Genomic DNA, 72,089 nt, shown 5'->3' with positions numbered 1-72,089 from the left:
TCTGAGCAGCAGTGTTGATTATAAGAATTACTCAGGGTTTCGGCTTCTATCCCCTAAAACTTCCCGCAAAATGTGTCCCTCATGTTGCTTCAGATGAATATTTTATTTGGTTAAACAATCAATGCAGACTGTTTCACAATTGTTAATAAGACAGAAGATGGTATATTATGGTCACATTTGGCAATTGTAAATGAACCTGATTTTAGATTCCTTGTCCAAGGAAACCATCTTGAGTAAATGCACATATATGTCTGGCATGTAAACACAAAATATTATTGAAAAGAAAACCAGAAAAAAAATGTCTTCTGACTCATAACATTAGATAATTCTACCATTTTGTTCCTGAGTTGAAGTTGTCAGTATTCAGAACAATTATAACAGACCATGGATGTCCTAAATTAAATAGATAATTGATGTATTTAGCAGTCAATGGATTCCATTATTCAGTGCCTTAAGCTGCCAACTGGGACATGGGACAGTTAGTCTGATAATTTTGCTTATTCCATTCAGCTGTGTGAATGTGAAGTGTTGGAGGAGAGGAACAATTTGGCCCATTTATAATTTAGAAAAAAAAATTTTAATTCTATAAGTTTCACTTCTAAGAGTCTTTTCCCAGGAACTTTGTATAGTTTATGAAACATCAATGGAAACACAGTAAAAATCAGCATTAAAAGTTACATGATTTTCTTATGAAGATCCTTTATACATTGAAGCACGTTCATTGCTATACATTAAGACTGTCCAATACAACATGTTGTATTCTTCTGTTTAAATAATACAGTTAATACAAATCTCTTAAGTATGGCAATACTCAAAGTAAATCTGCTTTCTGAGACTTCTGAGTCATGTCAAGTGGACTAAAGTGGACGAGGATTACATGGTCTAAACTGGTTCCATTTTAGAGTGAAATTAATAATTACTCCAGGGCTTCCCAAGTGGCTCAGTGGTGAAGAATCTGCCTACCAATGCAAGAGATGTGCTTTCGATCCCTGGGTCGGGAAGATCCCCTGGAGAAGGAATTGGCAACCCACTCCAGTATTCTTGCCTGGGAAAACCCCATGGACAGAGGAGCCTAGTGGATTATATAGCCCATGGGATCGCAAAAGAGTTGGACACAACTTAGTGACTAAATGACAACAATAATTACTCCAGAAAATAAATGAATAAGCCAAGACTTTCCCAGGCAAAGGGAGTCAGTCCTGGGAAATCTGCAATTTTTTCCCAAACAATGTCTCTTTTCTCCTTTGTCGTGTCTTATGGATGGTGCCTGCTACATTTCTGATGTGGCATCAATTTTATAGCACTCAGAATTTTTTCTCAAGCTTTGTTGATGATTCAGTGCTGTTTCATTTGGCTGCTAAAAAGCAAATATTAATAGAGGGCTGGTGGGGACTTGGGTCATAGACTGTGATGGTGTGAATGTCAGCATCCCATTCAGCAATCACACTCCTGGTCACGTTCTCAGCTGTATTAAACTTCAAATAAGTTAAACTCTTCATCCTCAAGGCACTTCACGACTTTGCATGATATTTTATGATTCAGCTTTTCCAAACAAAGCTTCTTATGGTAACTTCAAACTTTAAAGGGAGACGCAAAGAGAAGTTGATCTTGTAGCGAATAAGAGCCCAAAAGTCTAGATTTGTTTTCTTTTCCTGAAGCCTTGTTACCACAGTACAGATCTGTGGGCAAAGACTTCCACTCGGTGCTGAATAGCAAATGTCTGTGAGTCATTCTGAGTAATATTAGGTGGTGTTTACACTTTGGCCTCTTTGCCATATCCTGTAGGTTGGCAGAAACCAGGCCAATGGAGTAATTGCTATAATGTACTCCCTTTTCCTAGTATCTCAACAGAATCGTTCTTGCTTGGCACTTCAGTTTGCGTCTCAGCATCCTTTCATGCCAAATTTGTGATGAGGTCCCTGAACTGCAGGCATAATTATCTCCCACGAAGTCACTGGGTACTCTTGAGAGGAAGGAGGAAGGTGGAGAGAATACTAGATGAAGAATTAAGGTATTTCTTTGATAATGTAAGTAAGAGATGGAGAGGCAAGATAGACAATGCTCATTTACCAAGTGTTCAGAGAGTCGGGATCCTGAAATTTAAGCCCTAAGGTTGGCCAAAGGCTTGGCCCAAATTTACAACTTAAAGACCTACATACAGCTTTTGTCGCTGTTGGTTTGTCACTAAGTCATGTCCGAAGAACTCCTTTGCGACCTCATGGACTGTAGCCCACCAGGCTCCTCTGTCCATGGGACTTTTCCAGGCTAGAATACTAGAGTGGGTTACCATTTCCTTCTCCAGAGGAACTTTCCAAGCCCTAGATCAAACCCGCGTCTCCCGCCCTAGCAGGTGGATTCTTTACCACTGAACCATCGGGGAAGCCCCACATACAGCTTTAGTCACGGCACAAACAAGGTCAAATACACAGAAACACCATGCTATTCAAATTTAGATATTATTTTGTTTTAGTTAAACCTAATTTTTATCTATTAATCAGTTAACTCACGATGCATCGTATTTTTGAGGAAAGAACTGATTTCCAGACACCCTCAGAGATCATGCCTCTTAACAACTGAACAGTTACATTGCTTTTACCTTAACCATAAGGCATGCTGCTCAGCCTATGAAATTACATCCTTAGCTAAGTGAAAAGATACAGCACCTTTGGTGGAGGAAAGCAAAGTGTAGTTAATTTAGTAACAGATGAACATCAGAACGCACAAGAGATAAAGAAAAAAAAAATACATCCAGGGAAAAGTAAATAAATAAATGATGAAATGTTAGGTCAGTGTGATTTCATGATTATTGCAGAAAAGTAAACAAAAATCCTTTGATTATTTACATTACTGGCTTGCTTTAGTAGTGTGTCATCTATTACCAGTTCTGTTTATAGAAAACATTGCTTTTGTAAAAACATGTTTGTAATGAAAAATAAAATCCACGGAAAAGGATTTCACTGCAAAATAAACTTGTACAGTCATTACCCTTGGCAGCATTCTCTACATATCTATATGTTTCTCAGAGACAAAAATATGGTAGATCTTTTTTTAAAAGAATTATTTTTCTTTTAACAAAAGTCACTTAATGTATTTATCTTCCAAGGCATTGGGAAGAAAAATCTGAGGCCAGTCAGTTTCTATTTTACTACAGGGAATTGATTGCCATGTTAAATGTTACCTATTTTTTTCTTCCAATAAACAACTAAAAATAGAATTGTCTCTCAAACATTGACTATGTGATCCAGCTAATTCAGTAGTGTGTGAAGTCCTTATTCTGAAATAAGTCACTGCAATCCAAAATATGGGTTTCCGTGGGGGAAGATGGTAAAGAATCTGCCTGCAATGCAGGAGACTTGGGTTCGATTCCTGGGTCAAGAAGATCTCCTGGAGAAAGGAATGGCTATAATCTGCAGACTGCCAATAGATAGGACCATGTGACTGTGGGGTTCCTGGTTAGGTAGGGCTTTTGCATTCAAGTATCCATTGCGTCCATAAAGCTTTCCTTTCAAAAGTGCAATTAGCTTTTTTATGAACTAGTAAATATAGTATGTAGAACACCCAGGGGTTTTCTATATAGTCACTTTTATTCCTGCGTGTCTCTGGGAATCATAAATGGTTGTCTTCCTCTAGAATGGATTAGGACAAATCACACTAGGACATGTTGTGAATCTGATTAAGGTGGGACACAGTTCAGTTTCTTTTACCCCTCTGGGATGACCACGCTTTCCTATAACAACCAGAAGACAGAAAAGCCTTTGGCAAAATGTTTCAAAGGCATGTTTTCCTAATGCACATAAAAAAAGAATTTGCATGCTTATTCAAAAATTGGTCCATACCTTTAATTTCTGTATCTAGTCAAGACAAAGCTTGAAGCACAAACTCCCCTAGTATAGAGCACATCTTAGATACTGATTTGAGGTGTCAGTGAAAGCCTGCAAAAAATAAATTTCCATGCAAAATTTCTTCTAGAAGAGAGACTGGTTGAAAGAATTTTCCACTGACTGGAAATCTTTAGGGAAGAAAGAAAATTGGCTTTATAAATGGTGGTAATACTTTCTGGCAATTAAGCGCCTTCATGATATTTTGTTAAATCAGGGGTCAATAGTAAGGTAATGCATTTGACCTCTTACAAAACAAAGATAAGTGACACTGACTGGAAGATAGAGTGAAGTTTTCCTTTTTTGTTGTTTCTTTTTAACCTCTCTCCCACCCCATCCCATCCCTCTAGGTTGTCACAGAGCACCAGGCTGAGTCCCCTGTGTTTTACTGCAACTTCCCACTAACCACCTATTTTGCATATGGTAATGCATATGATTTCAACGCTACTCTCTAAATTTGTTCCACCATCTTTATTTGTTAAATAAATGCTCCCCCTCACTGCATCCACAAGTCTGTTCTCTGTGTCTGCATCTCTATTCCTGCCCTGAACGTAGGATCATCAGTACTATTTTTCTAGATTCCATATATATGCACTTAACATACAGTGTTTCTTTTTCTCTTTCTGACTTACTTCACTCTGTATAACAAGAATTGCATGTATATGCCTCACTAGAACTGACTCAAATTTGTTCCCTTTTATGGTTGAGTAATATACCATTATGTATGTGTATTGCAACTTCTTTATCCATTCATCTGTTAGTGGACATCTAGGTTACTTCCTGGAGAAGGCAATGGCACCCCACTCCAGTACTCTTGCCTGGAAAATCTCATGGATGGAGGAACCTGGTGGGCTGCAGTCCTTGGGGTCGCAAAGAGTCAGACACGACTGAGCAACTTCACTTTCACTTTTCACTTTCATGCATTGGAGAAGGACATGGCAACCCACTCCAGTGTTCTTGCCTGGAGAATCCCAGGGACGGTGGAGCCTGGTGGGCTGCCGTCTATGGGGTCACACAGAGTCAGACACGACTGAAGCGACTTAGCACCAGCTTAGCAGCAGGTTACTTCCATGTCCTGGCTATTGTAAATACTGCTGCAGTGAAAACTGGGGTACGTGTATCTTTTTCAATTATGATTTTCTCAGGATATATGCCCAGTAGTGGGACTGTTGGGTCATGTGGTAGTTTTCTTCTTAATTTTCTAAGGAACAGGTGGAGGAATTTTGGCCAGTTTGACTTGGGCTGTGGTCACTGGTAATTGAAAGATAATGAGTGATGTAGATATGCAGATGGAGGCCCCATTGGTAGGGATTCTGGGCAGCAGGCCGTCTCCAATGACCACGCCTTCCTAGTCTGTCTCAGCGTCAAAGAGCTGCCCTTCCCAAGGCAGCCGGAGTCCTGTGACTCAGCAGGACTGAGGAGAATGGCTGAACCATCTGGGCCAGAGAGGGGGCACTGTGCCAGGCAGTACCCTAGATCTTCCGGCCCAGGTGGCAGGCACGCCACGACTCCTTCACCATTCAGCGTTTCTTGTATGCGTTACTGTTTTCTTCTCCCTAATTTTACAGACATTAATCCCTAATGAACATTTAATACTTCAAACTCTCAGAGTCTGCTTCCAGAGAACCCACCTTGCAAAAATGAGTGGTATAGAAGCTGATATAGTAAACATAGAAAAATTAAGATAAAATTTTAGGTTGGGAACCATTATATGGATTTTCGTATGAATGACATGAAAATGAGAGCCAGAGGCAATATGGACAGATAGAAATATCTGTGTCAGGCTGGAGTCCGATTTTCTAAAGTTATATAATTGTTAATGCATGAAATAACACTACAAAAAATGATGTTCTAAAGATTTCCATAATAGTCTAACAAACAGAAATCATAAAAGAATGGTTAAATATATATTTTCTCTATTTCAAAAATTAATAGAATGTATCTGAAATTTAGAAATTGGAAAGAGAACTAGTTTATTAATAAATTGATTATTTTCAGAACTTGTGTTTGGTCAAACATGTATAGGATGAATTTAGCAATTGAAATGAAAGGCTGGATTTCAAAGGTTAAAATTTATAATGGGGTGCATGTGATCAGGACTCCAGTGAAAGATGAAACAGAGTGATAAGAGGAACGCTGGGGCAAGATAAAGATCTAAGGAATTCTAGACATATTAATGGGTTCTATTAAGGTTTTATAAACAGGATTTGTAATAAATAGGACTAGATTTTACAGTCATATTCTCTTTAATACATTCAGAAGATCCTCTAGGTGCTTTCCCAAAGTTTAATCTCATGGTTTGAGAACCATGATAAAGTAAAGATAAAGCAAGAGCAGATACTTATAAAAGGGTGGTTGTGGCTGATTTCTTTCTTTCTTTCTTTCTTTTTTTTTTGTGCCTCTAGTAGTTCTGCTTTCACTGTGTACCTAGGAGAACATGTACTAACAGCAATCTGTTTGCAGATGTCTTAGTCACATTACTTAGGTTACTTTTCTATCCAGAGATCAACCAAGACTTTTGTGTCTTATTCAAAGATATTTTTAGAGAAGCAAGGTTCCTCTCCCCCACCTTTTTTTTTTTTTTTTTACTAGTAGCCTCTGTGCAAACGTCTTATAGCTTTATAAAATAACACTACCAGGGTTTCTTATTTCTCTTTATTCTGACTAGAAGTGTTGGGCATAGTCAATATACTTCCTAAATTTAAGCAGTTTATGAGGAGGGAATAATAAAGAAAAATTATGCAGAGAGTGGATAGCATTCAGGGAGTATATGAATTGAAATATTAATTTGCTTCTTATTCTATGAGCTCACCCCATCATTTTCAGTAGTCAGCAGATCTACAATACATAAAGAGGTATCCCACTATCCCTGCACTATTGCAATCTGGATCAGACGTGTTTATAATCATTTAACCAAGTGTCCATTTTTAATGACGGACAAGATGAAAGTTAATTGTCCCAGGGCACTTTAACATGTGAACAGGCCTCTTACCACATCCTTGAGTCAGTGAAAAACACACCCACGGACTAAAGGAGAAATGATGTTAAGGTGCTAACAGATATATTTTTGTTTCAGTGTTTAAAATAAAAAAAGGAACTTTGAGAGAAAAGATGTCCGTTAAATACAAAATTACTTAGACTCATGAAATTCCTAAGGTAAATGACAGTTCAGTCATTTTTTACAGTATATTTCAATGCATCACAGGTTCTCATCATTTAGTAATTTCATTCCTCCACACTCTGTTTTAAAAAAATATAAGCTAAATCTTTTATTATTTTTATTTCAATTTTATACAAGTGGATTGATTCTGGTATTAACTGTGACCAATCATTTTCCTGAGAGGAGGGTTTTATGTATGCATTTAATGAGCTCACTGAAGTTGCAATTGTGAGTACAAATAAGGATGATAGTAAAGAAATGTGAAATCTTGACAAAAGATCACCAGAAAACAAGAGTTTCCTGGGTGACACCTTTGTTTTTTCTCCTGAAGTATAATGAATGCTTAAGTGCAAATGTATATATATATATATATATGCCTAGAATTTTGAGGCTTTTCTTTTTCTTAGAAATAATGCCTCTTGATCTCATTAGCAAGCCTCTGTTTCATTGCTCCACAATAAGAGAGGTGCATTTGTTTAATTATGCTCCCATCTTTGGGGGAAAAAATATCTAACAGTGTTCCCTGAAATTTTGAAAAAAGAAGTAGCAAATGATATCAGCTTTGTTATGTTCGCATTCTATATCTCAGATTATCTGGTTGCCCTGGTTCTGTGGCCTTGTCTTCTAGTTATTTACCATCCTTCACGATCGGTTTGTATCTGCTCTCTGCCCTGGATCTTCACTGGTCTCCAGTCAAGTTGCCCCTCTGTATGGGCGCTCACAGCATGCTGTGCCTACCTGTCTCAGCCTCTGCCCTTCTTTCCCAGGATGGTTCTTTTGCCTGCCTCCTCACAGACTTCCATGAGGTCCTTGGAAAAGAGATTATGTCATCTTTCTTCTCTGAATATACAGCACCTAACATAGTGACTGGCACGTACTGATCTTATAATAAATATTTCGATAAAGGTATTCTCTTTTCTATAGAAGACACCTCCAAATCTTAAAGAGGTAACAATGTGTAAAAATATGAATAACTTAAATGAGATGTGAAGAAGTACAATCACTGTATATATCGAGTTCTATTACCCTAACATTAAAACACAACCCAAAGACATTTATTTAGGGGGAAAAAAAAAGTTTTCTTTTTTAACGATCAAATGTGCTTTAGGACAAGGGTGTTCTTTCTATTCATGAAGTGAATGAATAATTTAGGCGTGATATGAGGACACAGGGAATATGGGGTGAAACGGGGAGCTGCTGCCTGTATTGAAGAGGGTGGCAAGGAGGGTTCTATTCATAAAACACAGATGAACCCAAGAGAAAGCTACGAGATGAATGTGTTTTTACCCATTTATTTTAATCTTGTTGCCTTAAAGCTATGTTAAATAGACAATCAATCTTGTCAGGTACAGCTCCAATTTCAAGTATGTTTTTTAAAATCAATATTTTTAGCTTCAGAAAACTCAATCATTTATTTTAGATTCGTTAAGTGATACATACATATATATTCTATAACATTGTTTTAAAAGTCTTTGGTAAAGAATATGATATTATATTGACAATTTTACTAATGACTTAATTGTAACTACGACTGCAAGGAAGAAGAGATATAAAGTGCAGCACACATAAGTACATAAAGACTCTTCTTCAATAACCTAATAGAGATAAATTATTGCACTTTAATATTCCCCAGGCTATTCTTCATTATTGAAAACTCAAATCCATGGTATTTGAAAGTATATTTTGTCCTTACAGATACCTATAACTTTTTGCAGAAAATAATTTCAAAATTAGCCTTTCTAAAATTTTGAGAGAAAAGTATCTTCCTAAATTTAATAAAAACATTGGACTTCAGTATTAATTGATGTCAAATTTGTATGACAAATTTATAATTACCAAGCTGATATATTGCTTCATTTCAGGGTAAAGACTCTTAAGTGTTTTATTTACCTGAAACACTCAAGTAGGCTCATTGAAATTCTCTTTTCTCAACATTCAAATTGTAGCAGTTCTTGCTTATCTACTACTTGCCCTATTTCTCAGACAGACTCATATTCAAAAAGAAGGAAGAAAGCCATTCCAAATGTTATGCTTTCTTAAAGATCCTAGTGGATGTGTTGGCAAATCAAGTTTTCCTATTATATCTATAAAAAAGCAAACAAGTGTTAGTATTCTCGAATTGCTTCACTAGTTTGTATGTTGCTGTGACACCAAGTATGTAACGACGCTGAGTCTCAATTCGTCGGCCATAATGTGGGAAAATATAGAAACAAATGGAAAGTGATTTCTCAGGCCGTTCTGTCATGGCAGTCCCTTTTGGTATGATTTAGGGAACTGCAGGCAGTAGAAAAGCCTCCCTTTTAAATGTCAAATACAAGATTCATTTCTGTACTGCTTTAATCCAAATGTCAAAGTTCTGAGCTGAACCATCAATCTCACCAGAACTTTCCCAGCTTTACACATCAAAACTGCTGTCTTTTAAGGGAGAAATCCTGATTTCTGGGAATACCCTACATTCAATTTACATGATGCTGAGAAATGCATCCACAGAGGAGCAGAATCTATGCAAGTCTTGTGAACACACGACTGCTCAAGGGTGGGGATAGCCAGTGGTTGAATCTTACCATAAGAATGACGAAACTGAATTACGAGTACTTCCTTCTAGACATGAAAGATAATTCTGTTTTTCAGGGACTTCTCTCCTGTCTTATTTATTTTCCTACTCCCTGTTTCCTCCAAATAGAAATATGTTCTCTGTTCCTTTTCCTAAAGCCATTTACAGTTGTCAGGGTAAAGTGACCAAGGTTTGGTGTTCACATTTTAGATGTCACAGTGGAGTTCAGTATGGAGTCCAAAAGGCATGTAGAATGTTAGTCCATATGGAGATGGACAGTGAATCCCTTGAGGATCAGAAATTAAACACGGGAGAGATCTGAATAAACAAACAAACAAAAAAGTAAACAGATATATTAATAATATACCGAAGTATCCAAATAATTTTTATTTGTTACGTGTTTTCCAATTCTGGCTAATGTTGGAAGCACTTAGACTGTTCTGAAAATAGACTATCCCTTCAGATGCATGGAGACCTACGAGGTAATCCTCCACTGGCTCACTAAATCATTCAGTCCCAGAGCAGAATACAGGGCTCACATCGACCCTGCCCAGCTGTGAAGATGTATTAGGTGACTTCAGAGAAGCAAGGAAAGTGACTAAAGGTTTAGGACCCAACGGATAAATGTCACTGAAATACAGACTCCAGGGAACAGTGGTGTTCTCCTTGTCTGAGGGATTCTTTCAAAGATCATTTGTTTTAGGTGCCTATAGCGAGGAACTTTTTCTTGGTATTTGTATCCATGGTGAAGCTCGGACCTGGTGCACTGGGAAGACCCAGAGGGATCGGGTGGAGAGGGAGGTGGGAAGGGGGATCGGGATGGGGAATACATGTAGATCCATGGCTGATTCATGTCAATGTATGACAAAAACCACTACAATATTGTAAAGTAATTAGCCTCCAACTAATAAAAAAAAAAAAAAGGAAATGTTCCGTGATCATGAAGGTATGGAAGAACCACTTAAATAGGGATTATTAGATTCGAAAAAAGCAAGCTTTAATCTTCAGTTTTATTATACGAAGAAATTATTTACATTTCCATTTTCCTGAAACAGTGAAGACAATGCCTGTGTGCTAAGTCCCTTCAGTCCAAGTCTTTGAGACCTGGGGGACTGTAGGCCACCAGGCTCCTCTGTCCATGAGGCAAGAGTACTGGAGTGGGTTGCATGCCCTTCTCCAGGGGATCTTCCCCACCCAGGGACAGAACCTGTGTCTCCCAGGTCTCTTGCATTGCAGGCAGATTCTTTACCCGCTGAGCTATCAGGGAAGCCCCTGAAGATGTTAAGAAAATTATTTCAATTGCGTATTTCCAAAACATTTTAAAAATATAAATATTCTGAAATCTGCTTTCTCTGGATATTTTGAGTACTCATCAAAAGGGCAATTTTATTTTTAGTAGGAACATGGGAGTGTATATAATAGACATCTGACATGTAGACAGGCATCTTCTTGACAGCTTTTCTATTTTCCTGTTGACATGCAATATGGATTTCAGCTCTTTGGGCACAGATGAGAGGGTGTAATGTTGGAGGTGAAGAACTGAATGCATTATTTTTCACTGAAGCTGCTTGGAGAATGCGTGGCACCAAAGACAGCAAAGATGAGTATGCTTTCCTAAGGATGGCGCAAGATGAATGCATTGCCCAGAGCCGTGGAGACATTCACAGGTATCTAAGTCTCTGGACTTTGAGATTAAAGATGCTTTGGAGTAACAGGGATGGCATATTTGAAGTAATTAATTTAAAACAGGGCTTCCCAGGTGGCTCAGTGGTAAAGAATCTGCCTGCCAAGCAGGAGACATGGGTTCAATCCTTGGGTTGGCAAGATCTCCTTGAGGAAGAAATGGCAACCCACTATAGTATTCTTATCTTGGAAGTCCCATGGACAGAGGAGCCTGGTGGGCTACAGTCCATGGGGTCGTGAAAGAGCCAGACATGACTGACATACCAAAGAACAGCAATAACTTCAGACAACATTGTATCAGTTAATAATTATCAAAGTTCAATCACTACTGTAGCATAAAATGTCTTATGGTAATTTTAAAAGCAGCCATATTTTTAAAAATTTATATGTTTTTCCAAATACTGTATTGCTATTTGAATTGTACAACTGGCTGTGTTCTTTTCACCTTTTAATATATCCAAATGCTAAAATTCCTGCATGAAAGCTCATAATCTCTTTTCTTTCCCATTATGACTGTTGATATTGAGCTATAGCTTTTGTGTTTTAGTCTCATAGTGATAACAGTATTTATATTCATTGTAGTAGAAATACATTCTACAACTTTCTCAAAACTTAGAGGCATGCATCTGGGTTTTGCAATTCTGGTTCTATATTTGTTAGCAGACCCAAGGGAAAACTACTGATCATCATCTTTAAAGCTTCAAACTTTCTCATGATGGTTAGAAAAGGCGCCATCAAAAAGTCTGCAAACAAAAAATGCTGGAGAGGGTGGGGAGAAAAGGGAACCCTTATACACTGTTGATAGGAATGAAAACTAGTACAGCCACGATGATGAACAGTGTGGAGATTTCTTTAAAAACTGGAAATAGAACTGCCATACGACCCAGCAGTCCCACTGCTGTGCATACACCCCGAGGAAACCAGAATTGAAAGAGACACATGTACATCAGCGTTCACTGCCACACTGTTTACAATAGCCAGGACATGGAAGCAACCTAGATGTCCGTCAGCAGATAAGTGGATAAGGAAGCTGTGGTACATATACACAGTGGAATATTGCTCAGCTATTTAAAAAAAAAAGAATGCATTTGAGTCAGTTCTAATGAGGTGGATGAAACTGGAGCCTATTACACAGAGTGAAGTAAGCCAAAAAGAGAAACACCAATACAGTATATTAAGGCATATATATGGAATATAGAAAGACAGTAACTACTACCCTATATGCAAGACAGGAAAAGAGACACAGATGTAAAGAATAGACTTCTGGACTATGTGGAAGAAGGTGAGGGTGGGATGATGTGAGAGAATAGCATTGAAACAAGTATATTAGCATATGTGAGATAGATGACCACGGCATGTTCGATGCATGAAGCAGGGCACTCAAAGTTGGTGCTCTGGAACAACCTAAAGGGATGGGGTGGGGAGGGAGGTGGGCGGGGGATTCAGGATGGTGGGACCCATGTGCACACATGGCTGTTTCATGTCGATGTATGGCAAAAACTACCAAATATTGTAAAGTAATTAGCCTCCAATGAAAATAAATAATTAAAAAAAATTCACAACACAAAAAAGTACACTTCAACTTTCTTCATGGGAGCTGTGAAAAAAAAAAACTTCAAACTTTCTGCAAGTTTTTGAATGCATAATTATTATGCCTGATGTATGACAGAATTTAATAACTGAAGGGATCTAAGAAATCATAAAGTCCAGGGCATCTCAGACTTCACTAAGAAAAGGTTTGAGAATTGCTTTAAATACAGATCCCTGAACTCGCTTCCCAGAATATTTATTTGTGAGCCTGGATAATGGTAAAAGATATCTGCCCCATATCAATCTATCTAAATATATAATCTTTGTATTTATCTATATAACCTTCATATCTACCATCTATATATCGACTGATTCATCAACACAGATAAGACTATACTGTGAACAAAAGCTAAAAATTAAATCATTCTATATTGGCTATGCTGCTGAGTACATTAATTTATATCAACACTTTCAGATCATATACTCTCGTGGGGACATGTATTTAACTCTGTCAAATACTAGAAAAAAAAATTTGGGTAGTAAAGACGTGAAAAATGTACCATATTCGATCTTAGCATCCGTTTGTGTCTCATCCTCCTTTGTACACTGACTAGCCCCACAGCGTGTAGAATGAGTGACACGGGTTACTTTTCCTTGTAACTGGTCAGCCCTGAGCGTGGTTCTGACCAATGGTAGGGGCTGAGTGAATATTTGTTGAATGCAATCAAGTACCTTTGCTGTCTTCAATTAGAAGTAAAGCAGGAGAAATGAGAAAAGAGTATGGATGTGTAAACCTCTTCTTAATTTCCATCATTTGGGGACTAATTATCATGTTTCTTGATGCCTTGTACTTCCTACGCCTAACTCATTTCACTGCTCATTAGCACCTCCACCACACAGAGGATGGACAGGAGTTAATAAAGTGATTATAAGGGATAATATGCAAATTATCCATGCTGGTTTGGTAGACAGGTAGTCTGCAATTCTTGATTAACAGAAGGCTTTGAGATTACCTTAGAATATTCACTGTTATGAAACCCCCTGTTGGTGAACATATATAAGCAAGAGTATTGACTTGGTCTACTAGTCTTTGGGATGAAAATCAGCATTCACTGGCTGTCCAGGCACCTGAGCTGTGAGAGGTGCATCAAGAAAATAGATTCAGAAGAGCTTGGCAGGCTGAAAGGCCTTGAAGCAACATTTGTAATCTGATTGGCAAGCAGTTTAATAAAGCACAAGTGGAGTTATGTGTGTGTTGTATGTGATACTACGGTAGAATCCTGGTGTCAGCGATTTGTATAGCTGCAGTCTGCTAATTGTGCAAGCAGGAGGACATCCTGAAGGATCAATACTGTAAGGCAAATGGAGAAGAACACGTAGGTAAGGACCCTAGCATCAGCAAAAGAGGAAGGAGTGAAATGTGGAATGAGGTTCACCTCATGGTTTGTTTCCAATCCCGTACTGATCGTGGGAATCCGAGGGGTATAGTTTGAGAAAGGAAAATGAGTCAACAAGAGGCCAAGCCCTTTACAAATCCAACTTAAAGATCTTTCTCGGGCAAAACCAATAAAACAAAAAGACAAAATTAAAGGGATGAACAAGCTCAGAGATGCTTTATTTGGCTAAGCATAAGGACTTGGTGAAAGTGAAAGTCGCTCAGTTGTCTCCGAGCCTCTGTGACCCCATGGACTACAGCCCACCAGGCTCCTCTGCCCACAGGATTTCCCAGGTAAGAATACTGGAGTGGGGTGCCACTGGGGTGCTCTTTTAAATACGACCCCTGAGTCCTATTTGCAGGGTCTTCATTTAACATGCCTGGATAATGGGAAGAGATGTTTGTGTATCTACATTTATGTCATTATGTCTGTATCTCCATAATATCCTTAGAAAGATGATAGAAAGATCAATAAAAAATATAGATACAACTATCGTCATCTATCTACCTACTTATCTGTGTTCTTAAAGCTCTCCTGGGAAGTCTGATGTACTGACAGTTTTGGACATCACTGATTAATTTGATTTCTTATTTAATTCTAAAATAAGAACCATAAAGATTATGCTGCGGTCAATTTTTCTCAGCTATGACAAGAAGACCTAATTTTCTTGTTTCTCAGTACAGCATCATTTTTCTCTGCCATGAATCAAAAGGATATAGAGATGCAAATGAAACACTAAGCAGATAGTCAAGTAAGAATAAAGTTGAGTTTGGAGAACAGAAACAATTCAAACTTTTTTTTCCAGTAAGAATCATCTGAAAACTATTTGAAGACCAAATTTTGAAAATGTTGTAATCTCAAAGATATCCAGTACACAGAATGAAGAGAAAGTTGAATTCAACACAGAAAGTTGAATTTTTCCTCAAATACCTTAAAGTAGTAAATGCTTTTGAAAACTCATCCTATTTTTACCTAAATCTCATCTTTTCCGAACCAAAGACAAGGTTTTTTTTTCCAGTATCTCAGGCACAAGTGACCAGATTTATAGTAATTAGAAGTCATAAAAGCCATAAATATAACCCAGGATCTCAATTTATTAGTTTAAAATGAGAAAAACAAACTAACAAACTAGTAGAAAATGTTTGCTTATGCAGTATGGTGTCTTTTTGTAATCAATCACATTAGGTCATCAAGACCAGTAAACTTCTTGGTTTAAGTAAATTTGAGTAAATTGGGTAAGATATATTATATATATATATATATGGCTGAGTAGTATTCCATTGTGCATATATATACACACACACATATACATATAGCTCATGTCTTCTTTATCCATTCATCTGTTGATGGACACTTAGCTTAGTTGCATATTATGGCAATTGCAAACAATACTGATGAATATTAGGATACATGTATCCTTTCAAATTCATGTTTTGTTTTGTTTTGTTTTTATATACCCAGGATTGAAATTGCTGGCTCATGTGGTAGATCTATTTTTGCCATTTGCAGCAAAATGGGTGGACTTAGAGGGCATTATGCTAAGAGAAAGAAGTCAAAGAGAGAAAACCAAATACTGTGTGATATTGCTTATATATGTAATCTAAAAAAAATACAACTAGTGAATACAACATAAAAGAAGCAGACTCACAGATACAGACAACAGATTAGTGGTTACCAGTGGGGAGAGAGGATGAGAGAACTGCAATATAGGGGTAGGGGATTAAGAGATACAGATGATCAAGGATTATACAACATGCAGAACATAGTAAATACTTAGTAACTACAACGAGAGTATAATCTTTAAAAATTGTGTATCATACATTGTATGCCTATAACATATCATTTGTTTCTTGCTGTTTAGTCACTACGTCGCGTCCGACTCTTTTGTGACCCCATAAACTGTAGCTCGTCAGACTCCTCTGTCCATGGGATTTCCCAGGCAAGAACACTGGAGTGGGGAGCCATTTCCTCCTCCAAGGGATCTTCTCTACCCAAGGATTGAACCTGCATTTCCTGCATTGGCAAGTGGATTCTTATACACCAAATATACTTCAATTTAAGAAAAAAAGATATAACTCTATCAAAGTGTTACCTGGGTAAGGTTAGCAGATGTTTCCTTCACTCCAACCTAATGCTGCTAATTGGATGGGATAGTTTTTGTCGGCTGTCATAATAGCCCTAGGCAGGAACAGTGGAAAAAAACACCTTAATATCTCTTAGCTTTCTGTCTAAGTTTTAGTTTCCTTCACCTAACATAATGCTTTTAAGGCTAATCCAATGTCTCAGCATGTTTTAATACTTCGTTCTTTGTACCACCAAATAGTATTCTATTGTACAGTTATACATTTTTTACTCACTCATCAGTTGATGGATCTTTAAATTGTTTTCACTTGTAGGGTATTGCATATTATAATGCTACCGTGAACATTCAAATAAAGGTTCTTGTGTGGATATATTTTTAATCATTTTTAAGTGAATAGCTAGGAGCTAAATTGCTTGGTCATGTGTTAGCTCTATATTTAACATTTGGAGTACTCCTGCATTCACTCTGAGGGATTGGTCTATTTTCCAATGGGTCTTCCAGCTTTAACACAGTATGACTCCATAAAATTTGTTGCAAAAAATAATTACAATTAGTAAAAAATTATCATAAAAGTTGACATTTCAATTATTGAATATGTATCAGTTCTCACTGCCCATTTTGATCTGTGTAGAATAAATATTTTATAACTGAAAGAGATAATACTATTTCAAAGGTCCATTATTAACTGAGGATAACTAGGCCAATTTTCCCCCCTTGATATCTGTCATGAGGCCAGTTTTCTTTATTATCTGTTAGGTAGTGATCCTTCTTCTTTATTTCTTTGAGTTGAACTCAAAACAGGAATATGTGAATACAAAGGGAAGGGAAATCTAGATGTTCATTGTATATTGTGGCTAGATTCTAAAGAAAAATAATTATTTATAGTATTTGCATTCTTACTGATATGCCTGTACCCTGCCAGGCTCCTCTGTCCATGGCATTCTCCAGGCAAGAATACTGGAGTGGGTAGCCATTTCCTTCTCTGGGGGATCTTCCCAACCCAGGAATTGAACCTGGGTCTCCTGTGTTGCAGGTGGATTCTTCACCACCTGAGCCACCAGGGAAACTGTTTTCACAGTATTTGAGTTCCTACTGATATGCCTACTATACCTGAATTATCTGTTTAAAATATGTAAGTTTTAAAATCAGAATTTTAATATGCACTCTAAGTGAAAAAACCAAGACAGTACGTTATCAGCAAAAAAAAAAAAAAAAGTAATTTTTACCTGCTAAATAAGAATCTGGTCATAATAGTGCTCTGTTTTAAATATTCTGATTGGCTATTACCATCTCTAGTTTCGCCATATTGAATATTGAACAAGTATGTCAAGATCTGATTAAGTGATAGGAGGATGAAAAAAGAGGTTAGTTCAAGCAAAACTTAATAAAAATCAGTCAGTTTAGTGAGAAAAGGAACAAACAGAGCCCATTTAATTTGGATGGATTTCATTGTATAAACAAAAGCATTCAATCTTTTAAAATGTTCTTGGTGTCAGTTGTAGATTCAAGACTTACCTTAATGCATTCATGCCTTGCTTGCTAACCTCAGTAAAAGTATATACCATATTTGTTCATAGGTAAGCTATTAGTCTTTAAATTACTTTTGAGCAAATGAATGAACATAGAAGCTACAATTTGCTCTATCCTTTAACATGAAACAATCAAGTCACAGACATTATGATTGTTCTTCCCAAAACCTTACTTGAATTAAGACCTAAGACTAAGAAAAATAAGCTCAAAGTAGTATCTCAATTAAAGATGAGAAATTGCAGTTAAAATTACATCTTCTTGAAATCAATTTCAATAAACATTTTTACATTGGAAAATCTAATAGATTTTTGGACACAGATTTGAATAAAACACTTCATTTTGCAAAATAAGAAACTTTATTGTGGTATTTGGGAAATGTCTAGGTGTTTTGAAAGGAGGAAAAAAGATCACATCAGAAAGGAAATTAAAACAATAAGGTACTATAGTAGACATCAAGAACAGAAACAGCTTATTCTTCTGTTTTCCACCTCCAACAGGCAGGCTAATCAGTTGTAATTAAGAGGCAAAGTAGCAGTCTAATAAACCACACTTGTCACCAGTTGTCATCTTAGTGATCAATTCACACCTCCATCACAATGACAGCATCCCTTCAAGCACTCTAATAACCCCACTCTTGGAGCAGTAGAGGATTAGGAAATGGATAATGGATTGTTAAGGCTCTAATGAAGTGGAGGGTGAGGGGATGAAGCCTCTCAGTTGGAGAGGCAAAGAGAGGTAGGGGGTGGGTATGGGCTTGCAAGAAAAAACTTTAATTAAAATTTTGGTTCACTTTGGTTTCCTGTATTTGAGCAAAGTTAATTTAAGAGGTCTAAGACTGTCCTTCCTACAGAGTTTACACTCTCCTTCTCTATTTTACCTATTCCCACATTCACAGAAAAATCTTGGCTAATCTCTACACTGTTTTTTTTCACCTTGTGATTAAATAACATTTAGAAGTACACATTCATTTTAACTTCTTTCATTTGCTTTTTAAAGATTTTTTTCTCAATTAATACATAAAATTACAAGGACATGTAGTCAGTACCTTCTTTTTCACCATCTAGAGTAATTTTGTGTATGAACATTGACAAAAATAAAAGCAGTTGTATTTTGTATACAACTCATGTCACATCATTTCCTGATTCTAAGAGGCAACAGAGCCTTGTATAAGGAGGAGAGAGCACAAGCAATTTTCACATGTGGTTTATAGAATCAGCCAAAACAACTGCTAAATTCTTTTGCAAGGAAAAAACTAAACAATATGATGACAGCTAAGGGTCCACTGCCCAAGAACACATAAAGCTGTGTCGATGACTTCTTTTCTTGATAACATGGTAGAGTGTACTATTACTGATATGACTACAAGGAGTGGATTTAACTAGCCAGTCTAATCTTTTCTTTGGTCTATATCATATCAACATGACCCTAGACCAGGGAAACACTACATTATTTTAAAAATAAATGTAATCATCTCCTTTATTGTTTAGTCCAATAGTCAATAATTCTCCCTTTTCCATTAATCTGAGAGTGGGGCTTATTTATATGTACATAGCTATTATTACTTTAGAGTTGAACACATTATTTGTTTGGTTGAATCAAAACTACTGCAGCTGCAAATATAAGCTCGTCATCTTAAGATTTTTGCTTATTTGTTGTTCTAAACAGAAACACTTCATCATGACCCTTCTTATTAAAATTCACTGCACAAGATCTCATACCCAGAGGAATTGAATTCTTGAGTTTATGAAAGATTTTAGAACTTAAGAGACTTTGGCAATCTCACAATATTTGAGAGTTAAGATGTTAAGATTCATGTTTTCCTTTCAAAAGCTCATCATTATTAGAAAAATAGTTTAAAATCCCCTACTATGTAAGCAGAGGTGGCACCTTATTTTTCTGACTCAGATCTCATCGAGGTGGCTGGGTAATAGTTGTCTACTGAAGGTAGAGGATGATAGAATATTTTGCTTTTTTAATCTGAACCAAATTTGAAAAAAATTAAAGAATTAAGATCACTAAAACCTCTATTTCAGAAATCAAAAGTCATTAATTTCCATCATTGTCAAAAATGTCAATTTATCCAGTGGGGTGTGACAGAATCTGTGTATCTATTATCTACCCCATGAGGACTAATGAGTCCTCATTTCCCCTCGCCCCCCCCCCCCCCCCAACTAAAATCAGATCCCAGGGCCAAGCGGTCCTGTGTTGATGAGACTCTCTTTCAATGTGGTTGTTTCAAAATTCTGTGTGGAGTAAGAATATTTCCCCCGCCCCTCAAAACACTCCCTTTCTCTCCCCAGCCCCGCTGCAAGAGCACCCTACTCATGTAGTACTAAGAGGACAAGGTCAACATCTCACTGGCTTTTATTGATTTATTTTTCTTTTGTGCTCAACAGATTGTTGTGACACAATGGCAAACTTCAGGAACATGAGCCCCGCTTCCTCGGAAGCCGTCTTGCTGTGAAATATTAGAATGGCAAAGGCTAATATATGCATCCGCCGGGCAGAGGGGACCGTTCCAGCCCACATTTCACACCGCAGCCATCAATTCATTGGTTCGGAGGCGAAAAAAAAAAAGAAGAAGCCTGCTCTTTCCTTGACCAGCTGCAGCAGACAGGAGCTGGAACATATGCCCGTCTGAAAGGGGAGGAGGGGGAGCGGCCTCTCAGGAGATATCACACAAAGAAAGCCAATCTTCTCCGCAAAGCGTGGAATGACTTAAACACTCCATTGTATTAAATATGAATGAGTCCTCTTTGTGGCGCGCAGTGTGTGCGGACCCGCCGTGTCCCCCCATTAGCTACATGATTAACCAGATTACACCGGGAAGCCGTGAAGGTAAATAAGGCCAGCCTTCTGTCACTTCCACCCCCAGGCCTGGCCGACAAGGGGCCGGGGCGCCGGACCCTTTGTAGTCAAGTGGGTGGAGAGAAGAAATAACCATGAATGTCATGCTTGGTAATTAAAAAAAGGGGAGACAGACAGAGAGAGAGAAAGAAAGTTGTCTCCAGGGACCATCTATGGGAAACAGTGTGAAAACATCTTTCTGATCAACTAACATGTTGGTATTGTTCCCTTTGACCACATAGGACTAATCTAACCCCCTCCTAAACAGGCTCCTGTATTCCCTTTTGTGGTCAGGAAGACAGAAAAAAAAAGAGGACATGAATTAAAGCTGCCTGATTCTGCTCATTAGGCTGAGCCCTGATTCTGCTGGGCCTAGAATCTGCCAGCCTGTGAACTCAGCTTCCATCTCCCTCACGTGTGGGTCCCTCCTCCCTCCGCACTGTCTGTATCCCCCTCCTTCTTGGAACAGATAAACACCATAGTTAATTGGTTTATGGAAACTGCACCAAAGTTACAATTCTTACAGCAGGGTGAGCTTTGAGAAAATGCGAAAAACTGGGTGACCCTTTGAAGGACACCAAGAGAGAAGTATGTATTATCTGAGTTCAGACCTGGAAATCTAAATATCTGATGTGTAAAAAGTTTTTGACTATTTATTTTAGTTTATTAATATGACATAAAGTTGAAAGGTTTTGGTGAGTCATATTTTAACTGACAAAATTTCTAGAGACTAGTTATTATTTAAAGACCAATAAATATCCGTTTATTTCTATTAGGTTAAAAAAAAAAGTTTTATTGTTTAAAACACCATGGCTCTATTGGGTACAAAATGGAATATTTTGGTAATCAAAGTATAAATTATTAAAAAGTGAAGACAACTTATAAATTTCAAGTAAGGAGAAAGGGTAAGTGTACCTCAAAAAGCATAAATCCATTGGGAAAATTGTTTAAACATAGTATTGTGAGAACTAAACAATAATGCCTTTTTTAATGTAATTTTACTTTCTTCAGAATTATTTTATCATTAAAGATATGAGGGCTTTTTTTTTTTTCCAATTTTCCTACTGATACTGACCTTCTTTTAAAAAGTTATGACAACTATGCATGAGATAAGTCCCTGTAACATACAAACCAAAAAAAAAAAAAAAAAAAAAAAAGTGGTTTCCAAGCTCAGTTTGGAAATAACATAAAATATACTAATAATTTAAGACCTCTCAGGTTGCATATTGAGTATATATTTAAAATGCATATTGAGCCTTATCTGTATTGATCTCAAGTCTAAGATATAATCACTCCTATTATCTACATAACTTTTTCCCTAATCATAAAATTATGATGTAGAAAAAAAGTTGTCCCAAATGATGACGGCAAAATTCTGCTTTGATAAATAATTTTTAATATTTTAACAATTCAGGAAAATGCCAAATAAGTAAGATATGAAAGGAGTATACCAATCAAAGAAATAATAGAACTTCTGTTATTAATTGACCAATTCATTGATTAAAGAAGTTTTCTCCTCCAGCATTTACTAGAAGATCTCAAAAATTCAAGCAATATGGATTCCATGTTGTAGGCAGGGATTTCAGTCAAAGGATAGAAACCACATTGGCTAGACATTAGATAAGAAATTTTCCTGGATTATTTGCCACTTAACGTCTTTTTATAAAAACCATTTTCAACTATTTTTAATGGAAACATTTGTAAACTACCCAACTTCTTTTTTTGTGTGTCAGAACAAAACATACAAGATTTAAATTGATTTGGTTCAAGATCATTCTGAATGTCAATCACATTCAAATCGGTGACTGTGAATTACCCTATTCAGTTTTTTCCCTGAATAGGGCAGTGCCTGTATATGGTGGATAGTGTGGTCCTAGACCTGACGGATTTTGATTCCACTTGCTCCCTACCAGCTTACCCAGATTCCCTAATCATACTGGGGAATATCCTTTTAACATCATACAGTGATCGCCTTAGAAGCAGGGGTTTGAACTGGAGAAGATTACAGTCATGAACTTGGCACGCTTGTCTCATCCTATCTGAATACCATTCCCGAACTTCATATTTACTGCAAGGCTTCTTTATGTTCTTCTTTCTCATCTGCTTTATCTTCTGTAGCTTCATTCTAATATTTAAAAATATTTCACCTAGATGGTCATGTTATGGATGATGTCTGAGCCTCTTTTTCAGGTAGTTAGTGAACTAATTCCAACTTTGACATGAATGTTTTCATGGTTCTGGCCTCTTTTCCCAACATCTGAGGCTGCTCAAGTGTCTTGGTTTCCTCTATGAATTCTGGCTTGGAAATCATCTGAAATTTGAGGGATTCTAGGATAAAGGTTTTCAGAAAAGGAATATTATTTCAGGATGACAAGAGAAAGTAGAATATCCCATTGCTGGGTTTTTCCGTAGGTTTCTTAAAATTTGAGATACTGGTTCCCTTAGCTCTTGCCCTGAGTTGCATTGCTCCTGGAAAACGACATAAATGATAAATGACTCCAGTCATCATTTCTCTATCACTATATGAGAAAGAGGTGAAAATTCCTCTTTCTTGGTTTGTGCAGAGTTGTTTTAAATAAGGTTTGAATAATGAATGAGATGTTTTCAATCTCAAATTTCATATGTTCGTTTAGATATGCAGAAATAAAAAAAATTTGAAATGATAAACTATGATATTTCTATATGTTGTTCATATTTAATATACTTTTTGATTTCCAGTTATATCACCAATGGCATAAAAATTCATGTGTTATTAAAACATTTGTCAGTCCTTATGGAACCTTTCATTCTCTAAGATTCTGAACACTTGTTTTATTTATTTATAGCTGAGATTCAAGTCATTTATCAGGTAAGGAATTCTGCATTTAAATTACCTTAATTTCTTCCTGGTAAACAATGGCAAACAAATTTTCATTAAGCACATTATGTTAAAAACCTGAAGTTAAGAATAATGATTTTAGATTTTTGGATTATTTTGTCTCAATTCTGCAAAGCTATTTTGTACAGATTGATAAACAGGATTTTTTTTTTCCTGGAGTGAGAGAAAGAATGCTAATTTTGTACTTTGTATTTAGGTCTTTTTTCAAACAGTAAATGCAGAAGTCTCCTTTACAAAATTTGATTTCTAAGGATGAGAATAATGGTATTCTGTCAACCTCCCATATCACTGCAAAAAATAAACAATGCATCACTGTATCTAATGGGACCTGGTATGAGATTCATAATTACCAAATTCTTAATAGAAAAAGGTGCTTATAATAATTTCTTTCTCTATGATAGTGTTTAATCCAGTGAATATTTTCCACTTCTATGATAGGTAAAACCTTCAGGCAGGACAATAAGGGAATTTAACAGAAAATTATAAAAGCCTAAGCCCAGTTTTAGTGGTTTGAGTCAATTTTTCAGAAATATGTTAAGTTGTTTATCTTAAACAAGCCTTGGATTGTTTCCTTGGTTAGATTTTAATATTTAAATTAAGGGATGAAAACTTTAAGAATAAAATTTACCCTCATAGGCTACAGAATATTTTTCTTTGAAAGACCTTAGCATTGGCTGACTTGCTAGTACCAGAATATAGTGAACTATAACCAAAGGATATTTTTATTAGAATTAGCTTTTATTCCATGCTCTGCCTGAATGCTAAATGTGTCAATTGTTCCAACTCTTTGTGACACTGTGGACCATAGCCTGCCAGGTTCCTCTGTTCATGATCTAAAAACTATGATCATGGTCTCTAGTCCCATCACTTCACGGCAAACAGATGCCAAAGCAATAGAAACAGGGACAGGCTTTGTTTTCTTGGGCTCCAAAATCACTGCAGATGGTGACTGCCACTATGAATTTAAAAGACATTTGCTCCTTGGAAGAAAAGCTATGACCAACCTAGATAGCATATTAAAAAGCAGAGACATTACTTTGCAACAACAAAGTCCATATAGTCAAAGCTATGGTTTTTCCAGTAGTCATGTATGGATGTGAGAGTTGGACCATCAAGAAGACTAAGCAATGAAGAATTGATGTTGTTGAAATGTGGTGTTGGAAAAGACTCTTGAGAGTCCCTTGGATATCAAGGAGATTAAACCAGTCCATCCTAAAGGAAATCAACCCTGAATATTCATTGAAAGGACTGGTGCTGAAGCTGAAGGTCCAATACTTTGGCCACCTGATGCCAAGAGCCATCACATTAGAAAAGGCCCTGATGCTGGGAAAGATTGAAGGCAGGAGAACAAGGGGACAACAGAGGATGAGATGGTTGGCTGGTATCACCGACTCAATGGACATGAGTTTGAACAAGCTCTAGGAGATGGTGAAGGACAAGGAAGCCTGGCGTGCTGCAGTCCGTGGGGTCACACAGAGGTGGCCATGACTGAGCAATTGAACAGCAACAGGCAAGAATACTGGGATGGGTTGCCGTGCCTTCCTCCAGGGGATCTTCCTGACCCGGGGATCTACTCACCATCATTATTTATCCCTGGGATTGTCATATTTCAAACTATTAACCCATAATAATATCATAACAGTAACAGAAATGAAAATGAAACTTGGAAATATCCAGATTCCATACTAACAGTTTTTATATGTTTTTACTTCATTTTAAACTTTTTCCAGTCCATGTTGAATTGAATATACAATTTTATATATTTTGATTATGAAATAAATACAATATTGTATTTTGTTTCTGTACACAGAAGTAAGCATTTTATATGTAGCAACACAGACTTCTAATTACTGCTTCAAGTTCCATTTAATATTTTAACACAGATATGCTACTATTTCCCCAGAGTCCATTCTATGGTTACACATTGAAGTTATTTCTAATTCTCTATTTCCAATATTCTAATAATCTTCTGGTAAATACTTCATAAAAATAGTATTTTCTTTCTGAAGAATTATTTCTCCAGGAAATCCTCAGGTAAATAACTGAAGTGTGTTTAGGAGAATCTTATTCCTTCCTCAGGTGCAATAACAGACCCTTGGTTATTAACTTTTTTTTCATGAACACTAATTTTGTGTGCCACACCAGAAACTTGTGATCTTTTACACACTCTCATAAGTTTTTTTTCTCTCTTCCAACTCTCTATAAATTCCATTGCACAAGAAGCCTTGTAAGGGAAAAAAAAATGCTGCATTGACTTATTGAACAACTTTGGTAACTTCTTCAAGGGCATTTTGAATTTATTTTGCTCAGCATTTTCTTGTTATCCTAGTCAAATAAGATTTCAAAATAATAGCATGCTTGGGATAGAGTCCTCCCAAACACATTTTTCAGTGTTCCCTTTCCCCTCAGTTCTTCCCTCAGTGTGTAGCTTATGAATGGCCTTTTAAAGAGCTATCCTGTGATGGTAATATAATATAAAATATCTCTAGCTCTATAATTCAAATATGTGCCATGTAAAAACATGATTTTGAGCTTTATTAATCAATAGGTAGTTTCAAAAGTGGAATGGAATTCAATTCAAAGTTAAGTATGAAATTTTTCATAAATGGGTATTCTGAGAACATACATCTCTTTCCGTGTAGACAGATATATATTTTTTAATCTCCTAGAAGCATGTTAATTCATTGTGAGTATGTCAAGGTATGACAAAAGCAGTGACAGCTAAATTAATCTCAAGTGCATTTCAGTATTGACACTATTTTTGCTGCTGTTGTTGTTTATTTAATTGCTTAGTTGCTCAATTGTGTCCAACTCTTTGTGACCTCATGGACTGTAGCCTGCCAGTCTAAAAGCCCTGAAACAGGGTTTTACAGAGCAAGATCTTAGGAAAAAAGGATGGCCATTTAGGTAGACCACCATTCTACATGACGCTTCTCCCTTCAGGATATTCATCAGTTGTTGGCATGGGGTCTAGCGAGAGGACAGCCTGGGAAATCAGAGAGGGTGACCGATAAGGAGCAGCAGACTTTGGGGACTCTTAGGGCAACCAGTCAATCTTGATATGAAAGGGCCATAATCCCTGAGAAAAGGATGTGTTTGGTCATTCAGTTGTGTTCGACTCTTTGCAGCCCTGTGGACTGTAGCCCACCAGGATCCCCTGTCCGTGGAATTTTACAGATAAGAACATGAGTTGGTTCCCATTTCCTTCTGCAGGGTATCTTCCCAACCCAGGGATTGAACCCAAGTCTCTTGCATCTCCTGTATTGGCAGGAAGATTCTTTACCACTAGTGACCCCTGAGAAGGATGCAGAGAGAATAATTGCATTTCCTGAGTTTTTAAGTCATACAAAGTAAAAAGTTTAGAAGCTAAAAATACAATCCAAAGTGAAGATTTTGTTAGTCTTGTTATTTTCACAGTGCTGTCCATTTACAATAGAGATCTTTATCTATCTACTTAGGGATGAAAATCAGCAGTTCATCCTTAGATCGCTAATTCCAACTCATCATCACAAAATTCGGTCTAGTCTTTCCCATTCCCACTGTATAATTCTTGATAACTTCAGTATATTTAGTCACTTGTTCAATTCTAGAATGTTGGGCTTCCCCGGTGGCTCAGTTGTAAAGAACCTACTTGCCAATGCAGGAGATGTGGGTTCAATCCCTGGGTGGGAAGATCCACTGGAGAAGGAAGTGGAAACCCACTTCAGTATGCTTGCCTGGGAAATCCCATGGACAGAGGAGCCTGGCAGGCTATACTCCATGGGGTTGCAAAGAGTCAGACACAGCTCAGTGACTTAAACAACATTATCTCTCAATTCTAGAAAACGTTGAAAGTAGTTTCATAATTGTTCATCTATACCAGTGCAAAAGCAAATCCCATAACTAGAGTTCAAAACATATTTACTGTTCTTTCATTCTAGAATGGATAATCAAAACACTGTATTCAAAAACTGGTTGTTAGGTTAGTTTTACCCCCTTGTCAGTGTGATTATGCTATTCATTTAAAATGCATTCACTTCTTTATGTCTGTGTTCCCTATTAGAGTTTTACAACATTCTTGTTGGTATTATTTTATTTTACTAAAGGTAGAAAATATAAAAATGGCTCCAAATTTCAAGAGGTATCTATTCCCCACCCCCATGATATCTTATTTCACATGACTAGCATTCTCTGGAACATACTTTGGGAGGAGCTTTAAAAGTTTGAAAACATTCACCCCTTTCATTCCAGAAGACAACCCACTGGCCATCAGCTCAGCCTGCCAGTGACACCAGAGACAAGCCTGATTGACTCTGCTCTTCAGTGTGAATGGGATAGTCTGTTTAAGCAACTCGATTTAAGCACATGCTTAGTATCAGAGTTCTAAGGAAAATGAATTATTCCTCTTTAGTAGATTTATAGCTGGTCTCTTAAGATACTAGTAAGTACCATTTGCTGTTGTTCTGTGGCTGAGTCCTTTTTGACTCTTTGAGACCCTGTGGACTACAGCATGTTAGGCTTCCGTGTCCTTCACCATCTCCTGGAGTTTGTTCAAACTCATGTCCATTGAGTCAGTGATGCCATCCAAACATCTCATCCTCTGTTGTCCCTTTCTCCTCCTGCCTTCAATCTTTCCCAGCATCGGGGTCTTTTCCAATGAATTGAGCATCAGGTGGCCAAAGTATTGGAGCTTCAGCGTCATCATCAATCCTTCCAATGAATATTCAGGGTTCATTTCCTTCAGGATTGACTGGTTTGATCTTGCTGTCCAAGGGACTCTCAAGAGTCTTTTCCAGCACCACAATTTGAAAGCATCAACTCTTCAGCGCTCAGCCTCTTTATGGTCCAACTCTCACATCCATACATGACTATTGGAAAAACCATAGCTTTGACCATATGGACCTTTGTTGGCAAAGTGAAGTAACATTAACTTAGCCAAATTTTGTAGAATGCTTTAGAGCTTATGATGCTCGTACATTATTTCATCTTCACAAAAGCTCTGTGAGGTCAGAATTATTTTATCCTCTATTTGTAGATGAGAAAAGTGAGTCTTAAAATTGCTTTTTAGCTTTCTTGATTTCTCTTGGTTTCTCACAGACAGTGAACAATGAAGTGACAACTCAAGTGCTGTCCTTCAAATTCTAGTATTTCTAAATTATCAAATCACTTCTCTTCACTGAAACCACACACTTTCCACCCTCTGGAGAGACTAGAAAATATACCCTGAGGTTTTCTTCTTCTATTTCTTGGAGAAAATCATTGGAACATTCTCTTAGCATTTTACCTTCTCTCTTCATAAACCTTGCCCATCCCAACTTCTCCCTTTTTCTTTTATTCTCTTTCCTTTTCCCTCTTCTTTTGTACATTTTATAAAGCCTTTAGATATATCAAAATTACTGTATTTTATTTTCCATGTTAACTATTCACATGTTGCCAAGTTCTATTTTGTCAACAATGGGATTTCTAGCCCATAGATTTTTCATAACACGGCTGAAGAAAGTTTCAATATTTGAGAGATGTTTGGTTTTTCTTTCTCACAGGTTGACTGTTAAATTTGTACTGTACATTTATCAAGGATGCTCTAAATGGTACTAAAGCTGACAGAGAACAAGCAAGGGCTGACAGCTTCACTCCAGTTACAGCTGATTAAAGGCTGCTGAGGCCTGAGGGCCCAGTTTCTGAAAAAGGACCACTAAAACTTCAACAATTCCAGCCTGAACATTTTATTCTGGCTATAGTGAAAATGTCTGGATCTTGCACTGGTAAAAATGGTTGTTCCCAGTGAAAGTCAGCAGTAGAATAGCAGAGAATATGGGCTTAAATTGAGTTGCTTCTTCTTTAACTAGAAGGAAAATGCATAGTTTGGAAAATAAGAGAAATGCACATGCCAGTGTACTGAGTATGCAGGTGTACTATATGCACAAACAGAAAGACTGCATATAAACTTACAGGCATGCCTACCTGTGTAATGATGTCCCTTAACGATTAGTACCAGCTCTTATGATGCTAAGTAATCAGTGCCACAAGAATACATAATAATAATAGGCTTTATATTTGCATAGCACCTTTCAATCCCCAAAATGTTGTCGCATCTGTTACCTCATTTGATCTTATGCAATAATCGCACAAGCTGAGGAGACATTAGCATTACCTTAAGTTTAGGTAAGTTACAAGCAATTGCATGACAAAGCTGATCAGTAATTTAGCTTTCCACCCTTGTTCTTCCTGTAAATCTAGTGCCTAGATTCGATAATTAGAGGTTTAGGTAATTTTTTTTTTTTTGCAAACATTACCTGCACTGCAGAGATCACTTGCTTATTATTGTGTTCTGTCAAAAGTGAAAGTGAAAGTCACTCAGGCATGTCCGACTTTTTGTGACCCCGTGGACTATGCAGTCCATGGAATTCTCCAGGCCAGAATACTGGAGTGGGTAGCTGTTCCCTTCTCCAGGGAATCTTCCCAACCCCCAGGGATGGATCCCAGGTCTCCCACGTTGCAAGCAGATTCTTTACCAGCTGAGGCACCAGGGAAGCCCAAGAATACTGGACTGGGTAGCCTATCCTTTCTCCAGAGGATCTTCTCAACCCAGGAATCGAACCAGGGTCTCCTGCATTGAGGTGGATTCTTTACCAGCTGAGCTACAAACCAATTCTCTATTTGTGTGTCTTTGACATTCTAAGATTCTAGGTTACTTGATGCTGGTGTAGAATCGCAAATCAAAACCACAATGAGCTATACCACTTCACTTGTACTAGATGGTTATAATAAAAAAGTGGAAAACAAGTATTGGAAAAGATGTAGACACATTAGAACCTTCTTCATTACTGATGAGACTATAAAATGGTGCAGCCAAAAGAGTTGAAGATAGGAATTCATGGAGTTAAGCAGACTCAAAAATATTTTTTTGTTGTATATATCTTTGTGCATGCATGAAAGCATGTACTTAGGGACCCTACCAACTGTAGCCCGCCAGGTCCTCTGTCCATGGGTTTCTCCAGGCAAGAATACTGGGGTGGGCTGCAACGCCCTCCTCCAGCGGATCTTCCTGACCCAGAGATCGAACCCAGAGATCAAACTCACGTCTCCTACATTGAATGCAGATTCTTTACCACTGAGCCCCTAAGGAAGCCCAATATATCCTTGTACCTGCTTTGACAATGGGCTGATGGAGGCTCTGTTCTTGTTTTATGTTTTCATGTTTGTGTTTTATGCTTTAATGTTAATATGAAAATAAAGCCTTTGCCATGTACTTCAAAAAAAAGAAAATAGGAATTCAAATAGATACTTATGCATCAGTGTTCATTGCAGCATTACTTACAATATTCCAATGCGAAAATTAGTCACAAATTTCCAACTTTTCTACCTTAGAAATATTCTCAGGTAAAGTAAATATCTACATATTCAAATAATGAGCCCAATTTATTATGTGCACTTAAGTGTTTTTCTTATAAATTTCCTTACTTGGGGTGATATATTTATCCTACTAAATCCCTAACTTATTTGCTAAAATGCTTACATTTAGTTAATCTAATGGGATCAATCAGGCAAATAATAATTTCATGAATAAAATATATTGGTTGCTTTATTTTTTTACTTTTAAATTAGTTGCTTTATGTAGCCTGGGAAACCATTTTAATAAAAGGTTTTAACATTAGATTTATATTTTAGTCAATATTTGTATTATTCTGGTAAGTATATGTGTTTCTGATTCCCCATGTATTATGCCAGTGCATGAGTTTTTCCATGTAAAGAGATTTCTAATGAATATAAGACACTGTTACTTTTCTTCTTGCTCTACTTTCAAGGATTCTGGACAGATTTTACTGTGCTACCTCACATGCAAGCCAACCCTTTAAATTTTGGAATATCTTGACTACAATTGGTGGTTGTTTTTCAAATACTAAGGTACCTTGTGATTGCATTTATGCACTCAGACCAACATTTAACAGTGAAAATGTGGTTTACTTTAGCTTTTCCCAAATTAATTTTATTTGGTATGGGTCATTGACCATTTTCTTCTGAAATGTTCATAATTTCCAAATGTTCATACAAGGGTGTGCATTTTCAAGTGTTTTTGCTAAAATCATTAAGGGATATTTTTATTTTTTACTATTTTTAAGCAGGAGCTTTTCATTACACTATCCCACCGCATTTTCCCTTTTAAATCTCAGCCATCATTTATTAGTACCTGAGGCCCGATTCTCAAAATAGCTGATAAAAACTCCCCACATAATAATTAGAAGAGCTTAACTTAATACAGTACTTATAAAACATGTTTGAAAAGAGAAATTATTGCTTGTGGTTTGAGAATAATGCCAACTATAGCTATAATATGTCAAAAAATAAGTTGTGATTTTCCTTTATATTTAACCTTGGCTTTATTATGAAATTTACTTAGAGTGTTGTTTCTTAAATTGTGCTTTAATAACATATCCTACAAAACTGTAACTAAGATATTTTAATGAACATACTTGCAAATTCTATTTCAAAATAAAAAAGTACAATCTTGAAAAACTTTCTCTAAATATGACAAATTCCAGAGCTACTTGACTTCAGAATATTATTGCAGTTCTTTTTCACAGTTTTTTTTAAAAGGCAAAAGGTTTCAAACTATCTTTTCAAGTATTCCATCTTACTAATTTTTAATTTGCCTGTCTATTCACTTGTTCAATTTAATATTTGCCAAATGTCACATTTTGTACCAGATTCTGTGCTCAGTATTTATGTAAGCAAGAGTAAGATGTGCACAGTGACTTAATGATCTAGTAGGGGATCATGGATTCACCAGATGGCCAACACTGAAATCAGACTGATTATATTCTTTGCAGCCGAAGAGGGAGAAGCTCTATACAGTCAGCAAAGACAAGACCGGGAGCCGACTGTGGCTCAGATCATGAACTCCTTATTGCCACATTCAGACTTAAATTGAAGAAAGTGGGGAAAACCACTAGACCATTCAGATATAACCTATATCAGATCCCTTATAATTATACAGTGGAAGTGACAAATAATTTCAAGGGATTAGATCTGATAGACAAAGTGCCTGAAGAACTATGAATGGAGGTTCATGACATTATACAGGAGGCAGTGATCAAGACCATCCCCAAGATAAAGAAATGCAAAAAGGCAAAATGGTTGTCTGAGGAAGCCTTACAAATAGCTGAGAAAAGAAGAGAAATGAAAGGCAAAGGAGAAAAGGAAAGATATTCTCATTTGAATGCAGAGTTCCAAAGAATAGCAAGGAGAGATAGAAAGCCTTTCTCAGTAATCAATGCAAAGAAATAGAGAAAAACAATAGAATGGGAAAGACTAGAGATCTCTTCAAGAAAATAAAATATAAAAAGGGAAATTTCATGCAAAGGTGGGCACAATAAAGGACAGAAATGGTATGGACCTAACAGAAGTAGAAGATATTAAGAAGAAGTGGCAAGAAGTCACAGAATAACTATACAAAAAAAGATTTTAATGACCGAAATAACCACGATGGTGTGATCACTCACCTAGGGCCAGACACCCTAGAATGTGAACTCAAGTGGACCTTAGGAAGCACCTCTACAAACAAAGCTAGTGGAGGTGATGGAATTCCAGCTGAGCTCTTTCAAATCCTAAAAGATGATGCTGTGAAAGCACTGCACTCAATAAGCCAGCAAACTTGGAAAACTCAGCAGTGGCCACAGGATTGGAAAAGGTCAGTTTTCATTCCAATCCCAAAGAAAGGCATTGCCAAAGAATGCTCAAACTATTGCACAATTGCACTCATCACACAAGCAAGCAGAGTAATGCTCAAAATTCCCCAAGCCAGGCTTCAACAGTATGTGAACCGTGAACTTCCAGATGTTCAAGCTGGATTTAGAAAAAGCAGAGGAACCAGAGATCAAATTGCCAACATACACTGGATCTTCAAAAAAGCAAGAGAGTTCCAGAAAAATATCTACTTTTGCTTTGTTGACTCTGCCAAAGCCTTTGACTGTGTGCATCACAACAGACTGTGGAAAATTCTTAAAGAGACAGGAACACCAAATCACCTGACCAGCCTCTTGAGAAATCTGTATGCAGGTCAAGAAGCAACAGTTAGAACTGGACATGGACCAACAGACTGGTTCCAAATCAGGAAAGGAGTACATCAAGGCTGTATATTGTCACCCTGCTTTTTTAACTTATATGCAGAGTACATCATATGAAGTGCCGGGCTGGATGAGGCACAAGTTGGAATCAAGATTTCTGGGAGAAATATCAATAACCTCAGACATGCAGATGACATGACCCTTATGGAAGAAAGCGAAGAAGAACTAAAGAGCCTCTTGATGAAAGTAAAAGAGGGGAGTGAAAATGCTTAAAACTCAGCATTCAGAAAACTAAGATCTTGGCATCCGGTCTCATCACTTCATAGCAAATGGATGGGGAAACAATGGAAAGAGGGACAGGCTTTGTTTTTTTGGGCTACAAAATCATTGCAGATGGTGACTGCAGCCATGAAATTAAAAGATGTTTGCTCTTTGGAAGAAAAGTTATGACCAACTTAGATAGCATATTAAAAAGCAGAGACATTACTTTATCAACAAAGATCCATCCAGTCAAAGCTACAATTTTTCCAGTAGTCATGTATGGATGTGAGAGTTGGACTGTGAAGAAAGCTGAGCAGCAAAGAATTGATGCTTTTGAACTGTGGTGTTGGAGAAGACTCTTGAGAGTCCTTTGGACTGCAAGGAGATCCAACCAGTCCATCCTAAAGATCAGTCCTGGTTTTTCATTGGAAGGACTGATGCTGAAGCTGAAACACCAATACTTTGGCCACCTGATGCGAAGAACCAACTCATTGGAAAAGACCTGATACTGGGAAAGATTGAAGGCAGGAAGGGAAGGGGACAACAGAGGATGAGATGGTTGGATGGCATCACCGACTTGATGGACATGAGTTTGAGAAATCTCTGGGAGTTGGTGATGGACAGGGAGGCCTGGTGTGCTGCAGTCCATGGGGTCAAAAAGAGTCAGACACGACTGAGGGACTGAACTGAACTGAAATGAATGCTAGCTAATCCCTGCAGACAGTGACTACAGCCATGAAACTAATAGATACTTGCTCCTTAAAGGGAAATCTGTAACAAACCTAAACAGCCTATTAAAAAACAAAGAAAACACTTTGCTGACAAAGGTCTGTATAGTCAAAGCTATGATTTTTCCAGTAGACAAACTCCATATACTGGTGGGTATGGATTTGAGCAAAGTCTGGGAGATAGTGAAGGACAGGGAAGCCTGGCTCGCTGCAGTCCATGGGATCACAATGAGTAGGACAAAACTCAGAGACTGAACAACACTGCTAGATAAAGGGCTTCCCCTGGTGGCTAAGTGGTAAAGAACCCACCTGCCAGTGCAGGAGATTCCTGGGTTGAAATTCTTGAGTTCAATCCCTGGGTTGGAAAGATGCCCTTGAGAAGGAAATCGCAACACACTTCAGTATTCTTGCCTGGGAAATCCCATGGACAAAGGAGCCTGGTGGGCTACAGGCCACGGGGTCACAAAAGAGTCAGGCATGACTGAGCATGTACATACCCTGAGCTCTGAGCTAGCTAACATTCTGGGATGTGGACTTTGATAGTAGCAAAACATTTTATGGGGTCAGAGAACTGTTTCCTCCCAGAGGGTCATGGCGAGTTTCCTTAAGAAGGTGATGTTAAGATGTGTCTTATCAGACTGAATAGGGTTCTGACCAAGCCAGATGGAAGAGAAGTGCATTTTGGCAGGAGGGTCTGGAATGAACAAAGGCCCAGAAAAGTGGAAGCACCTGAGGCATTCTGTGAACAGGTGCAAACTGCTGTGTTAGGAACACAATCACCTGTAGTAACAAGGGTCGGACACAAGACTAGAAATCTAGCGCGGGGGTAGGTCAAGGGGAATATGCGCAGGGTTACAGGTGAAGATAAATTTGGGAGTTCTCCTTCAGCTCTTTTCACCCATTATATATACTGCCCAAGCAAGAAGATCTAAAGGATAGATATATTCACCCCAGAGGAAGCTGTTATAGGTCGGAAAGAAGGAAGCTGTGGCTCTTTACTGGAGACAAAGTGTTTTCTCCTTTTTTTCCTTCTTCTTCTCTGCCAAAACTGAGTCTAAGCTGGGAAAAGGGGTGAAGCAGAGGAGAGTGAACGAGAGAGTAGATGGGGATTAAGGCAATTCCCTAGGGGAGGGGCATACGGACTAGGGAAGGGGCAAAGGTACATGACACAAAGACACCCAGAATCTTGACCAAACTACACAACATCTGATCACAAGGCTTGTGAAATTCACCTAACCTTTTGGAGGTTGCATGTCCTTTTTCTGAACCAAGAGAGTTGACCTGGCAATATTGGACATCCTTCTGGATATAATATTTTATGACTGTAAGTCTTAGGATTATGAAAAGAGCACTGAATTTATCTGAAAGATAAATTTCCACAGCTTTACTTTTAATCAACTTCGTATCCTTGAGTACCTTCATCCAGTTTTAATATTTATAAGTTAATAATGGCTGTATCTACGTACAAGTACTATGTATACTTGAAAATACACATGGAGAATTTCACAGGCTACACAAATGCTAATGTTTCTCTTTTTATAGCTGAGTTTAACTAGGTGCAAAATCAGTGTAAAGCTATGCACCCTATTAGATCCAGTTCCACCACAATCTTTGGGAAGCTGAAGGCCAAAGGGATCAAGACTCCTGGACAATGAATCAGCTACTTCTTACTGGAAAGGCTCCACCAAAAATCATAACCAAAGAACCAGGTAAAAGATAGCTCTGTCTTCCTAATAGCGCTCCCCTCGTGTACAATCCATATCACACATATGATCACGCTGCTGCCGCTGCTGTTTACTCATTAAGCCATGTCTGACTCTTTGTGACCCCATGGACTGTAGCCCACCAGGCTCCTTTGTCCATGGGGTTTCCCAGGCAACAATACTGGAGTGGGTTGCCATTTTCTCCTTCAGGGAATCTTCTCAACCCAGGGATTGAACCCACATCTCTTGCATCTCCTGCATTAGTAGGTGAGTTCTTTACCAGCTGAGCCACAAGTTCAGTTCAGTTCAGTTGCTCAGTCGTGTCTGACTCTTTGTGACCCCATGAACCACAGCACGCCAGGCCTCCCTGTCCATCACTAACTCCCGGAGTTTACTCAAACCCATGTCCATTGAGTCAGTGATGCCATCCAACCATCTCATCCTCTGTCGTCCCCTTCTCCTCCTGCCCCCAATCCCTCTCAGCATCAGGGTCTTTCCCAATGAGTCAACTCTTCTCATGAGGTGGCCAAAATATTGGAGTTTCAGCTTCAACATCAGTCCTTCCAATGAACACCCAGGACTGTTCTCCTTTAGGATGTACTGGTTGGATTTCCTTGTAGCCCAGGGGACTCTCAAGAGTCTTCTCCAACACCATAGTTCAAAAGCATCAATTCTTCGGTGAGCACAAGGAAGCCCCATATTCCACTATAGTCAGACCCGTAAGCTCTGATCATTTCAATGAATAACCCCATGGTCAGAATCTCTTTACAAACGATTTTCTGTTGTAACTGAACCAACCATTATTCTGGGTCACCTGCTAGTCTCATACAGATCGACTAGGAATTTCATCAAGGACAGAGCAAGAACCATGCCAGGCACTGTGACAGTCAAGGCTAAAACAAGCCGTTTATTATTTGTTTTTGGCTTCTTAACAACACTGAATGTAGTTCTCATTGTTCCCACTATGTAGATGAGAGAATGTTAAGTCCCAATAAAAGGATGATTTTTTTTTTCCCAAGGCATAAAACTAGCACTGTCCAAGGAGACTTTGGATCTTGTCCTACGTGATGAGAAAGACAAAATGTAGGTGGGTGCCTGTGTGTGTGCCTGCATGCAGGTATGTATGTGTGTGAGAGTGTGGATCTGTTTGTAACTTATTGAACAACAAATTATAGCTACATCTTTTGGTTACATGAGTTAAATGTAGATCGAATAAGCATAAATGCCTACCCTTTCTCATAAGTCAAAAAGAGCTATTTGTCAGCTTTGAAAAGCTCTTCTCCCTCTCATAGAATACCATCAAACATGGAACCCATTTATCAGAAATCTACACATAAATGTCATTTATACTGATCATGTCCATAAACTGGATGTACAAACCAAAGTGGGAAATATCATTTTAAAAGATAAAGCAAAGCATGTTTGTTTTGCAAATTGTTTTCGAAGTACACTAAATGAAGGAGCCTCCTTTCTCCTAATAATGATTTCTCACCCAGTCGCTGAGTACAAGCCTACATGTCTACTTATTGTCTACTCGTCTTTTTTTCCAGTAATCTGGATTTATGGCACATCTACCTTTCTCCTTCATCTGCAAGGTCCTAGGACATTCAGGTAGCCAATCTGTCCTTAAATATGTCTCTGAGGAAATGGTGCTAATTAGTATTGGAATTTACAGCCTTCCATTTTATTGACTTGTCCTACTTTCTTCGATAATTAACTAATGAGTAAAGTAATGAGCTATGTTAGTCAGTCATGCTGTTCAATTAAACGGCAAATCAATTATTGAAAATAGTTTCGGACAGCTCTGATGTTGGCATGATGTGTGTGTGTATGTGCGTGTGCATATTGAATGCAAGTGTAATTATGTCCTAGATATTACAAAGTCAGTCTATGTGAGGGAATTATGACTGAAAGGTCCTTTCTGACTGCAGTGCAAAGAGGATCTGATGCCAAATACAGATACATCATTATTTATCTATATTCTTTCTATAGTGAGCAGTTTTTACTCAACTGAGACATCACAGCTTCCTTGACTTGTGTGAAACACATCACAAGGCAGTGTATTATGGATGAGTAATGAGAGATGGCAGAGAAGCAGGAATCAACTTTTTCACTTTAAAAAAGTATCAAGGGCAATATGGTTGAAGTGGAAAAGAAGTCTAGTTGTGGTTTAACTTTTTAATCTCAGGTCACTCATCTTAGATATTTTCCCATTCTTAATTATATTGGAAACATCTTTGTAAATATTTGTCTAAAATACAACATATAAAATTTATTGGGCATGAAAATGTAATTCAATGTCACTGTAGAATGGGGAGAGAATAGGAGCACGCACGCACACACACACACACACATACACACACACACAGACCTGGTAAACTAAACGCCAAATTAGCAAAGTGCAAAGAGCCTTTGTACATCTCTGGCCTTGAAGCTTCCCTTGAAGACAGGTGAACTGACGGCCAGCTCCTCACCGACCACGTGGTCCCTTCGTGACTCAGCAGGACCCTGTGGGGTCTTCCCAAGACAGACCCCTCCCCATACCCTCTGCTTTAATTCCTCCCTGAAGTGCCTAAATAATAGTATCTGATGCACATTTCCTGAGTTGTTTTACAGATGCCAACCTGCCCACCTAATGGAAGAAATTAACAACTTGATGACCAAGAGCACTGCATTCCCATTTCTACTCGAGCCTGAGAATTGGTGGTGGTAATCCCTGTGACATCACCATCCACTGATCAGAGAATTATGCACGAGTTGATCACCTATCCTGGGACCCTCCTCCCTTACCTGGCCTCTAAAAACACTTTGCTGAAACCCTTCAAGGAGTTCAGGTTTTTTGAGCAGGAGCCACCCATGACCGTTGTCTGGCACCTTACAATAAATGCTGCATTTTCTTTTATCACAACCTGGGGTCCAGAGATTGGCTTTCACTTAGTGGGCCAGTGGACCCAAGGTTTGGTCCAGTAACAATTTATGATCTTTTCTACTTGCAGTTTCTTGTTCAGGGTCTTCAGATATGCCTGTAACACACATACACACATCTTCTCTTTGCATTACCTTGCACTGGTAATTGAGTGTGTGTTTTAAATAGAACACCCTATAGACATTCCACCTGTTTTTGACCTTGTGGCATCTAATATTTTTGGCAAACATTACAGGTTAAATCTAGTGCATTTTTTAAAGCATGGCATATCTTAGCTCATAGTGCTTCAAAGATTACAGTTAAAACACCAAGGACTATTCAAACTCATAATAACCCATCACTCATTTTTTTTAAAGAACCTTTAATTTGAGATCTGCTCCATCCTTATTTCATGTTCATGACAGCCTGTTTTCAACAAGACAGTAAAATAATTATTATATTTTCCTTTAATATAGCTTATAAAGGTTGTCATTTTAAGGAACTTAGATTCTTAAGAATAGCTTCTTTCAGGGAAAACTTGAATAAAGCTTTAAATGGTAAGGCTTTTGTTAGCATGGGAGAATGCAATTTGCACCTTCAAAATATCCCCAAACTCTTTAAAGGTGTAAATATTGCTTTTATCCCCTAAAGTACAGTTTAAAATCTTAAGCTTCAAAAATGATTAAGCTTTATTATAGAAACAACAAAGCAAAGCAAATCAAAGCCAGGTCAGAAAAGGCAACAGCAAGTTTTCATTTCCAAACAGTTTTAATGCTGTGTTTGTGTTCTTGCCTGAAACGAGGCAAGGAACACAAACATTCCCATATGAATCGAATTAGAATTTACATATGAATTACATTAGAAATATGAGCTCCATCAAGGAATAATTAGCACTGTCCTGGGTTATGTGAAGGCGAATGAAATTAAATAAGAACAATTTCAAAGGCAAGTTTTGTTTTGCTTCTTCAACTAAGCTGGTTTAATCAGTGATAATGACTGAAATAAATCCACTCCATCTAAAGTAATGTACAGGCTACCATATTGTGTGAAATGCCATTACTGACTTAGTAAATCATAAAGCCAATGAGAGGAATCACTCATGAGTCTCTGACATGGTTATTCTGTGCTTAATGCCAAATGTGGATGTGGGAGAACCTAATCCAATCAGAAAGCACAGTGAGAGCTAATGTTACAAAATATCCCAGGAAGACACCGTAAAAGTCAGTGGGGACCGCTGGCATCACATCCTACCTGTTTTGCATCACATTTGTTGATGCTGTTACTGCAAATGTTAGGTTATGCTCACAGAGGACAGAGACAGAAATTTCTACAAAATGGTAGTGCTACTAAAGAAATAGAGAAACTGTAATAGCAACTGGTATCAGCTGGGTGACATAGACACACTTCAGCCCCTGAACAGGGCTATGGTTTATGAGTGTCTTCTCTAATGAGCTAAACTCCACTGACCATAAAACTGAAATATAATTATGACATTAAAGATGCCTATATTTGAACTTAATTATTAATTAATTTAATGAGAGGAGAGGAGGTTGTAAAATTGCTAATTAAATGGCTCTGTAAAACTGCAGACGGTGGAGGATTTACCAAATGATGAATCCCACAACAGTGTTTTTGCTATATCAATATTCTATTAATATCCAGTATGCCACAGGAGCTAGCTAGAAGGTGGTTGTTAAGTGGATGTGAAGGTGTGGGGTGTCGCATGACCTAAAATTCCAAATGACAACCACCTTGAGGGTACTTCAGCCCCTCCATGTAGAGTAGATGCTGGAATCTGTTCAATGAACCGAGTAGGTCAGGGCACAGTTCATCTGACTGCAGTTACATGGAGACAAAATGTTTTGTGTTTTGTTTTTTGGGTGAGCCACTGTCTTAGATGTTTTCTCCTGGTGGTTGGAGTGTCAAGGTCAACTTGCTTTGCATTAACCAAAACTGTGGGGCTTCAAGAAGTCTAAATATTAATCTACTTTAAAAGCAAGACAACATTTCATATTACATATTTATGGAAATGAAATTCAATTAAGATGTTAATTCTTGGCAATTCACATGCTGGAACAAACATGGATTTTAGCATGAGATAGATGTAGGCTCAAATCCTGGTTCTAACCCATGTTAGTGACATGACCTTGGGAAAGCAAGTGCACTTCTCCAGGCCCCGCAATTTCTTTATCAGTAAAATGGGATAAATATTCCTAAAGCCATAGGGTGGTCAAGAGGATTATATTAATAAAATCTGTAACGCAACTAACTCAGGGCTTCCCCATAGAAGGTGCTTAAAATGAGAAATAAATAAGTAAAGCATAACTCTACATATTGAACTAGAAATTGAGAGATGCTCACCCCACCTCATGGTGTGAGATAGTATTTTAACCTCTGCACACAGGAAGCAGTGTTCAACTAACGTCAGGCTTTAAACATAGAGGCATCAGAAGAAAAATGTCCCTATTCATTGTTCAATCTCATTCAAAGGATTTTTACTGGAGGATTGTCACCCTACCAAAGTCAAATTTGAACTGGGAAAAGAGCCTTTAATGGCACGTTTCAAAGGATAGCTAAGTAAAATGCAAGGTAATTGAAAACATAATATGCTATCTGCTTGTATAAGCTTATAGTTATCCTTATCAATTTGCAAAGGACAGTAAACAGATTTTCTTATCATGAAAAGATAATTCGAATTGATTCAAATTAAGTGCAGGACATTGTTTGAATTACTTAAGTAAATCCAAAGCCCTTGCCCTCTTTTTCTTATTGTACAAACAAACAAGCATTTTTTATCAGCAAGGGAAATGACTGTCCCTTTTGGCACTTAGAATAAATGCTCATTACACTGACATTCCCATTCTCCCAATACCTAGTCAACAAGAACTTCAGTTCTTTTAAAAGTTAGTGATGATTATAAATATAAGAATAATCAATGAGCTTAGACTGAATCTACCTAGGGATGAAGGCAGATCTTTTTATTTGCTAACAAAATGAATAACCAAAAATGCTATTGATTATATTAGAGTGGTAAAATTCATAAACCACCTTGAAAAACTTGGGCTTACTAAAATCCATTTATGGATGAGGTCTTAACTGTAGACATTTCATGCTGAGCTTGTCTTTGAGGTATGCTTCTGATTGCATGGTATCTTGATTTCTAGAGTGGACTTACGATTAGAATGAAAGTCTGAAAAGATTAATGAACTAATCTTAGATTATAAACTTTCAAACTAATTGAACAAGGCAAATAATTCATCAGCAAAGTCCCTGATTGGTATTGTACAACACAAGATGATATGGCATGTTGTAAAAATACAGCTGAACGATGTCACAGTAAAAACTTCAAAGGTGAGGAAGGGCCTTTTTCTTAAGTTTAAAATAAGTGGAAGGATTTATGGTGACAAAAATCAGTGAATCAGTAGCAAGAATATGATTAGAGAAAAATATTATTTATAAGTAGATCTAAAAGTAATTTCCAAGAAAGCTTTAACTATCAATCTTGTCAAAGGAGATCATCAATTCTTCCTCACTTTTAATCTGCTCTGTATACAGAATTTTCTTGGAGATTTTATGTTTTTAATATTTATTTTAGAATAGCTGAAGTAGTAACAAAAATACCATTTTGGTATTTTTATTGAATTTTGTTACCTGGGTAGATTAATTACAGGGACTCATTTATATTATAATGTAGTCTTACATCATAAGATGAAATAGATGCTTTATTTACTCAATAATTCTAAAAGTTTTCAGTTAAATTGTAGTTTTTTATATAGAAATTGCCTATTTTTGTTGTATTTGTACCAAGACAGTTTATATTTTTGCTGCTATTACAAATTGAGCCTTTTCTTCCATTATGTTAATACTTCTTTCCCAGCTTTGTTGAGGTGTAATTGGTAAATAACATGCATGTTTATCATACTAGATGAGTCTTCCCAGGTGCTGCGATGGTGAAGAACCCACCCACCAGTTCAGGAGAGATGGGTTTGATCCCTGGGTGGGGAAGATCCCCTGAAGTAGGAAACGGCAACCCACTCTGCTATTCTCGCCTGGAGAATCCCATGGACAGAGAAGTCTCATGGGCTACAGTCCATGGGGTCACAAAGAGCTGCACACGACTGACAGAGCACACAGCAAAAGGTTCATGACTTGATGACTTGATGCATATATACACTGTGAAATGGTCACCAAAATTAGGTGGATTCACACACGCCTCACATCACAAAGTTACCTGAGTCCTTAAGATCCCTCTTGGCAGATTTCAAGTTTACAATACTCCATTATTAACCATAGCCACCATGCTTTACATTTGGCCAGTGTCTCCACACTTATTCCACCCCAGCACTTGTCAACCACAATTCTACTCTCTGAGTTCAACTTGTCTGAGTTTCTACAGACAGATGAGGTCATACAGTATTTTTCTTTCCCTTCCTGGCTCATTTCACTTAGCACAGTGCCCTTTAGGTTCACACAAGTTGTCACAAATGGCAGGATATCTTTTTAACGGTTGAATAATATTCAATTGTATTTTCTTCAGGGCTTCCCTGGTGGCTCAGGTGGTAAAGAATCTCCCTGAAATGCAGGAAACTCAGGTTTGATCCCTGGGTTGGAAAGTTCCCCTGGAGAAGGGTATGGCACCCCACTCCAGTATTCTGTGTCTGGAAAATCCCATGGACAGAGGAGCCTGGTGGGCTACAGTCCATGGGGTAGCAGACAGTCAGACACAACTGAGTGACTAACATTTTGCTTCACTTCTTATCTTCTTTATTCATTACATTTTTAAAACTATTGGCTTCATAATAAGAAGGCTATTGATTTTTCAAAGTAACTTTTTGCTAACTTTATTAGATTTTTTGTTGTTGTTTCTCAGCTGCCTCTATTGGGTTTTCTACCTACGTACAATAATCTTAATATTTCTTCTATCTTTTCATTTTATATGCCATTTATTTCCCTTCTGTAATTGCCTTATCTAGTACCATCAAATGTTGTTATTTTTTAAGTGTTAAGGTAGTGACAGTAGACATTTTTACTTTCTAACAATTGAACATTAAACCAACTATATCAAAGTCATGTTAGACATTTTGAGGAGAGTTAAAGGATACCTGGTGATATCTGGATTATGTTATTAGACATTTTGTTGCATAAGAGGTGAGTTAAAAGTTAATAATTATTAGTTAAAAGTTCCAGGTGAAATCAAAATAAAATACTGTCAAAGTTTACATAAAACAGAGATTTTTGTTCTAAGTAGGTACGTTTATACAGCACCAGTGCAGTAATACTGAGTACTTAATGGTAGCATTTGAAGTCAACAGATCATACTGATCAAACACTTGGAGTTGGAATTGCTCATAGGCATAGTAGGAATAGCAGTTTATGATAATGAAAAGGCTAGCTAACTGCAGAATTGATGCTGAGTGTGGACACACATCAACTCATCATAGATACAAGTTAGCGAATATCTTCTTCTTCTGCGTGCACAGGATCTACTCCCTTGACTTTGTAACTTGGGTGGTTCCTATCTAGGTTTTTCATGATTAATAACATTTATTCATCTTATGTACTTTCTGTCTTCTTTTCTCTGATGAGGGAAGAATATGGAACTAAGATAAAAACCTCACTTCCTTGATATCCATGTTACTGCTGGAGGAAGAAACTGCATTTTTAGAACAGAGGACTTGTTGAAACAAGAGCAACAAAATAACATAAAAGAAATTCTTCAGTTGAAATAAAAAAGATTAGTTTATTGAGTAAAGTAAGCATGATTAACGTAATTGTACATTCAAGTACAATTCAAGTAATAGGCTAGTGAGGGTGGGACTGAGAAGTATAGTGTGTTAGGACCTATACTTAAAGTGCAGTGAAATGGACTTAGTCACAGAAAAGGAATTTCAGAATTCTAAACTCAGCATTGTCACTGACCAGTTGATTGACCAAAATCAAGTTAGTCAATTTCTATGAGTACTCCATATCTTACAAACTTAAGGAAACAGTTCTAATCCACCCTTTCTTTAAAATTAAAGTAAAATCAAAAAAGTCTATATTAAATATGTTACCAATAAATCATAAAAACTTAACCACAACAACAGATTTTCTGAGTTCCAACACATGTTGGTCTTTATCTATGGCCCACTGCCATTTAGGAAGACAGCTTTATTTTTAAAAGCTATGGTTTTTTAAAAAGGACACATGGGAACTCGATTCATTCTTCAACAAATGAAAGAGCCAAACATCTGGTATACCAAACGGAGCAGGAGCAGAAAATGGGCGATTCCGGGACGCCATCTTTTAACAGCGCAGGTGTATATTGATCATCATTTGTCTAGAAAAATCCTCAGCCAAGCCTGGCTCCAGACTTCTGCTTTGAAGGAATTGTAGCTAATTGAGAATAGGTTTATAAAAGCTTTGCCCTCCATTCCTAATTATGACAAACTTTCTAGGCACTGGGCTGTTTTACATTTATGGTCGTGCATTTGTAATCTGAGAAGTGTTAAATCTGCTTTGCTTTCTGAGCACTTGATCCATCGAAAGTTAAAGGTTGTGTTGGGGAGGTGATGAAATACCCCATAACATGGGCGCATGAAGAGAAGACAGTTCTTCCTACATAAAAGAGAATAGTCAAGAAGGAGTTGATCAAACTGTTGAACCAAGGAACAAATGAAAGGAAGTTGGGGCTGTGATACTATTCATGACTACTGCCTCGTATGGTCTTAAGAAAGTAGAATATAAATAAGTAGTGTGAGCAAAAAAGAAATACCTTGTCCATCTCTCATCCATAAATTCATCAAATAACATTACTGTTCTTATACAAATGTCAAATGTACAGAGGTATTTGAGACAGTGGTACTTTAAAAACTCTATTGGCTATTTAACAGTGTTCATCTTAAAAATAAATGCAAAAAAATTATATTAATTTCAATAAAATAATAGCAAGGAATTAAAGGATATTAAAATGTTATTCCCCCAATAGTTCTGTGATTAAAATTGTTTAGGAAATACTAGGAAATTATTGATAGTAGCAATTCTAAGGATCTTTAGTACCTTAATGTGCATTATGAATCTCCAAGAGAAGAAAAATTTAATGTATATTTTCCAAAGGTATCTTTATAATGGAGCCCTTTTACAATGACACAACGCAAAACAAAGGCTCTAAGGCTCTTTCTAGCGCCAAGATTCTTCTTTTCCATGAAATCTCTTTATTCAAAGAAACTTCTGAGGTGCACCTCTTTATGGAGTTTCACGTAAGAAGCTGCTGGTGGACACAAAGGACTCTTAAATTAAGTTATTGTCCTCAAGACTCTGACAATCTATGGAGAATGGAGAGTGACTAGAAAGTAATATCAGGGAAGGCACTGACTGTTGTCTTTTAAAAAAAAAATCTATATTTCCAGACTACTGTCTGGCACATAGTTCAGTTCAGTTCAGTTCAGTCGCTCAGTCATGTCCAACTCTTTGTGACCCCATGAATCGCAGCATGCCAGGCTTCCCTGTCCATCACCAGCTCCCGGAGTTTACTCAAACTCATGTCCATCGAGTCGGTGATGCCATCCAGCCATCTCATCCTCTGTCGTCCCCTTCTCCTCCTGCTCCAAATCCCTCCCAGCCTCATAGTTAGCATTTAGTAAATATTGAATGAATGGATGACGGTAAGCTCATGAAAGGGTTTGAATGGTAAATAACTGTAGTGCATAGGGAGGTTGGGTTACTTGAGCAGAGAATGGAGAGCAAGCTCTCTTTTTCAGCAAGGATTGTATGTAAGCAGTTTTAGATCTTGACAAAGAAGTATTCAAATTAGACCAGCATGAAGCTAATATAAGGATGGTTTAAAGTTTACATATTTTATTATCCAGAATATGCAATTATAATTAACATTAGAAAAATTCTCCACACAGTGGCTATTCATTTTTCACACAAAGCCTCAGAATTATGAGTTTATTCTATTTTTCAAAGACCTCCAAGTGACAAAGCTATCTTATCTCTCTTATAAAACATGCTGTATGACATGGTTATATCTAGGGACTTCACAGTAAAGTAGAACTGGATTCAAATCTTAACTCTCCTACTTATTATATCATTTCTCTTACATTAATTTTATTCACTAAACTATTTTAAGCAACCGATCTGCCAGGGAATTAATCCTAAATAAAAACCTAAAACTGGTTTTAATGTATTCAGTTCATTTCAGTCGCTCAGTCGTGTCTGACTCTCTGCGACCCCATGGACTGCAGTGCGCCAGGCCTCCCTGTCCATCGCCAACTCCTGCAGCCTACTCAAACTCATGTCCATCACGTCCAACCAACTTATCCTCGGCCGTCCCCTTCTCCTCCTGTGTACTGTAAATCTATTTCCACTTACTGTGTCATCACTGAAGAGGTGCTATGTGCTAAATAACTTCAGTTGTATCCGACTCTATGAGACCCCATGAACCATAGCCCACCAGGCTCCTCTGTCCAATGGGATTCTCCAGGCAAGAATACTGGGAGTGGTTGCCATGGCCTCCTCCAGGTGATCTTCCTGACCCAGGGACTGAACCCACCAAGTCCCGTATGTCTCCTGCATTGCAAACTGGTTCCTTACCTCTAGCACAACCTGTGAAGCCCCAGTGAAGAAGAGCCAGTTCCTATTCTCCCTACTGAAGTACTTTAATGTTTCCATGTTTTATATATTTTCCAGTTCTTCCTTTGTATCTTTAGTCATCGTTTGTATCTGTGGTATTTTTCTCTGTTCGCTTGTTTTCTCCTAGAATATTCCTATCTTAACTTTGATCACTTCAGTGAATTTTAGGTATAGCATACAAGGTGGCATAGATCCAAGGCTCACAGAAGGATCCAAGTTTACATTTATATTTGTACAACCAAAAAATGTAATAATCACAACCAAGGGGAAGCAATGGCAAGCAAATGTAGAGACAGAAATGAGAGCCAAGCAAAAGTAAACTAAGTAAATTATTCATAATACACCCAGCTGCTGTAGAAGCACCTTAAGCAGGCTCATCCACTGAACCCAGACTTAGATAACAAATCATATTCTTAGTAAGATATCCCCAAATTAGATTTGCACCTAACATACTGAATAAATATGAAAAGACTGCCAAGTCTCCCCAGCAATCTCATATATTTACATTCTCTGTACTTGACAATAATAAAGGAGAAAATAGGAGACTTTTCAATCATCAAGAGGAAATACAGACCATGCAGAAAGAAAGAGAAAGGGGTGTTTAGATGCTATAAAACATTGGTCACACAAAATAAATAATATATAATAGTTACTGAGTGCTTATCGCATGTCACATAGTCTGTCTACTTTGTATGAATGATAGATATTATTACAGACTCTTAGCAACTTGATTATTGTTGTTGTTGTTCAGTTGTTAAGTTGTATCTGACTCTTTGCAACCCCATGAACTCCTCTGTCCTTCACTGTCTCCTGGAGTTTACACAAACTCATATCCATTGAGTGGATGATGCCATCCAACCATCTTATTCTCTGTCACCCCCTTTTCCTCTTGCCCTCAGTCTTTCCCAGCATCAAGGTCTTTTTCAATGAGTTGGTTCTTTGCATCAGGTGGCCAAAGTATTGGAGCTTCAGCTTCAGCATCAGACCTTCCAATGAACACCCAGGACTGATCGCCTTTAGGATGGACTGGTTTGATTGCCTTTGCTGTCCAAGGGACTCTCAAGAGTCTTCTCCATTAGGCAGATCATTATTAACTTCATTTTCATGTTTCCAAGATGAGTGTTAGTAAGTAGCTTGCCTGATATTCTTGGGCTAGTGAATGAGTGAACAGAGATCTGCAGTAGGACTGTCTAATAAGAAATAATCACTCTGATAGTCACATTTTCTTTTTTTTAATTATAAGAGTAATTATTTACATAGAACTTTGAGCAAGAAAGTTTAGAGAAAGATGTGTTTGAAGAGGAATGTTAAAGAAACATACCCGGGTGGGTTTTTCTCAATATCTGCTTAGAATATAAAAACCAATTAGAGTCAAATCTGTATAGCTGGTAATGTATCATATATGATTCAAGTCAAGGGATCCAGTGCTCCTGGACTTGTGACCACATCACTCCAGTTTCTGGCACACTGCCTTCTCCTCTTCCTTCTGTTAATTCTCCCTCTCTCTCACCCTTATTAGGACATTTGTCATTGGATCTAGAACCCTCACAGATAATCCAAGATAAATCTCCCGCTTAAAATCCTTGGCTTAATCACATCCTTTGTCATATAGGGTGATATTTAACTCTTCACTATATCAAGTAAGATTATATCAAGTAGTTGTATTAGTCAAGGTCTCCAGGGAAATCAGGAAAATGGAACCAAGAGGATACATATATAGATAACTTTCATATTTAGTTTCCAGACTTTGGTGTTTTACCAAATTTGGAGAATCCTTCATCTAGTATATTTTGAAAACAATTCACGAAGCAAGCATAGATTGCTTTTTCTTTTAAAATAGTGTGTCCCACTTTAGTTTATACATTCAGTTTACAGACATGATCAGAGTAAACGACATTTATGTGTGGATTTCTTATAAATGGATTCCATCATCAATGTAATTCTATTAGAAGGAGAAGTGATTTTCAAAGCTGGCAAATAGTTCTACTTGACTTATGAGAAAAAGGCAGCCATTCATGCTTATTCAAGCCACGTTGACATCATGGACCAAACATGTTACGATACATTCATCACTAAAGACGTTGCACACATATGCACACACTCACACACATATGTCCATGTATGCACACACACAAACACGCACCTGCCTACATTTTGTCTTTCTCTTTATATAGAACATGAATTTATATAGATTGATAGATTGTTAAGGTTGAAGGGAAGACACTGATAATATCACTTTTGTTTTTATATTGAGAAATTTGAGTTTCACAGAGTTTAATCATTTGCCTCAAATTGCACAACTTGTTTGTGGCAAATCCGAAATGTTATTTTAGTACAATTGTCTCCCTATAGAGGACTTGAAATACTTCTCTTATTTCTTTTCCATCATTTTCCCTTTAACAACCCCTAAATTGATGGCTGAATTTGAAAATGCACTCTGGCATATGAAACATGATGCTCTCTCATAGAAAAGAGCTTCTAATACTGCTCTCCCACCATCTGAAATAAGAGATGCAACATCGTGTAATTTCTACTTGAGAAATGGTTAGGAAATTTGTGGGTTCTCATTAAACTCCTTCTGGTATTTTGTGGAAAGGGAAACATCTTCAAAATTATATTTTACAGTTTGATACATGCTTTGGAGGAGAGTGTAATTCAGATCATTTAAACTATGTAGCTCTATTTTTGGAACCACCTAACTATAGAGGGTGTGATCTTAAAACATGATCCTCCACTTAAATAGATAGTGGAGGGAGGGACTGGTTGGTTGAGTTTTGAACCCATTCAAGTTCTGATACTGCAGCACTGGAGACAGGTGTGCGGTGTGAGATGGGGCACCTGTGTTCAGGACCTGATGGGTCTTAGGGCAATAGGTAAGTACAAGTGGGTGAGGTGTGGACGGGAAGAAGGGAGTATTTCAGAAAGAATGGAGAATTGTGTTTGATTTCACTGCTCAACGTTTATATATTTTTATATATATATTTAAGCTCCCTTTTTACGAACATCCTTCTCCCTTGCAAACTTTATGTGCCTCCATATACCATGGATTCTTCCATGAGAGAAGGAACACAAACTGAGGGAGAATGATGGCAGGAAAATAAGCCATGTACACTTATCTAGTATCAATGAGAAAACATGGTCTAAAGGTAACGAACTTATCTATAATGTTTCCCATTTCAGATTGGCCTTATTAATCTCTAAATCAAAGTGGGGAAACCACTGAAATTAGAAACCACTGAGCATTTGACCTTCTTCTACTCTTATTACTTTCCTATTGTCTCTTTTTAATGTTATTTCAAGATGAAATTCTGACAGATTCTCTCTTCTTGCCTCAATATAGTTTATTTACTTTTCAATATAGTTTATTTATTCAATGAATGCATACTGAATACTTTGCAGTCTGGGTAACATATGATTGGGGGAAGAACACAGAACAAGAAATCTAGCTTTGGAATCATAACTTTAAAATGTAATTAGATTATCAAGGACAGTTCAACATCGGTAGATAATGACCTTCTAAAATAAACATCTACAAGGTATGCTATACCTAGGAAAACAAAGATAAATAAAAACTTAACTAAATGCATGTAACATGCTAATATAAACTGAAGTAATAAACCATATTACTCCGAGTAAACTCCAGGAGTTGGTGATGGACAGGGAGGCCTGGCGTGCTGCAGTCCATGGAGTTGCAAAGAGTCGGACACAACTGAGTGACTGAACTGAACTGAATAAACCATATTATTCAAATACATTGAGTGACATACAACTGTGTGAGATGTGTGTGTTCTTTTGATATAAAGATGCCACTTCATCGGATCTTGTGATCTTATCATATTTTCCTTTATTTAGTTGAAAAAGCAACAAACTCATCCTATTAAACACAATAGGTAGAATAATTGAATTCTTTAGAGGGCAATGTAGAGTTGATTGGGACTAAGAACAGATTTTGAGAGGCATTTACAAATTTTGTTAAATGTCTGTTCCTATGACAGTTTCAGATACCTAAACAATTGAACAAAGATTTCATTCATTGGATTAAATTTTAAAAAGGTGATCTATGCTAAATAACACACAAGTTAGAACTTCAGATACATTAAAAACATTTAAGTGAGCACTGCTCAAATTGCCTGCAATGACTGACTGCTCATCTACAATCTGTATATGGAAGAAGTATTTATAAAATAATTGGCAAGATTCAAAACGATCATTGATCACTTGGCATTCTTTGCCTAGAGTGATCAATGAAAGAAACAAAGCAATTCCATGACCCAGACTTATGAATATCATTGTCAGGTAAATTTTGGAAAATCTAATTGACACCGCACACCCAGATGAACCTTGAGAAAATGTAAGTGTGTACTAGGCACACAGTTAATCTCAGTAGATTAAATCCTTTATATATTTAACTTATTGAATCTTCACATTGATTTACAAATTCAGTTTTATTACTCTATTACAGAGAAGTAAACAGAAGCAACAAAATATTGTTTAAGAAAGAAGACTTTGGGTAAAGTCCTTTAATACAGTGTCTCTGACTCCAGAATGATAAGCCTGCCTTATTATGAGGAGTAGATGTTGTCAATTCTTTTTAAGTGAAGTATACAAGCATTTTTTGGTCTCTCCTAAAATTTAAAATTCTAAGGAAGAAAGCAAATTCCCCACACAAGTCTTTTTTTTTTTTTAATGTCCTTTTTTAGAAATACTGTTTTTAAATTGCACTTATTTCTATAAATAGGAGAAATTTGCCTCTTTGTGTTCTGAATGCATGTCAAAAAATTGAGGGCCTTTTATTTTAATCTGAGGATAGTGTCTTAATCCCTTTGGGCTGCTATAACAAGATACCATAGTTTGGGTGGCTGATAAACAACAGAAAATGTATTTCTCAGTTCTGAAGGCTGAAGTTTGAGGTAGGGTGCCAACATGATCAGGCAAGGGTGCTCCTCCAGACTTTTCATCCTCATGTGGCAGAAGGGGGCAGGGGCCATTTGAAAGTCTCTCCTATAAAAGCATGAATCCTATTCATAAAGATCCCATCTTCATGACCTACTAAGTACTTCCCAAATGCTCCACCTTCTAATACCAAATCTTTGGGCATTGGGAGTTCAATATATAAATTTGAGGAGAACACAAGTATTCAGACCATAGCAGGAATGCCTACCAGGTTATGCTGGCCGAGTTTCAGATGCTAGGAGTCCTGCTTATTCTACAGTCCTAAGTCTTTTTATATGCTCGAATATTTTTGCATTCAGAGAAAGAAGAGCTCTCTATAAGTTATCTTTGACATTATGAATACAGAATATGGTAGGGACAGTAGAAATATTTTGGCTGATTTCTGTCTCCTACAGGCCAGTAATTTATAAATAATATTTATAAAAATATAAATACATTTTTATATTTATAAAGAAATTATAACTAGTCATTTCTGATGACTTAAAAAAAGGCAAACTCTGGAATAGTCAAACTGCTGGGAAGTACAAACCTTCAGTAAATCTGCTCTTCATGCAATGAATTTTTCTGTTACTTGTTTTAAGAACTTGGCTCGAGGAGGATAACATACAATTTTTTAAAAACCTTTCTGTGCAAATGAATATGACTGTTTAGTATTTCAAACAAGACTCAATTCTGTATGTGCGTGGCACTGAAATTTATTACTAATAGTTGAACTCCACAGTCAACACACAGAAAACTTTGAGTGTGGACTTTCCAGGAAGTGTCCCTGCTCTGTCTTTAGGTCTACACTTCTGATCAGAGGTTTGGCAGGGCATGGAGACTCAGTACAAAAAAGTTGCAAAATGTGGTGGTATTGACATTTGAATGGTTAGTGTTATTGAGTACCCACTGTAGCAAGGGACTTGGGATAACTGAAAAAACTCCTTAACATCATGAAGCAATGCAGTTATCTTGTTAGACAAGACTTTCAAAACATAGGATCCAAGGGAGACTTTTCAATAGTAGAATCACTGAAACATGAATCAAGTTTTAACAATGAGATTTAAGGACTTAAGCCATAGGAGAGAAAAAGTTAGAGGAAGCATTTGAGTTGGTTCTTCCTCATCTTTTCTTTTTCTATGATTCCTATAATTCGTTCTTTCATGCATTACTCACTCAACAAACATTTCTTTGTTGTGATGCATAGAAATATATATTGATAAATATAACAGACACAGTTCCTGTGCTTTTAGAGACATGTTCAGTTAGATTTTTCATAAATGGAAGACTTCTTTGAATAATAAATATAGACCAATAACTTTAAAAATTAGGTGAAGAGGATCATTTCTTGGTAAAAGAGAAATAACTTAAAATGACCACATGGAAATATGGAACAACAGAGTGGATGGGCCAAATGGTTTTTCAAGAGAGTTTTATCAAAATTTCAAGAAATAAATAATTTACAAATTATGCACATTGTTCTGGAGAGTAGGAAAAAACAACTTCAAAGCTTCTAATGTATGGGCTTCCCTGGTGGTTCAGATGGTAGGAATCTGCTTATGATGCAGGAGACCAGGGTTTGATCCCTGGGTTGGGAAGATCCCTGGAGAAGAGAATGGCTACCCACTCCAGTATTCTGGCCCGGAGAATCCCATGGACAAAAGAGCCTGGTGGACTACTGTTCATGGGGTCACAAAGAGTCAGACGTAACTGAGCGACTAACACAACATGAGCCAAGATAACGTCAGTATCAAACTTAGCTAAGGACAGCACAAGAAATGGGGTCACTGATTAATTTATTTTATAAATGTCCATACATGGATAATATTAAATACCAACATAGATAAAATAATTATAAAGTGAATCTGGGGTACTGGAAGTGTTCTAGTTCTTGACTTCTGGATATATTTAAGACTTGCAATCTATGCATCCTCTTGCATACAACATTGGAACTCAGTAAAAACCCATTTTCTAAGGGTGTTTTTTTCAATTAATTTTTATTGGAGTGTAATTGTTTTTACAATGTTGTGCTCGTTTCTGTGGGTGCATGCTAGGTGGCTTCAGTCATGTCCAATTCTTTGAGACCCCATGGACTATAGCCTGCCAGGCTCCTCTGTCCATGGGATTCCCCAGGTATGAATACTAAAGTGGGTTGCCGTGCCCTTCTCCAGGGGATCTTCCTGACCCAGGTTTGGAACCCAGGTCTCATATGTCTCTTGCATTGGCAGGCGTGTTCTTTATCACTAGTGCCACCTGGGAAGCCCTCAATAAAAAAGTTTTAAAATACCGGTATGGATTGAGGGTAGTGGTGTAACGCCTTTGCTTGTGTAAACACTTAATTACAAAATCCTTTTTGTGATGTTTTAACATATATTATGTCATTTTAAATGTTTCATTGAATTCCAAAAGGTTTTATCCCATCCCCTCACTTATTCCTATAAAAACCCATTTAATCTTTGCTCACAAGCATTATATGATCTAAACATACAATCTTAATTGCAGATGTTGAAAGACCATGAATGAAAAAAGTCAAAAGAACGAAAGATGTTTCTTCAGCTTGCATTAAATGGCATTTTTGGTTTCCCCAAACTTTATTTTCTCTTAGCATTTTCAGTCTTTTATAGCTGGCTGTATGGCATGGCAGTCTTCCAATGCACTTAAAAAGCTCGGAGGAGCCATCCAATGTATATTAATCCACTGTGAAAACAAATAACTTTGAGTGCTTGGTCTCCTGCAGTCTCAGTCATTAATGTTAGTAGCTGGTATTGATGCTATGATCTGTGTGCTGCCAAAGCCAGGCCTTGGACAGAAACTCTCTCTAGACATTCCAACAACTTTCTTTTTTTTTTCTTTCCTGGTCTTGTGCACCATCTACATTTGATATCAGTTACTTTCTCCTGTGTGTAAATCTTACCTTCATCCCTGCACTGATAGAGGGGGACAGTTACCAGACCACAAGTGGTAGTTCTTCTTGACTTAAGATGGGAGACCCTGGGAAGGATCTGGTGACACCAAAGGGAGAATCTCCACGCTTGGATGCATCAAATAAAATTCAGTCAAACAAACAAAGAAAGAAAAAGTGCAAGCTATTTGCTTTCCAGCATTACATCTCCTATGATGTATTTTCTGAAAACCACCCAAGTATAACTATTTATTTTAACTAAAGTAATCGAGATTAATGTCAGCGGTTATGACACACACTGCTTGCTAAAGAATACATAGAACAATTGCTCAGGGCAAGCTTCATTAAGAAATCAGATAAAATTAGTAAAACTGATTATATTTCAAAACTCAGCAGCAGCTAAAATTGCCATTTAGGAGCTTCCAATTAACACAATTGGGCTTGTTCACAATCAGCTATTGTAATCTCATTAGCTTATTATATTTTAATCATTGTGATAACAGCACAGCAAAATGCATTTTATGTTGCCTGGGTGGAGACTGGCCAGGTTGGGTGTGTAGCCTACCTAGTATTAGACAGAGACACACAGGCTTTTGGAATTTGATATCTCACTCAATCTTTTGGGGAATTATCCTGACGTGTCAGATGCACATAGCGACCCCTACTCTACACAGTGAGAGGGCATTATGGAAACAGACATCTAATTTGGCATCCACTGATGGGAGGATTAATTATGTAGCTGACACCATGACTGAAATCATTTTGTAATGGTATTTGGAGAAATGAGAGTTTATTGTAGAGAGACAGAAAGAGGTTGAAGAGAAAAGAAAAAAAAAGGTGAAATTCTCTGAGTAGCTGCATCTAACTACTGTACTTCTTTGTTCCACTACCTTGTTTTATAAGTATAGTTCTAAAGATGCTAGTCACTGTGAATAGTTTCTGTCCTTTAGGTAAGTGCGGTCAGTGAATGTCTAAAAATACTCCTGTTTCATTGATACCAAGTACTGCCTGCTGCAATGAGATTATGTTCTATTGATGGGAACTGGGGTGTAACAGTCATCTACAGAAAGCAGTAGGTTGCCCTATTTTCTGGCTGAAAATGCTGTGTGTTTTCTGAACAGCCTCTATCTTGCACACCAGGGATGTGTCTGTGGCTAAGGCCATAATAGGATTTTCCTAAATGATACAAACATACAAATATGCAGACCAACCAGCTTGCAGAGGTGGCTTATTCTCCAGCATGTTTCCGTACTGTATTTGGCCACCATCTTTTAAGAATATGTTTGATTTGCCTTTTCCATTATCGGCGCTTTCTGTAATGTCATCAATGAGCACTAATTGTTCTGCCGAGGGAAACAACAGGGGCAGGGTGCCAAGGTACGGGCAAATCCCTGTTCTTGGCAGGACCCCGGACAACAGGAAGGGTGAGAAGAGGTAAGCATGCCGCGATGCACACTGGGAAACTCAGAGATCCTTCTGTAATCTCAAAACCCCAATATGTTTTTTTGAGTATCAATACTAATTTTCCTTCAAAAAATAGCCACTCAGCACATGATATTTTATCGTCCATAAATAAATACGTGAGGAAAAGTGCCCTTATAAATCCCAGGAGAGAAAGTTAAGTGAAAATGGAAGACGGAGTCCTTCTGTGACTATCATATTACCATACCTAAGTACTGAAAAGGTGAACGTTCATCATTATTAAAATCATTCAATTTGTGTCTTTAATTATAACTTTTGGGGGCATGAATGGCTCCAGAGAAATTAGTCTTCTATTTGCTCTATGAAGGAATTTAATAAGTAATACATTATGTTAACTGATTTTTAAAAATCCATTTAATTTTTCCCTGAATTCTATTTTAGGATGATGAGTTTTGATATCACAGAAATTCTTGTCCAGCATCTTCTGCTTAGATGGTGTCAGATTTTGTGTTTATTAAACCACAGAGTCCTAGATTTGGTCTATTTAGGATTTAACTTCTAAATTACTTGTCAGTCTTTCATAATTTAAGCCACAGCCTCCTTAGCCATGTAGGAAGCAGCTGCAAGTCTCAGAGTCCCTTTATGAAAAACCACACAAGTGGTTTGAGTGATCGTCTCAGGCTGCTTCCAAGTCACTGTCTTCATTTCTAATGGTGACACTTGTGTATTTAGAGCAACTCAGGTTGAACAATCAATAAAGCTCTTCTTTCTTTGCCTCTGACTGATTTGCCAATTGATACCCATGTGGTAAGGAATCTACGTGGATTTAGACAGGAAGACTTCTCACAATCCTTCACATCTATTCTGATGATGACAGATAATTATATAGAATTCTCACGTGCTACAACACTTACAAACGACTTTGCAGGATATAGCTTTGTAAATACGTGATAATACTCCTACATCAAAACAAACAGAGATAGCAGGGTTTTAAGATTCAATATCTTTCTGTATGCAACTTCAGGTAAAGATGCAGATTATAAGTAACATATCAGTATACGTATATATACGTATACATGACAAAGAAAAAATATGGTTCTAACTGTTAAACAAAACCATTTTCCATGACACTTGTTGCTGCTCTTCAGTTGCTAAGCCGTGTCTGATTATTTCAGACCTCATGGTCTGTAGCATGTCAGCCTTCCCTGTCCTTCACTATGTCCCGGAGTTTGCTCAGATACATGTGCATTGAATTGGTAATGCTACCTAACCATCTCCTCCTCTGTCATCCCCTTCTCCTGTTGCCTTTGATCTTTCCTAGCATCAGGATCTTTTCTAATAAGCTGACTCTTCACATCATGTGGCCAAAGGCCTGGAGCTTCAGCACCAAGATTCAGTCCTTCCAACTAATATTCAGGACTGATCTCCTTTAGGATTGACTGCTTTGATCTCCCTGCTGCCCAAAAGACTCTCTAGAGTCTTCTCCTGCGTCACAATTCAAAAACATCAATTCTTCAGCACCCAGCCTTCTTTATGGTCCAACTCTCACATCTGCACATGACTACTGGAGAAACCATAGCTTTGACTATACAGATCTAATCCCTTAGGATTTTACAGTTGAGGTGACAAACAGATGCAAGGGATTAGGTCTTGTAGGCAGAGTGCCTGAACAACTATGAATGGAGGTCTGTAACATGGTACAGGAGGCAGTGACCAAAGCCATCCCAAAGAAAAAGAAATGCAAGAAGGCAAAGTGGTTGCCTGAGGAAGCCCTGCAAATGACACCTGTTAAAGAATGGCAAAGTGGACTTTATTCAAGGGGGTGGAGGCATCATGTTGGACACAGGGACCTCTGCAAAGGCATCTCACATGGGACCAAGAGATTGGACTCAACTTCTATTTTAACAAGGGCAAGTGGGGGTTTAAAATGAAGGATCAGAGTGGGGTCAGTGGGTGAAAAATCGCTGAGAAGACATCAGAGGTAAGGAGGATTCTTGTTACATCGACTCAATAGAATTCTTGCTGAAGGCAGGCAAGCCTAGTAAGATATCAAGGGTGGTTAGATATCAAAAATACAAGAGTTTCCTTAAACTGATTAATTAGAATTTTTGCTCAAATGGATTCTATAAGGATAGAGAGAAAAGCCAAGAGTAGGCCTAATTCAGCAGAGGGTTCAAAGGAACCTGGGTAAAATTGGGTCAAGAAGACAGTCTTCGCACAGTTTGTTACAAATAAATATATTAGTATTTTTCTGTAACACCTTGCAGAAAAACAACAAATGAACATTTTGGCAAACCCAATATATTTATATTTTAAAAAGGCTAAATAGAAGTATCTTTCTGTGTTAACACCCATACAGACACACGTATTATTTGGTAAAATTTCACCAAATATGGAAACACTAAGTTTTGAACATCCAGCACGGAAAAAATATTATCACTACCATTGACTGTCATTTGTTCACTGCTTATTGTGAGCCAAATGTGTTCCACTCAACAACTCTTTGTTTCTAAGCATTATAACATGTGTTTGGAGCTTGAAACTGAAGACCTTATGAAAGTGTCACAGGCCAAAAATTTCGGTATCACGTGAATTTGATAAAAATCAGTGAACTTTGTTGCTTTTGTTGATGTTGCTGCTGAGAACGCTCTTCAGTTGAATTTTGCTTAGGAAAAAAAATCTTAATAGAGACGAAAGCAGAATCCCTTTTACTTCTATCATTGTCACCCAGTAAGAAATTTTAATAAAATAACAGTTCAGTATGGGTTTGAAAATGACTACAATACCATCAACTTAGTGCAGGTACAAGATGCTATAATTAAATGAAGGCAGCTGGTCTAAAAACATGGTGCAGTGGATGCTACATGGAGATGATGATGTCTGAATTGGAGGATAGGTGTGTGTTTACCCAGAGAGTAAACAGTAAGAAGGCTGTTAAAGGCCAAGAGAACAACACAAAGAAAGGTATGGAGGATGAAACCACTCATGGGCAGTAGGAAATGGAAACTGAAAGAAACCATTAGAGGGACAGGAAGTGGCAAAATATGATGGATGAGAACACGGTAATAGGGATCAGGGATGGTATCGAACCCAATACTAAACAACTGAATTTTATCAGCAACATACAGACAATGGGGTTGCAATGAATATCTTTTAGTCAGGGAACTGGCATGATTGTCTTTGTTTTATAGGTAGATAACTCTTGTTACAAGATGGAGAATTAATTTAAGGGGGGGGGGTAAGACAAGAAGTACCCACTCCAGTGATCTTGCCTGGAGAATCCCAGGGACTGGGGAGCCTGGTGGGCTGCCGTCTATGGGGTCGCATAGAGTCGGACACGACTGAAGTGACTTAGTAGCAGCAGCAGCAGCAAGACGAAGTAGGTGAGCTTGTTTAAGCTCAAGGTTAAACAGTTTAATCCAAGGTCACACAGCTAAAAGTGGTGGTGGCAATGGAAAAGCAAGAACAGACTTGAAGAAGTTTAGGAGGTTATACATGCAAAATGGTCATGCAGTTAGCCAGGTTTTGAAGCAGGGGAGGATAATGAATAACAGGTTATTGGTGGTGGTTAGGAAGGGGGATAGAAATAGCGATGTTAAGATGCAAATATCCTGAGTTAGAGGGATTAGATATGTTAGCTACTCATGTCTGGAGCTTACAGGAAGCACAGGGATGGAGAGAATAGATTATAAAGAGTCATTGGTATGTGGCACACATTTAATAAAATCATGGATGCGGCAAGTTCAGTTCAGTTCAGTCTCTCAGTTGTGTCAGACTCTTTGCAAACCTATGGACTGCAGCATGCCAGGCTTCCCTGTCCATCACCAACTCCCAGATGTTGCACAAATGCATGTCCATTGAGTCGGTGATGCCAGCCAACCATCTCATCCTTTGTTGTCCCCTTCTCCTCCCACCTTCAATCTTTCCCAGCATCGGGGTCTTTTCCAATGAGTCAGTTCTTCACTTCAGGTGGCCAAAGTATTGGAGCTTCAGCTTCAGCATTACACCTTTCAATGAAGCTAGAGTTGGTCCTAATAAAAACTGTGATAGAATGAACAGATGATAGTGATTTTTTGAGCGATACCAAGGTTAAAGGAATAAGGCAGGTGGAGCAAATTCTGAAAAGATCTGGGAGACGGAGAAACATAAGTGAGAACTGACACTGAATCTAAAGAAAAAGAATCTTGAGGAATGGCTGTGCTCCACTTTGTTTTCCAAATGTCCCTTAGGAAGTCCATTCTGCTCTCCTGGCTGCTTCTGACCAAGGGTTTCTTACTGTTAAAATAGGACCAGGCACTTATTCGTATTTTTCCCAAGGGGATTTCTCCATTTAAAGTCGATACTATATCTGAGGCTACAGTTACTATTATTTATGTCCAAAGCCTCTAACTCAACCCCAAGGTCCAAATCTTCTGGGATCTCTATGCAGCCTAGGATTGAACTAAATTAGCCTTTATCCTTTGGCAAATTACCCCCTTTGGACTAGAATTTCTACTCTTTTCTCCAGGAAGCTTCTCCCCTGCTATTTATCCTTTCTTATTTATCTATTTTTATTTATCTATCTTATTTATCTACTTCACAGCTGCACAGTGGAATATGCAGCAGAGCCATATACATCCAGCCAAAGTTGACAGTGCATTATCATGGTTACTGATTAGCAAAATCACTCTATACCATTTGCACAAAGACATATATTTAACTTTATCTTGCACTTCTTTTATTTAGGCTGAACCATATAAAACTGCCATTCTTTTAGATCAAAAGGTTAAATACTAGCAGTTTCATAAGTTTTGACCTATTTATGTCTCTAACTTATTTTTGCATCTAGTTTTTGAAATCAATATGCCAAGAAGACAAAGTACAAAATATCCACATACATTTTGGTAGCAGATACTTTTGGATATGCTGTTGATCAGAAAATGCTCAAGGTCTCAAATGTATGCAACTGTCTCTATGCCATCAATTGTCGATTGGACAGTAAGGGCTGAACAGGTGAGCCAACTGCTTCTGTGTGTATCAGCGCCTCTGAGGTCTGCACTCACAGACCCTAAGTGAAAGTGTTAGTCGCTCAGATGTGTACCACTGTTTTGCAATCCCATGAGCTGTAGCCCCCCAGGTTCTTCTGTCCATGGGAATTCCCAGGTCAGAATATTGGAGTGGGTAGCCATTCCCTTCTCCAGGGGATCTTTCTGACCCAGGGATTGAACCCGGGTTTTCTGGCCTACAGGAACTGTTGTCAGCGGTCATGGAACTGATGGCCAGGTCAGTTCAGTGCCCAACTCCCCACGCCCATCCTCCCAGCATTTGGTGTCAGAGATCCTTTTCCCATTCTCATCCTTTGCATCAGAGTTTCTCGTCCTTCCCACTATTGCTATCGGGGTTGGATCATTGTTCTGGGGGTGCTGGGGGGTGCCCTTGCTTTGGAGGGCTTCCATGGGCTTCCCTGGTTGCTCAGATGGTAAAGAATCGGCCTGCCATTCAGGAGACCTGGGCTCGATCCCTGGCTTGGGAAGATCCCCTAGAGAAGGAAATGGCAACCCATTCCAGTGTTGTTGCCTGGGAAATCCCATGGACAGAGGAGCCTGGTAGGTTACAGTCCATGAGGTCACAAAGAGTCAGACATGACTGAGCGACTAAGCATGCACACACGCCCTTGCTTTGTATTACTAGGATGTTTAACTGCATTTCTGGTTCTACCAACTAGATATCAGGAACACACCACCCCCAGCTGTGACAATCAAATGTGTCTCCAGACATTGTCAAATGTCCCCTTTGGATGAGGGAACAAACGACCCCTCAAGTTCAGGATGTTGCTTTAGACTTAACAACAGCAGTGTTTCCTTGTAAAACATCATCTAAGGGTTTTCCTTCACCTACATGACCTAAGGCTCTCAAAGGCTGCAAGGGAAATTGGGCATCACGTAAGGGAACTTGCACCATGTAAAGGAAAAGCTACCCACTCCAGTATTCTGGCCTAGAGAATTCCATGGACTGTGCAGTCCATGGGGTCACAAAGAGTCAGACACGACTGAGTGACTTTCACTTTCACTTCACCACATCTATACTTCAGTGGCTATAAAGTGTGTGTATTTTTATATATATACATATATATATAACTATACTGAAATCCAGAGGAGAGTGATCTTGTGTCCTAAAAAAAACAAAGTGCATAATATATAATAATACATGTTATTAGAGTTAATATAGGCTGACCTTGATACCCGCCCCCCACCCCCTGCCATGAGCAAATCAAGATGCCCCAGTTTGCATCTTGGGTCAGAGTTTTCATCATCAAGCCTGATGAGATTGTCTCTTTGAATGTAGATGATGGAATATTCCTTTGTTTTTTCTCCCTCCTTTGCTAATAAAACCAAAGCCATACAAACGCTAAGCTCTCCAAGTACAAAGCATTTTAATAGTTTGCTTTGGCAGACTGGGGTTACAGTTCCATTTCAAGAATTCACCTTTGCACGGCTTCCCAGGGGTATCCAGACCCCTTGATGTGAGCTGAGATCTGCAGGAGGAAGTGGAAATTCAGGGAAGGATGGGCCTTGGTTCCCTTCGCTTCATCTCTCACAACTAAAACTCTGTGACTTTTATTTCCTAAGGAAAACAAAATTAATTTGGAGTCTTTCAAAAATCTTGGCATGTAAAATGATGCAACAGAACCCCAATTTTGGGACTGCTGTGATTGCATTCCCTAGTTAAGCACCCTAGATATCAATACTTAATGGTATTCTCTAAGCTCAGCCAGTGAAGAAAATAGGGTTGTTATCTATCAAAGCACATTTTCGTTTCTGACAAGTAAAAAGCAGCATGGGGAATGCAGGAAGGCTGAAATGAAAGCCTAAAAGAAAACTCATATAACATCTGGTGTCCTTTATCCCCTGTTGGCCTTTCATAGGATGATATGATGAGCTTGTTCTGATTTAAGACCTGATGATTTGGTTCGAAAAAACAGGAGGAGGGGGCTAGATGCAGCCAGGCTGGCAGCAAATTGGGAAACAAAAATCTGCTCAAATAATTGGAAACACGACAGATTTTTCTTCCTCACCGATGCCAGTGGCATCTTAGTTTATCCATCTCTCTCTCAACTGAATTTGTAAAGTGCATTATCTTATTGGTTTTAAAGTTTCCATCTCACTTATTTGCAGGGGGAAATGTGAACAAATCAGTCATGATGGATTGCCTAATTTTCTGGGCTGAATAAACCAGTTTTATGAGATTGTTGATTCCTAGGTTATTAGTTAACAGAAACACTGATCAATTTTTAACCTAAAAAAAAGCTTATCAAGTTATTGTATTTAAAATGTTTCATTATTGTTACCATAATGAATATGCTAATTAAAGAACTGAGAAAGGATTTCATAAAGGAGTTTTTCTTCGCTTTCTAAATTTTCAGTTCAAATGCTAACATTGTCCTGAGCCACAGATGTCAGAAGATTAGTAATTACTCTACAAGAAATCATCTTTGATCAAAAAGCCAGAGGAAAGGGCAGAGAAAGATCACTTCCTACTTAGAAATACAGGTCCAATTTAATCCATTGCAAATTTCTTACTGCTTCATTTACAAGAGCCAGAAAATGAGGACAACCAAATACTATGGAGCCATACTTTTTAAATTAAATGAATCATTTAAGGTTCATTGGACATGGAAGTACATGTGGTAATTAACAAGGAGAAGAGTTTTTATTTGCTAATTTGAACCTTTGACAAGAAATTGGTCTCATAGATCCTCCAAATTTTAATGCTCCAATGAAAGCATTTTTCCAAAACATCTTTAAAAATATCAAATATATCAGATTCAATTATTCATTAAAAAGCTATATACTCAGGTGAGAATCTCAAAGAGAAAAGAATAATTGTATCATTTTTTCCTCAAATTTGAAATATAATTATAAAAACCTCTTTTGTTGTGTTTCTTAAAATAAAAAGTTATAATAACTATGCCATGGTGGTGCAGGAATAATTAACAGAAATCCAGCCATTCCTTTTTGACAGAAAAGATGTTCCCGAGTGTGTGTGTGTTCTTTCTTTCTTTTCTTTCTATCAAACTTATTTCATGGATGGGTTTCATCTTTGTGAATATACTCTTCCCAGTCAGAGTCACAAGTGAAGGAAGTAGCTCCTTTTTAAAAGGAAAGAAGGGAGTTAAAAACTTTTATGCCAGCAGACTTTACTGTGAAATGTTATCTTTTGTTAGTTCAAAGGTTCCCAAAGATATAAATTCTTCAGAACTGCCCTGAGGTGCTGGGGATGTAAATTGAATACTTTACAATTTGTAGACTGTTCCTGCAGTAATGTGTATCTCCTCTGTGAGTGAGTGTTTGGGGATTTTTCAATTACTGGAGTCTGAAAACTCAGAGATTCTTTAGGGCAGAAAAAAAGATTCTTCTCAAAGTTGAGTCACTGATGTTCAAATTAGCTGCCAAAAGCACTATAATGATCTGTGTTCCAGATTTCGCTAAACAGGGAAAAATGGCCCATTTTTGTCAGAGGGAAAATAGCCTCCTCTGACTCCATTCGTGGATTACGGTGGTAGGTTATGGGATAGGTTAAAAGTGAAATAAATTGTTGATAAGTGCCATATACAATAGACCCATGATATTTCTAAAAGACTCAAATGAGTTTCTTTCTATTTTTTAGAGGGATAAAAAATGCCCTTTAGCTTGTTAACAGCTTTTTAGAAAATAATGAATGAAAAATGGTTACATGGTATGTATGCATATAAAATTAGGCGTGTTTCAGAATTACATAGACTACAATCAGATCACAGTCATGGGGTGACTGAACATAATTTCCAAATTTCCATCTGATTCTCCAAACCTTTCCTTATCCCAGTTATCTTTCATCCCCAGTTTAGTGGAATTGACTGGTGTAAGTTTCATTTTTTCCCCTTATAGTAGAGTTGCTAACCATTCGTGAAACACAACACTAAAAAGTCAGCAGGAAGGAAAACTCATGAAAAATAAACAAAGAAAAGCTGATCACAGATGACGTTCAGCCCTTTAGACAGAAATACACTGTGATCAAGTACAATCTGAATTAGAGTAACATCTATCATGGGATTTTAAAACAGGCTAACAAGTGATACCGAGTAGTCATCCTCTTTTTTTTTTTTCCTGTTAAATGGAATCTCTATTTCAATTAAAATATCTGAAAGGGTTTATTATCATGCAATTTTAAATTAAAATACATGGTTCAGCATTGTTTAAAATGGTTTGTTCTTCTAAGTAGGTCAGGCTATTTTCCTTGTGTTGTCATTTCATGCGTGTTTTATGTCCTCTATAAATGCAAGTTGATTTTGAAAGAAAAAAAAGCCACAAATACAGCTTTCTTTCACTGTCAAAGTTAGACCTATGCTCCTGTCAGATCCTCAGGAAGATGATCATTTCGGGCAGACTGGGTTTTATTCTACCAGAGGGGAAGAGAACGTTTTCTTAATGCTATATTAACACACAATTTCACAGAACCTTTAATTTATGGGACATTTTCTGACTTGCTTTTTTAAGAGAAAAAAGCAGAGGATTAAAATTTTAAAAGGCAAGTCTAAGATGTAATTATGGGCTTCCCTGGTGGCTCAGGCAGTAAAGACTCTGCCTGCAATGCAAGAGACCTGGGTTCAAACCTTGGGTTGGGAAGATCCCCTGGAAAAGGGCATGGCAACCCACTCCAGTGTTCTTGCCTGGAGCATTCCACGGACACCAGAGCCTGGTGCACTATAGTCCATGGTTTGCAAAGAGTCGGACACAACTGAGTGGGCATCACTTTCACTTTTTGAAGATGTAATTATGCTTCTGTCTGAATACTTACTCAGAAGGTGGGTTAAAACCTTTTCAATTCTAGTTAATAAACATTTATTGAGAAACGACTATCCTCTAGGCAACAAAGCTCATCAGCAGATACAGATCTAAAAATTCACCTTTGAGCATTGTAACGCTGTGAACTTTACTCTGAATAAAATATGCACAGTAGAACTAAGACAAAAATGAAGCAATGGATGCTGAGAAAATGTTTAAAATATCCAGGACTTCCTCGGTGGCCCAGTGGTTAAGAATCCCTCTGCCAATGCAGGGGACATGGGTTCGATTCCTGGTCCAGGAAGATCTCACATGCCCCAGAGTCACAAGGCCTGTGGGCCACAACTACCAAAGCCTACACTCTAGATCCCGTGCTCCACAGCAAGAGAAGCCAGTGCAGTGAGAGGCCCATGCACCGCAATGAAGAGTGGCCCCTGCTTGTTGCAACTAGAGAAAGCCTGCAGGCAGCAGTGAAGACCCAGCACGGCCAAAAATAATAAACAAATAGAAACAAATAAGTCTGAAAAATATCAGGTCTTGAAACCTTGGGAAGATTTTCTAAGGAGGAAGGAACATTTAAATGCGGAGTGATAAGAAAGAAAAGGAAGATAAAGAAGGGCCCAGGCTACGGGCTCTTTCTATCTTTATGACCTTTATGAAAGGTCTGCGTAAACGAAGGTGTAGAAGGTACCCACGTGATGTCTGCAGAAACCATCACAGTTCAGTTCCTCGCAAGCAAGCTGTAAAGTGGAAAGAGGTAAGGCTGTGGGAGCAAACAAGGCCAGTGATGTCTAGCTTGTTTTATACATTTTCATAATCACTTCCTCAGGAGGCTTCAGCTCTGCTCTTTGTAAGATTAAGGGTCCTGAGTGACTGGAGGTCATAATTCAAGATATCAACTTTCTACACGAAATTGGTGGATGTCATTGATTTATTTTTAACTAGGTCAGATTGGCATTTTTCAACAATCACTTTTCCTTTCCAGGTCATTTGAACCTTTTTAAAGCAAATTTTAACAGAAGTCAGCTTGCCAGAAGACTATTTAATGAATGAGTGATAAACCAAATAACCAGTTCACCAAAGAGCAATTCATCAGTTTCTCTAAGTGAGCCCTTTTGCCAAACTTTCCAAATATACTCAAGACTATGAAGATGAAGCCATTCATGAGCCCTAGCTTTCCAGAAATACAGCCCTCTTACAATGAATTTTTCAAGAAAAAAGGTCTTTAAAATAAGTATTTAGAAATTGAAAAGAAAGTTGCTAAACTTGTCAATTTATCTTTGAACAAGTTAATATTATTAAACAATAGATACATTTCTCATATTGATCAATAGTCACGTGCATTTAACAATTAGGTCTATTGACAGAATTTGGCCCAGTATTTTGTTATAATTTACCAACTCTGGCTAGGTAGATATTTAACGATGCAAAGTTCAAAGAAGGAAATAACAGTAACAAAAAAATAACAAAAAAAATGGCAGTGGCTCTACTGCAAATTGAGATTATAATCTCAGAAAATATTAACTTTTTGTAGGTTTGGGAACTTCCAGTAAAATATAACATTAGCTGGCTTTTAATTGATGGAAATTAATTCAAAGACGTTTTCATATCCTAACTCTGATCCCTTACATCTGTACATCTACCCTTAATTTATCTAGTAAAGAAATAAATATGTTTACATCATTTTAACGTGACTTTGCATACAACATACAGCCACATTATAATAGTTCATTTAATATGTCTTCTTAGACCATTCTAATAACATAGTTCCTGTGTCAAGAGCCGACAGTGTTTTCCTCCAACGAATTTTAATTTTTTAAGATCACAAAACATTTTTCCGTACTCTACAATTTGTTCTGCAACTGATAGGCCACTCTGGTTTGGTTGTAAAAACATCCTGCCATGCAATGCCAGATTGTGTTAACCCCGGGTAGAGCGGTAACAGATGTGCTGAGTGGCCGTGTTTCCTGGAAATGCCTGCATCTTTCTCCCTGCGAGTTCCCTGATGACAAAGATGACACAGGCTCCGGAGTTTCCTGGCAAGGGTCCCATTCCTTGGCTTCTGTCTCTGCTCACATCCAGTCGGCCCCCGTCCCATCACAGTTTTCCACGGTAACCGACAGGCCGAGGATCACGCGAGCTCGTTAGCACAGCGGGGCGGCTTTCCATCCCCGCAGCCAATAGCGCCCTAGCATCCTCTGAGGACCAGACCGCGAAGGAGGAGGCGGCAGGCACAGGGGACCGGAGACCGGCGGATGCTGGTGTCCAGGCCGGGACGTCAGGGACTGCAAGCTCCGGCTGACCGCTGTCAGGGAAGATGCTCCACCTACTTTTCAGCTCCCTTCCACCCATCCCCACCCCAGGCTCGGCATCGCGCTTCCCAGCGTAGTCAGCAGTGGGCAATGACGGAGAAAGAGCTCATCTATCTGTGAGCAAAGAAGCCACGATGATGGTTCCCTCGTGGACGTAATTGTGCTCATTACTGCCCATTTACATTTCATCACTCGATTATCACAAATGCCTCATTACTGCTGAAAAGGGTTTTCTGGTGAAACTCCGGGCTAACTATTCATTCCTCAGCTCCGATGTCACCAGACAGGCTGATTGGAAAGGGTGGGGTGAGGAGGAGCTGGAGAGGGCCGAAGGTGAAAGAGGTCTTCTATCAGATTTGATTAAAGGCCGTGATTTAAATCGATATTTAATAAAGTGGCTGCTACCACATAACACGGGCAATTCCCCATGCAGCCAGAGTCGTGATTAGGCGCCACTCACTGCCTGCTACATAACTCAATTGGGTTCTGTGCACTGGCCTGGCACCTGTGTCCCTCAGCGCGCAGCCTCCAAGGTAATAGGTTTATGAGCCGATGAACAGAGTTGATAGGTTCTAAATGGATTAACTAGGTGTCTGCAGTCTGGTGATGAATACATCAGGCCAAAAAAAAAAAAAAAAAGAATGAAAGTCTGCATAAGCAGGCAAGTGATAGGGAGTGTTGACAGACAGTGTGTGTGTCCTGAGCCCCACAGGGTAAACACTGGCTCCGTGCCTGTCATTCAAGTGTTCTCTCTCTCTCTCTCTCTCTCTCTCTCTCTCTCTCTCTCTCTCTCTCTCTCTCTCTCTCAGAGCAATGGGCGAAGATATCAGGCTGGGCTGCTTAGCAAGCCTGCCGGGGCCAGGACACAGAGGCCTGCTCCGGAAAAGGCTTCTACCTTCCACCAGGCTCCGCTGGATCACCAGTTACAGCCAGCGTGAGAATAGGCCTCCATATCGATGTGTTTCAATGTCCCAAGGATGACAACTAGGTCGAAATCCCTGTTTTTGTTATTGCTTAGTTACTCAGTCGCGTCTGCCTCTTCTGTAACCCCATGGTCTGTAGCCCGCCAGACTCCTCTGTCCCTGGGATTCTCCAGGCAAGAATCCTGGAGCGGGTTGCCATTCCCTTCTCCAAGGGATCTTCCCAACCCAGGGATCGAACCTGGGTCTCCTGCATTGCAGGGGGCTTCTTTATCACTGAGCCACCTGGAAAGCCCCAGCCGCTAGTGGCTTAGCGGTACCCCCAACACAGTAAATGGTACGGGTATTTTCTGAGTTAGCGAAAGAACAGGTTGAGTGGCAAGAAAATCATTTCAGTATGAGAGAGATGTACCTACCCACAGGCAACTTCATCTGGAAAATTGGTGTAGCCCTTTGAGGTCTGCAGGGAGTCAGTTTGAATCCTGACCTGACCTCTTACTACTTGTGTGACCTAGAATAGTTCATTTCTTAGTTAGAGTGTCCTCAACTATACAATAGAATTAATATCATTCTAATAGGTTTCCAGTAGAATTATATAGTGTGTGTAATGTTCTTGCACAGCACATGATACTTTACCGGTATTTAAGAAGTATTGAGCACTGTTATTTGTAACTAATTCAATATGTAGACTTAAAGGCACTAATATGAAGCTCTGACAAGTTGGGGTATTGGGCATAGGGTTAGCATGTTGGTAGCCATGAAAACCAAGAAAGTAGATGAGATTGCCTCAGGAGAAGGCAGAAGTTAAACCAGAAGAGTGATGAACCTAGAGAACCTTGAAGATGGTTAACAGTTAAGTAGCAGCAAAGGAAGTAGGGTCCACAAAAAAGGCCAACAAGTATGGTCAGAGTCAGGACTGCCAGAAGGTAATAGTATTCTGGCTGCCAAGGAAACGGGGTATTAGCTGTTCATCAGTTCCCAAGCTTTCCGATGTCATCTCAGAGCAGGACTGTCACATACGGTGGTACAGGTTGTATACTGCACAACTGTCGGGAGGAGTGTTCTCTGTGAATGGGGCCCTCAGAGTGATACAGTACACATCCTGCATGGCTGCAGTCAGGACCGCTAAGTCTGCTGTCAGTTCTTGGTGGCTTCTTTCCACCTTTCAATGCAAAGTTATTTGCTCAGATGTCCACTCTGTCTTGAATATATTTTTATTCTTCCCACAAATCCCTTTTCCTTGAGGTCTGATAGCAAATTCATACTACTCTTTGAAAATTTTATGGAAATTACCAAAACTCACCTTGATTAAGTTTCCCTTTGGTGTTTGCAAAGTCTCTTGGGAAAATAAAACCACTATGTTTCAGCGTACATTCTTTGCAAATTTGTCTTGATCTTAGTTTGAGAGCTTCTTGAACACAAAGGTTATTTCCTAATTTAAATAACCTCCATAACTGGCACATCAAGATTCAGTAAGTATTTGTTGAATAAAGAAGTGAGTGGACAGAGTAGCCAATACCCACCTCTAGATACGACTCAGTCACATCTTCTAACAGTCATAAAAATCTCAACAAAACATTATTTCTGAGCAATTTACTCTGTTATTTATCCTAAAAATCAGAAAAGCTCCCCTATATAAAATATGCTAACCACTAATATGCATGTAAGACTGAAGCAAAGAGAATATTTACAAAAAGTAGTAATAACCTTGTGACCTTGCCTCTGTAGAGGCTAAATCACTGTCAGAAGACTTCTCTCCTGGATTCAGAGACAAAGCCTGGGATTTCTTTGATGGATTTAGAGAAAAGCCCCTTAGATAAAATAGCTTAAATGATTATTTCTATGTCCTTGAGTACTCAACACTGGACAGGAATACTCGAAGCCAATTAGCACAGTAACAGATGATCTCTAATGTGGGTTTTCATGTGCGGAAATCTACCAAAACTCAACCTATTGATACTCCTTTTTC

This window comes from Odocoileus virginianus, chromosome 27, assembly GCF_023699985.2.
Source record: "Odocoileus virginianus isolate 20LAN1187 ecotype Illinois chromosome 27, Ovbor_1.2, whole genome shotgun sequence".
Classification (NCBI taxonomy): Eukaryota; Metazoa; Chordata; class Mammalia; order Artiodactyla; family Cervidae; genus Odocoileus; species Odocoileus virginianus.
The sequence above is the reverse complement of the archived record's forward strand: the minus strand, read 5'-3'. Positions refer to the sequence as shown.